General features: G+C 39.6%; 1 long non-coding RNA gene across 1 annotated transcript; it reads left to right on the forward strand.

The window, feature by feature from the left end:
- The first annotated feature begins 2,164 nt into the window (after positions 1 to 2,164).
- Positions 2,165 to 43,520, forward strand: LOC114024355. Its single transcript, XR_003566896.1, has 4 exons — positions 2,165 to 2,507; positions 8,559 to 8,603; positions 10,725 to 10,786; positions 43,438 to 43,520. It is a non-coding gene; the product is annotated as an uncharacterized LOC114024355 (long non-coding RNA).
- The last annotated feature ends 28,569 nt before the right edge of the window (positions 43,521 to 72,089 follow it).

Below are 72,089 nucleotides of genomic sequence, written 5' to 3' on the forward strand. Positions count from 1 at the left end.
TGAGCAGAGGTGTCAAACATACTTTGCATGATGCAACACTCAGTCAGAGTTTAACCTGAACCAGATTAAAATGTAACTGGGAAATATTTAACAAAATAAATTAAAACCCAACAGGACGTAGATAGTGTTTGTATGTGGTTTTCCAAGTCAATATGAGGGAACCCTACATACAGTTTAGTGGCCCCTGTTTCTAATTGAGTTGGACACCCCTGCCTTAGAGAAGGTGCAGGGGAGTGGGGAGTGCAGGGAATTGTAAGGCATTCCAGACTTGGTGAAAACAAACGCAGGAAGGTGAGGAAGGCCCACGGGGCTGGTAAATCATTCACATTGGCTAGAGAACAGCACACATGGAACAGAGCTGGTTGAGATAAGGCTGGAAGGTGAAGATGCTGCCAGGTTGTGGGGAGAGGGGGAATGGTTTAAATGTCAGGTTAAGGATTTTGTACTTTATTTGAGAGGCAATGGGGAGCTATGGAAGAGTTCTGAGCAGGAGAGGCACTATATGATGCAGTGAAAGAAACCCTGTATTTGGAATCACACAAAACCTGGGTCCAAATATGTCTCTGACACTTATTACCTGTGTGACCTCGGGCAAGTCAATGTCTCTGGGCCTCAGTTTCCTTATCTGTAAAATGAGGTGGCTAGACTCGTTAAATAACCTTTAAGGTCCCTTTCAGTTCTAGGTCCATGGTTCTAAAAGAACGACACAAACAGATCTGGACATAAGGAAAATAAGTCAATTAATCACGGCACGTTGGGAAAAGTACTGACTTTGGAGACAGAGGAGCTAACTTCCAGCTCTACCTCTGAAATTTACTACTGATGTGACCTTGAGCAAGTCACAGTCTCCCAGGGCCCCAGTTTCCTCCTGTGTAAAACAGGGAGTTGTAATAAATGACCTCTGAGGTCCTTGATCCTATGAATCAATCAACAAGCATTTATTTAGTGCCTATTATGTGCTGGACACTGGGGACATACATTCGAAGAATGAAACAATTTCTCCCCTCAGGGAGCTTCCATTCTAGCATGTCAGACAACCGTATGAGAGATACATTTAGGGAAGGAAAGACTTGAGATGGGGGAGACCAGATGAGAAGTTGTGAAAGCTCTGGAGTAACAGCTAGTGTTTGAGAATACAGCTGGTCACCTTCAGCTCAATGAGGGGCATGAATGAATGAATGAATAGCATTTATTAAGAGTTTATTATGTGCAAAGCACAAAAGAAAAAACAAGATAACCCCTGCTCTCAAGGAGTTCACCTGTATAGGAGATTTCATAAATCCATAAGTACCCAAGCAAAGTAGATGGGATTACCTCTTCAGTGTTGTTTCCACTGATAAAATCAATGTCTGCTTCTGATTTTGAGCCACTTGACAGAGCTAAGGACTTTGGAGTCAAGAACTTTCTTTTCTGGGTCTTTGGTACCTGTGGCTACTAAGATGCAGGGGCTTCGACACCTGCAGAAGGAGACTCAGGGTTGAGTGTCCCAGGAGTCTTTTCCTGGGATGACGGCTGCTGGGGCTGGGTTGGTGGCCCGAGGAGCAGGTTCACTGCCATTCCCAGGACTCTTGGCCTCCGGGTCCTGGGCTGGCTTTTATCAGGATCTGTAGGAAGGTCTAGGTTGAGGTAATAGTAGTGGCACAAGCCACCTCTTTTTTCTCCCTGCCTCGGCTAGGCTGGCCTGCCTAGGGCATGCTTGGTACTGTATTCACCGTAAAGCATCATTGCTTTGAGTCTCTGAGTGAAGTAAATTATCATGGGCACCTAGCCACCTCCCCCATTGGTCTCTGCCGCTTGTCTTGTCTTGAATCCCCCTCCCTTGTGAATCCCTGGCTGCTTTCCTGATTAGCCCCTGGATTGGTTACCTTTCAGCATTTGGACTTTCTGGCCTTGGATTTTGTTATTTGCCATTTGGCTCTGCCCGATTCCTGGCTCCCTCTGGCTTTGAAATGGCCTGGGGTTGGTTGGGCTTTATTGCCAAGGCCTTGTTTACTCTCTCAAAGACTGCCCTGCTAATCTCCTGCTAATCCCCAAGCCTGGGGAAGCCAATGGCCTCCCTTTTCAAACTCCTCTGAACCTGCATTGGCCAAGCCAGTTGCTGGAGTGAGGCGACTTGGGCACCTGGCAGTGGGGCTAGAGGCTCTGAATGTCAGTCTCCAGGAGCAATTACACCAAGCCACAGAGAATTGGGAGTCATGGCCTTGCACGATGAGAATGAAGAACATGAGAAACTGTGACGTCAGCTTTCTGATCCACCAGCCGGGCAATAACTGCCACGCTAGTTCAGCAAGTGGCCAGAATTTCTTACACAAAGAAGAGCCTTCAGGAACTATGAGGACTTGGTATTGAAACAAGAGAAACAAGGATCTTTGTGATATCTCAACTCACGGGCCATGAACTTGCTGGGCCTCCCCCGCCTCCTGGAGAATAGCCCCACATTGGACAATGTTGAAGAACACCTCCAAGAGCTCTAGAAGAACCTTGCAGTAGGACCTCAGCATCAAAGGGTATAGATTTTTTAGTCACATTCTTGGCATGATTACAAATGGATTTCTATAATGATCAGATCAATTCATAAATTTTAGAAGATTTAAATGCTCTTTCTATACATCACTGTCTCCTTTTTGCTCGCTCCCATACTCTGCCTTAAAACAAATCATATAATCAAGAAAAACAAATCAATACATTGGTGGTGTGTGAAAATGAATGCACCATTCTGCACTTAGGGGTCACCACATTAATGCATGTTCCCTTCACCATTAGTTCTGAACTTTATTGCACTGATCTGAGTTCTAAGGACTTTCTGTGTTAGTTTTTATTATTGGGCTCATTCTGTACATTGCTCTCCTGGTTCTTCTCCCTTCATTCTGCATCAGTTCACACAGATCTGTCTGGGAGACTCTGGATGAGTCATTTAGTCAAAAATAGCCTACTGCTAGATTTGATACTTTGGGCATATGGGACTCTGATGGAGAACACCAGCTCCTTCAAAACCCTCAGTCAAGATTTACTTTGAAATTATTCTGCCTTCATGGATCAGCTTCTGAAAGGAATGGTGGGTCTCATTCAGAACAAATTTTCCCCGGTAGAGAGATCCATGGGCCTACCAGCACCCATCAGACAATGTTCATACATGGAGCTGTGTGTCTCTTCTCAGGCCCTGGGCTAACAAAGCACCCCTAATACCTTCAAAGTTCATTTGCTAGAATTCAAGTCCGAGCATGAGGGAGCTGATCAAGGATGAGGTAGAGGAACCATCTCGAACCCAGTCCTTGTGATCCAGTAGAAATAGCTAAATTGACTGATGGATCCACAAACACAGGACCAACATTTGGACCAACCCCTAGGAGAAATCTTATCTAACTTACTCATTATTTATTGTATTAATAAGTAACTTGGAGTTTGCTTATCCTATATTGGCACATTGGGAATTAATTCAACTCCCTTTGCTTTCTTATTATAAATCAGCACTTGGCCTATAGTTCTACAGTGGCCTGGCATTCCTGGAGCTGCTACTGGTACAGCCTTGCCTCTCAGGCATTAGAATGGAAAGCTGCATGTCTGCCCAACGAAGCTGACCAGTAAAAGTATAATTGTGTCCTTTTGGTTTGCGTTTATCACTAATGGTTTGCAAATAATCAGCAAACCCTATGTGTTTTACATACATCATCTAATTTGATCCTCATCTGTTAAGTAATCAGTGTACATTGTTATTATCTATGTTTTACAGATAGGGAAATCGAGCTTCAGAAAGGTTAAGTGACTTTCCCAAAGTCATGCAGTTAGAAGGTGGCAGGGTCAGAATTCAGACCAAAGATTTCTGATTCCAAGTCCAGCCTTCCAGGTTATCACAGCCCAGAAAAGCATTGACTTGTTTAGGGACTTTTGTCTCTGAAATTCCTATGGGAGAATAATGTATCTCTGAAGAAGATTATAAATCCTAAGTAATTAGTAAGAGAAACAATTTCATGCAAACTGGATGTAATTATCAGGAGAAATGAATGAAGAATTCAGGGAATGCCAGGTGACTTGTGGGAATCTAGTACGAAGCAAGAGAGGTGATGGAGAGAGGTGTGTGTGTGTGTGTGTGTGTGGAGTAGGCAGGGGCAGAGGAGGTTAGCATAGGCAGACAGCAGGTGCAGCCAGTAGCCCTGAGTGCTAGGGTCTGCCTTCCAAGCTCAGGCTGCCATCACATTTTAGCCAGAAGAACTAGGATTTACACCTTTGGTGTTTGTAAACGAAGTTCTTTAACAATGCATTGGTAGAACTGTGCCTGACTGCCGACTGAGAGAAGAGGAAGAATGCCGGAGCAATCTGGGATCATTGAAAGCATGCACTATTCAGCTCCCCAAATCTAATCCAGTCTGACCTCATCCTCCTGCTTAATTCTGTCATTCAAATATTAGAAGGAAATAATTCAATTAGGTTGCTTTCGTCCAAATGGCAGCAAACGGTTGGGGTTAGGCATGTTGGGCAGTCCTTCCCTTTGTTCCTGTGCATGTTTTTCCCCTGTATTCCCCTGAGGAATCTGGCACAGTGGGCGGTGTGACCGTGTGGTCCAAGGCCTTGGGCATGGAGAACAACTAGGAGATCTGACTGTGATGAATCTGTGTGACAAGATTATTGAAAAGCCAAACCCCTGACAACACTTTCTGAGTCATTCCCTCTCTCTTAGGGCATGTCTGGGTTAGAGGTCAGGAGACCCTGACGTTAATGACATAGGAAACTTAACAGGGCTGGACAAAGTGTGTAAGTGGGGGGAAAGGCGAATGGCCATATTTAAATTCTTACTACACAGGTAGTCCCAGACCTACGCACGACCATTCTTCTTCCACCCTGTCCCCAGCATCCATCATCAGAATCCTAGGACTACACAAGGCCCTTGGAGCTGGTGTGAGTGAGTACATGTGGCTTTTGAAACATCTTGGATTTAGAAAGAGAGAAAAAGAAGATGTCGTGAGAGTCAGCAACAGCTGAAAGGATGAATTGCAAGGAGGGCCAGTCTGCACAAGGAACTGTCCTCTCCTCAAAAATTGCCTCCTTCCCCAATACTGCCTGAAATTTTTAATTTTGACATAGTTCTCAACTCCACCAATTAAAGATTTTCTCAGGTTAAATAGCATTATATCTAATGTCCATATTTAAATGAACATATAGGATCATAGACTCAACAGCTTAGAGCTAGAAGGGCCCTTAGAGACCATAGAATTTAACCCCTTCATTTAACAGATGAGGAAACTGAGGCATGTAGCGGTTAAGTGATTTGCCCAGGGTCAGAGAGCAAGTAAGTATCCATTTCTTACTGACTCTAAATCCAGTCCTCTATACTATACCAGATATATCTGGGAAAGTTAGCTGGATAGAGCAGTGGATAGAGTGCTGGGCCTGGAGTCAGGAAGACCTGAATTCAAATCCTGCCGCAGACACTTACTTTTTGAGTGACCTTGGACAAGTCACTTAACCTCTGCCCCATTTTCCTCCTCTGTATATGGAGATGATAATAGCACCTACCTCCCAAGGGTTTTGTGAGGAACAAATGAGACAATATTTGTAAAGTGTTTGGTACATAATAGGTACTACATAAATGCTATTATTGTTATTATTATTATTGTCATCATTGTCAAGGGATATTTGGATACTTACTTAAATGGATCTACAGTCTCATAGGTATAAATAGTTCCTCTGTTAGTCTAAATTGTAATGCTAACATGCCTTCTCATCCTGTGGAATTTCAGGTCCATCCTAAATCGTCCATGGACTATTGACCCAATGCACTGGAAGCCTTCCTCTGGTTCTTTTAATGCCTTTGGGAAAAGCAATTATTTGACAAACGGCAACTTATGAAACCATAAAGAACACAAAATGCCCCTTATTCCAGCATAGGACCCTTTTTGACTTCTACAGGTCCTTCTGGCAGTGACCAAAAAAGGGGGGCAAGAGGAGAGGTGCAGAGAGTGTTAAACATCACACAGGATGTAGATTGGCTATAAGTATCTATTTAGCTATTGGTATTCTACATTTGGGGGCAGCGAGGTGGCACCATAGTGCATAGAGTGCCAGGCCTGAAGTCAGGAAGACTCATCTTCATGAGTTTAAATCTGACTGTAGACACTTACTAGCTCTGTGACCCTGGGAAGTCACTTAGCCCTGTTCACCTCAGTTCCTCATCTGCAAAATGAGCTGGAGAAGGAAATGGCAAGTCACTCCAGTATCTGTGCCAAGAAAACCCCAAATGGGGACACAAAGAGTCAGACACGACTGAACAACAAAGACATTCTACGTTTGAGCCTCTAATCCAGGGACCATCAAATCAGCATCCAGCTAAAGGAGCAAAGCCATGTCAACATTCTTGTTCTTGATATCAATGACACCAGAAAATAAAAGAAAGTTGTAATTAGGTGGGGGATGATTCATAGGTTCTCCTTGGAGGAGCAAATGCCAAAATTGGAATTGGTACAGTTGGTTTTACCATGGATGCAAAGGTAACAAGAATCATCACTTCATGGGACACTTAGTGTCTTCACATTGCAGTGCTCATGATAGTATTCTTTGTCCATTTGGAAAGAGACCACCATAAAGATATTCCAGCTTTTGTGCCAACCTCTCTCTACTACAGGCATTTGTTAAGTATTTTCTGGGCATGATGCTAAGCTCTGGGGACACAAGGATAAGGAGAAATTCAAAAAAAGAAATTGTTAAGAGCCTCTGAATTCAATCAACATTAATTCAATAATCAGTTACTTCAATGCAAAGGTGCATGGGGCAATGGCTCTTTGCCTCAGTTCTTCATCTGTAAAATGAGCTGGAGAAGGAAATGGCAGACCATTCTAGTATCTTTGCCAAGAAAACCCCAAAAATACTGTCATGGAGAGTCTGACTATACTGAAGTGACTCAGCAACAACAATAATACCAATACCAACAAAATACTGACATGTAAAAACAAAGATTGAAATCTGAACGCCAAATTATAAGGCTTAAAAAATGAGAATGTAGGGTATGCTATTATAATAGATCTGGCCCATTGAAAGACCCAGCAGAGATAACTTTGTTTGATAACCCTGCTCTTATTAATATTAAATGATCTATAAGACAGAGACCTATGTTTATCAAAGGTGCTTGCCACATAATAGAGGGTATCCAATGCAGAGTCCAAAATAGGAAATAGAATTCTCTATTGATGGTGATATCTTCTGGATGTTCTGATTTACAGATGACATTTTACTGACTTCATTAAACCCGAGGAATATTGCAGTCTCTTAAATGAGGTTCATAATCTCTCTCTGTCTCTTTCTCTCTGTCTTCTTCTCTGTCTCTGCCTCTCTCTCTCTCTCTCTCTCTCTCTCTCACACACACACACACACACACACACACACACACACGAACAAAAAAAATAATCAATCAGTCTAACTATCTTCACTGGAAAAACCATGTGAAAGAATAGCTGTTGTCTCTACTGATAGGCAGCTGAGTAGACAGTGTCTAGATCTGATTCATCAGAACAAATATATCAAACAGATAATACATGCAGATGATGAACTATGCTCAGAATTAAATTTCATTTGAGAAACTACATAATGTTTTTCATGATCCCAGGCTTCTTGATAAAACAAAAGGTGATCTTATTTAACATAGATATTCTTCCAGTGATGTTGTATGATTCAAATTATGGAGTACCACAATCTTTAAAGTCTCAAAATAGCAGGTTACTCAAAGGGCAATGGAGAGATATACGGTGGGCATAAATGGGCTACTGCATATTATCCCAATGAATCAATGAATGAATGAAAAAAAAAACACTGTGCCCCAGTCACTGTGCTAAGTGCTTTGGAATACAAGTACAAAAGTGACAATCCTTGACTACAAAAAGCTAATATTCTAAGAAGCAGAAACAAGGCATATTTCACAAGAGAAGAAAAATAAATGATATCACTGTAGATATTTGTGAGCAGAAAAAAAAAGGAATCTGGCCTGTCAAGTAGCAAGAGTGAAGGAGAGCAGATGGCTAACCCATGTGTGCCATTAGTACCCATGTAGAATCAAGAAACCTGAACGAAGTTACACTGAGTGGACCAGCTGGGGGAGATTGACAAGAAGATGTGAGTCAGAATCATCCAGGATGAGAAAATGCAACTGGGTTGTGGTCCAAATTGACATCATAAGTCTATCAAATCACCTTCTGGGTCACCATTCATTGCCTCTCATTCTTGCTACATGAACATACATTTTTTTCAGCCATACATCTTTTTAATGATGTCTTTTATACCACTTTTCACACAGAATAATCATGCCTAATATGCTACAGCTTATGTATGTTTACCATGCATCTTTCCCTTCCCATTTGTGTTACTATAATTTTGATTCTTCTCAGATACGATTCGATGTTTCTCAGTCTAATATCATTACTGGGAGAAAAAAGTCAGCTTTGGCAGCAGAGAGCAGTTTGGGACAATTTAAAATACTGCATAGCTTTCCAAAGGCAATCCATGCTGATATACTCATTTCTGTCAATTACCCATTACTATGAAGTGACTCAATCTGTTTGTATTCTTCCAAACAGCTGACATCAGTGGTATTGAGGACATAGACATATTCATTCAAGGAGGTGAGTAGGGAAGGGAGATTATTGTGGAGCATGGAATACTTTGGGAGCCTAGGTTGGAGAACCCCAGTAAAGAGTCTATACTTACTGTTGTTCTTGTTGTTTGTCCTTCATTCTCGAAGATTGATGACATCAGAAGGGTGATGTCTTGACTTGCAAGTGAATTGGATTTAAGTGAAGGAGGGCTGTGCGAAGTCACCAGCCTCACTCTCTCCTCCAGAGCCATCTGGGTCCAGTGGCAAGATATAGATCAGGATGACTGGAGATGGCCCCTGATGTAGTGGGTGTCCTTGGCCTTTTTAAGCTAAGGTCTTTCCCAGGTCTTAGTCTGTCTGAGGCAACACTCATTCAGTGATTTAAGGCTACGTAAGAATTGAGACAAAAGATTGCCTAGTTTGCCTATTAAAAAAAATAATAAAACTGGGAGGGGAAGACCCTTTGGGTTTCTGGCTAGAACAGAACCTATTGCTATTTACACTCACTCTGAGTCATCAAAACCCAAACAATGAGAGCTTATACTAGCTAAAGCATTAAGGTCCTGGGGACCTGGGGAGAAGGATATTAGGAATTCTGTTAAATTCAATAAGTATTCGCTGAGTAACTGCTAAACGTCAGGTATTGTACAAGGTGCCAGGCATACAGACATAAACAAAGCAGCATTTGTCTTCAAGGAGCTTATATTCTATGCAATGGTTCTCATGTAGTGGTTCCACAGGATTCCTGTTAAAAATTCTTTAATGGGGCCTTAAGCAGTAAATAATTGTAAAGAATATTATGAGTAATATATTAAATTGCCTTAGAGGTTCACAACACTTTTTTTTATCAGAAAGGATTCAATGAACAAAAAATGTTGGGAACCACTGTACTAGGAAGTGAAAGAGGGTTTTTTAAATGGAGGTGGAAGACCAGCAAAGACAAACTTCATGATTTCACCCTTCACAGGGAAGGAGTAGGATGAGGGAGAACCTTTCCATCTTACTCTTATGCCCTCCTGAATTTTATTTAAGCACTTGAGATTTTAGGACTCTTAGGGCTTTAGAGGTCATGTGCTCCAACTCCCTCACTGTATAGATGGAAAATGAGTAAGCATTGGAGGAAATATAGAACAAATTGTTGAAACACAATACAGTAAGCAGAGTGTGGAATTCACTTGAGCTGAAAGGATAGGAAGGCAGCAGCCATGGTTAATAGCCTTGGGGAATGCTCAAGCCTGCCTTTTTGCTGGGGCTACCAACAGTGAGGACATGTAAGCTGAGTTTCTACCGCTAATATTTTGAAACAAGTCCCAAAATGGTGTATTCATGGAATCCTAAGGTCTATGAACTCTCTGAAGTTACTGCTTAAATTCTAATGACTTTTTGTTCAATGAATGTTTTTAGAGGTATCCCTATATAGTGCACAGCGATTCTATGATTTATAAAATGTTTGTTATAAAATGTTTGGGAAAAGAGGACTGGTGATTGGCATATTTAGACACTATTAGATAAAGGTCATCTAGAGACACTAAAGCTATAAATTGTTTGAGCTTAAATGACTAGTGCATTTAAGTCACACCATGTAAAGTAGGTGACCATAAAATTCAGCCATATTAAATAAGGAAAAGAGGGAAAAAAATAAGCTAAATAACAATAACTCCTCTGAAAGATGGAAGAGATCAGACAAATTGTTGAGTCCATGAGATGGCAAGAAATGCCAGAACAAAATAAAAAAATCGTAAGATATATCAAAAACAACTGACCTGGAAAATGTATCAAGGAGACATAACTTGAGAATCATTGGACTTCTTGAATAAAAATAGCTTACATTTATAGAACACTTCAAGACTTGCCCCGCAACAACCCTGTGAGTACAAGTATTATTGTCTCTGTTTTATAGATGAAGAAACTAGTTCTCAGAGAGGTTGCGACTTGCGCATGGACACCCAGCTGTAACTATTAGATTCAAACCCAGGTTTCCTGACTTCCAGTCTAGAGTTCCTTACTCTATATCATTAGAGGTAATTTTTTTCCTAATTAATAAAGAAGCAAAGAGTTGACGTGTGTAAACAATTAACATTGATTAGGTAGGTGAAAAAATACTGTTATGCTAGTTTGTGAATTTTTTCTTCTATTTTTTTCTTTCTAGAATTTGGAAAATTGCATTGGACTGGCTTAATTTCAGCAATATTCAGGATTCCCGTGGCCAAAGTAAGTTAGTTACAATTCTAGTTCTCTTTCAAATATTTACATGCCCTGCATTTCTTGAAATCTCTTCAATGTTGATGGTTGTGGTCATATCCACAGTCAAACAGTTCTAGGACAGAAGCTCTCAGGTGCAGAACCCATTGCTTTAAGGAAAACTTCAGTAGAACCTTTCAGTAATATGTTTTGATATGCTTTTTTAAAATGCTTCTTATTAATGGTACTGTTTTGTTATTGTTTAGTCATTTTTTAGTTGTGTCCAACTCTTTGTGACCCATTTGGGGTTTTCTTGGCAAAGATACTGGAATGGTTTGCCATTTCCTTCTCCAGCTCATTTAACAAATGAGGAAACCAAGGCTAACAGGGTGAAGTGACTTACCCAGGGTCACATAGCTAGTAAGTGTCTAAGATTGAATTTGAACTCAGGAGAAGCAATCTTCCTGACTCCAGGCCTGGCACTCTATCCACTATGCCACCTAACTGCCCAAATGGTATTGTAAAGGGAATAATGAGCCTAGCCATTGCGAATGTATTGTCCTAGACAGCAACGAATACCAGCTTTGCCTCTTTTATCTCTGGTATTTCAATTGTTGGAGGCTTCTCTAGGCTTTGGAGTAATTTGCACGGCCTGACTTTGGTCAGTATGACAAGAGTCCAAAAAGGTGAATGGAAAGAGGTATGGATGTTTTCCTTTTGCTTAAAAAAGACTAAATTGGATGTGCAGACTATATGTGGGGTGGAGAAGAGGAAGGCAGACTGCCTGTATTCTGAGGACAGGAAGAGATAAACAGAATTCAGTTGTTCCATATCAACTTAGAGTAAGGTCTGGGACCTTTAATTGAATACTCTGAAAAAGTCTGCATAGCCACCCAAGGTGACATTTTGTAGGTGGTAAACTGTGGGGCTAACAAGAAAGCGGGCAATCTTTTAACTAGCTCAGAGATACATTGTCCCTGGCTATCTAACAGCGGGAGGTGTTAACACTTTCCTGAGGAAAGTGAAAATGGATGGAATCAATGCAGGCAGCATCTAAGGTAGGACAATAAACAACTATGTCTCCAATGGTGCAAGAAGCAGGACAATGCAGAGTTTCATTCACATGAGCCAGAGATAGAGAAAGTGAGAGCATCATTGCATATATATGGAGGCAGTGCCAGAAGAGTGTCAAGGAAGCTTCCGGACCAAGCAAAGAGCTCCTGATTCAAATTCAGAACTTGGGAAGACGGGTGTGAACTAATACAGGCAGAGATGAGGAACAATAAGGCAGAGAGTCAGATGTGGAGGAACAAATATGAACCATGCTCTATGATGGTATTGTGAGTCATGCGGATCATGTAGGCCCAGGGACTGGAGTTGTCTCTTTATAGACCTTGGGGTGACCTCAATCTCAAGGATGCATTGTAAGTCTAGAAAAATGGTATGGTTCTGGGGAAGATGGGGTTCACCATTAGGGTGGATTTCCTGATTCTCTCATTTCTTTCCCTTAGTAGAACTTCAATCCCAGAGGAATATCACATATTTGTAGGGGAGATGGAACCAACCAGAAAGGAATATGTATATATTTTTACTATCTATGGGACTGAGTACAAGTTACTTCTCTGTTTTGTTTTTTGTTGTTGTTGTTGTTGTTGTGTAAGATATACTTGTATTTCATGCTTTAGTTACTTACAAGGGAACCGAGAACCCAAAGATAAGAACTGAAAACAACTCGGTTTCAGATGTTCCTAGGGTTATATTGAATTGGGGTATGAGCCAAAGAGATACACTTATTGAGAAGCCCCTAAGATATGAACTTGACTGTATATGATTCTAGAATTACTTTGAGTCACATGTAGCAATATAAAAAAATATGGAAAAATTTTTTCAGATCCTTTACATTTTCATTATAATTCATTATATAGGAAAAAGAGCCCTGGTTTTAGACTCCAAATAACTGTGCTCAAATCCCAATTGTAATATGTATTAGCTGCATAACCATAAGCCTCTCTATGAGTCTCAATTTCTTCATCTATACAAGGAGAATAATAATATTTACATTACTCCCCTCAGAAGTCATAAGAGAAAATCTTGGCAAAAACTTAAAGTGCTAGAGATGCAAAGAATAAAAATAAAAGAAAGAAAAGATCATCCATAAAATATTTTAAAATACACAGAAAAAATGAAAAGATATTCAGGAGGGGACACACTTATATAGGGCAATTTTGTTATTACCTTGATAAATTTAATAATGCACTGTTTTTTTAACCAAGTGGACTATATGTAGCAACAACAACAAATCATCTGCTCATTGGCCATTTCATTAAATGGCTCAGAATAATAAACAAATAAGTATACCTTCTATGGAATGAATAAAGAATATTATGCACACATATACAGATTGCCAGGCAGCACAACAGATAGAGCACTAGGCTTGGGATCAAGAAGACTCATCTTCCTGAGTCCAAATGTGGCCTCAGTCACTTACTAGCTGTCTGACCCTGGGCAAGTCACTTAACCCTGTTTATCTCAGTCTCCTCACGTGTCAAATGAGCTGGAAAAGGAAATGGCAAACCACTCCAGTATCTCTGCCAAGAAAACCCCAAATAGGGCCACAAAGAGTCAGACATGACTGAAACAACACAACAACAATACATCTTCCCACTCTCACAACTACCACATTAGTTCAGGCCCGTATCTCCTCTTTCTTAGATTATTGTAACTTCTTCTTAATTGGTCTCTCTGCCTCAAGTCTTTTCACACTCTACTTCATCCTCCGCACTGCTGCCAAAGCAGGTTTCCTTACAGGTAGATAGGACCATGTTGCTCCCTTACTCAAACAACTCTAGTGTCTCCCTATTGCCCATAGGGAAATAAGTAAACTTCTGTGTTTAGCTTTTAAAAGTCCTTCACATGGAAAATGCTATCCACATCCAAAGAAAGAACTATGGAATTTGAATGTAGATCGAAGCATACTATTTGCTATTTTTTTTTTCTCTTCTGTTGAGTTTTGTTTTCTTTTTCTGGTGGTTCCTCCTATTGGTCCTAATTCTTCCTTACAACATGACTAATGTGAAAATATGTTTAATAGGATTGTAAATGTATAGCCTATATCAGATTGTGCGCCATCTTGGGGAGGGTGGTGGGGAGGAAGGGGGAGAAAAATTTTGAATTCAAAAGCATATGGAAGTGACTGTTGATAAATCAAAATAAATTAATTAAAAAAGTCCTTCACAACCTAGCCCTGACCAATCTTTCTAGCTTCATTGTACATTTATTAGTCTCACTCCTGCTCTCTCTGATCCAGCCAAACTGGCCTTCTCTTTTTTCCTTACCAGGGATATTCCATTTCTTATTTTCTGGGCCTTTGCAAGGGTTGGCTATCCTCCATGTCTGGAAAGCACTTTCTCCATACTACTTCTCATAAAGTCCTTCCTTTCCTTCAAGATACACCATTTTCTTCAAGAAGCCAAGAACTTTTTTGGATTCCTCTCAACTCCCTCCCAAACTACCTTGTACTTAACTTCTTCATACATATTTTTATAAATTTTCTATTATATTATATACAACATGGGCAGCCAGGTGGCACAGTGAATAGAGTGCTGGGCTTAGAGTCAGGAAAATGAGTCTTCCTGAGTTCAAATCCAACACTTACTAGTTATGTGACCCTGGGCATGTCACTTCACCTTGTTTGCCCCAATTTCCTTATCTGTAAAATGAGCTGGAGAAGGAAATGGCAAACCATTCCAGTATCTTTGCCAAGAAACCTCAAATGGGGTCATGAATTTGTTTAGACATGACTGAAAAAAAACAAAATAGTATATTATATACAACCTATAATATATAAATATATTCCTATATTTAAGAAATATTTACATATTTCCTATTCTATGTTATAATATAGAATATAATATTTCCCAATATGACATATAATATGTATGAATCAGTTAAATACAACAGTCATTTGGAAGGGAGTTGGGAGGATCAGGAATATATATATATATATAATATGCATATTATATTTTGGCTAGATATAGTTTATATATACTTGTTTCCCCTTTAGAAGGTAAACTCCTCATGAATAAGGATTGTTTTATTCTTTGCACTTGTATCCCTTGAACCTTAGCAAAGTGCCTGGCTCCTAGTAGGTGCTTAATAAATGCTTGTTGACTGACTGATGCTGTTATGATAAAGAAAATACACATTGATTTAAAAGCTTTACTGAATTTATATTAGCCATTTGTCATCTACTTTCATATTTTCTCCATCAATGAACAGTAATAATAGCATGATTCTTATTGTGCAGGGGTCTGGGATTTTTGGGGATATTAAAAAGGGGTCCTCATATTCCAAAGAGTAGGGAATTATTGATCTAGAATATCAACTTTTCTTCCTACTTTCTCTTTGCCTTACTTGTTCATTCTTTTGTGCATTTCCTTATCTGAATTGACCCTCTGGCGTGAGATCTTAACACCCTTAGTCATACTCTGGCAGGGTTCACAGAATGTACAAGCCGCTACTAATTTGAGTGGTGAGATTTTTGTGGGGTGGAGGGTAGTGGATGGGTGGAGAGAGAGTCTTCATATTAGGTTACAGCCTTCATTTCACCTTGGTGGTAAAGGTGACCAGCTCATTCACCATTAGTTCCCAGACTTTCTTAGGTTAACTAGAATATTTGGGAGGCTATGTTTGACTTACGGCTTCTACTTTAATTTCTAAGACAAGACATATTAGCAGCCAGAGACAACCTGCCTTTGAAGTAGACTGCTAGTACATGTCTGTGGGTATTTTACCTGGAAGGGCAGAAGTAGCTCTCCACCCCCACCCCCATTCAGTTCCTGGAATTTCCATGTAGTTCTCAGACTGCAGTATCTACTTCTGCAATTTTGTAGGAAACCTTCTTGAAATCATGGAGGGTCATTCCTAAAAGAAGGAAAGAAGGGTTTTCAGAGGTAATAATAATCATTGGTAGCATTTTTATAGTGCTTTAAGGTTTGCAAAGTGACTTTATACACTATCTCATTTCATCCTCTTAATCATTCCCATTTTACAAATGAGGAAACTGAGGTTGTAGATGGTATACACCCATGAGCAGACCACCTCCACAAGGCTTACAGGACAAACTCCTATGATTTCAGGACACTAAGCAGTTATCACAGTTGACAGGAGTACAGCTACTATACTCAACCTCAGTAAAGCCTCAGTTTACTCAACTGTAAAATGCAGGTGTTGAACTAGATGGCTTCTGAGTACCCTTCCAGCTCTACAGCTATGATCGTAGTCCCTTTCAAACATAATAATAACAACAAGAATAATCAAACAGCAGCTCAAAAAGAAGCATCCAATGGACAAATCATGCCCATTTGTTTATGGAAATGGAAGAGTTTATGAAAATGATTCAGGATCAGATCACTGCCACCAGAAATTACAGAAAGACTGTCCTTAATGAGCCCAGAGGTCTATCAGTGCAGACTATGCAACAAAATGGCAGAAATGAGATCTCTTGGCAAGTTGTAAAAAATAGTGTAGTATTTCCTAGAAACCTACGAAGATGACTGGAATTAAATAACAGAAGCTCACCCCCTTACAGATGAACAGACAACAAATATCCGTTCCACCAATATGAGCCCCAAGCTATCCTTCAGAATTCAACAAATAAAATATATTACATTAAAAGCATCATTATATATTATATATGTGAATGCCCCTTGATCCATAAAATTTAAGAACCCCATTTTTAACAGCTTTTGCCATACTGAATACTCATCGTCTCCAAGGATTAGAGAAGGAAAAGATTTCAAAATATAGAGACCTGCATTCTTCTTATTAATTGTTAACCAATCAGAGTTGATTGTTGACTGTTGGGAATATCCACCCTTCCAAGGGCATATAGGCCTCTAATGATTCATCTTTGGTTCACAAGAGGTGGCCAAATAACCATTCTTTTATTTATTATTTGCTAGCCATAATTAATAAAATGATAAATTATCCAGAAAAAATACAGAGTTCTAGCAGAGGAAGTCAAAATCCTTTGGGAACCTCATAAGGTATGTGTCACGCCCATCATCCTATGTTCTATTCGAGTTGTCCTGGAGATGTCTACATCCCAATGTTCTTATTAAATTACAAAAAGCAATCATTTTATTGATTTGTGCAAGAGTCTAAAGAACATTAAATAGAAAAGAATAATAGGATAATGTCTTGTTTCAGGACCATTTAGAACCCCATAAAAATATAAGCAAATGATATAAAATAAGTAATAATAATGGTAATAATGCCAAGTACTCATAATCCCCAAGGCACTTGGAATAAAAAGCTTTCAAAATATAGAAACCCAGTGGAAGAAATCCAAACCAGAACAGAATGAGGCACATGTTATCTTCATCAAACTTGTTATCTTGTCTACTACTGGATATATTTTTAAAATGACTTTCAGTAAACCTGGAGAACATATGTTTATACCTTAGCATTTTTATTCCATTAAAAAGCCAGTTGCTTTATCCACCCATGCAATAGTTCACAGAATATTAAATATAATAATAGAAAGAATAGAGAGGCAGTCATGGCTTAGTGGATGGAGTAGACCTCACCGAGGAAGACCTGGGTACAAATCTCACCTGTCAACTTGTCTCAGGACCATTTCTATCTGAACTCCATGGAGAAATATGAGAATGAAATTAATAATAATCACTGTAACTCACATTTCCACAGTGCTTCATAATTTACAAAGTCTTTTCCTTATAGTAGCCCAATGAAATGGGTAAGATAGGTATTATTAACCCCATTTTTCATTCAAGAAAGTTGATATTTAGATAATAGTCTTTTGATTATTGAGTGGCAAAGATGGCACTGGAGCCCATGGGTTTGTATGACATATTTGCTGCTCTTTGCATTATTCTGTGCTCTGAAAGGATCTCATTGGCTCATATATTTTAGAGGGGAAAGGATCACAGAGGTCATCTAGCCCAACTCTCTTATTCTATAGAAGAGGAAATGAAGTCCAGGGAAAGTGTAAGTTATTCCTAGGCTACACAGGTGCCCAGTAGTTCTCTGTGTTAAGCTAGCCTGGTACCACCCACCCACCCAATTTCAGAGTTCCTTTTGTACAATACAAATACACATAGCACATGTGTTGTGTTTTTACATTTCAGACACACAGGTTTGACAATAAGTAGATTTTTGTGGTTAGATTTATGAAAATATTTTGGGTAACATCAAGGACTCCTAAAAAGTTGTATTGATGTCTTTTGTTTTTCGTTTTCTGCTCTCGCCACTCCAAACTGAACCCTTCTTGCTAAAAGGAAAAACAATTAAGCAAAATCATCCAGTACAGAAAACTTATCTGCCAATATACAAATATTCTGACCTAGTAGTCATCTGTCTCTCTAGGAGAGTGGAGAGATGCTTCATTATTTCTTCTTCAGGACCTTCATTGATTTTGCCATTAGTCAAAGATCCATTTAGTGATTCTTTCCTGTTTCCATTGCTGTCGTCATCTATATTGTTCTCATGGTTCTATTTATTTCACTTCAAATCAGTTCAGATAATTGTCCTCAAGTTTCTCTGAATCCCTCATATTGTTCCTTTCTTCAATATTCTTCCTTTCTGTAATATTCTATTCTTATAATATTCTATGTAATGTTCTATAATATTCTATTCTTGTAATATTCTATGTAATGTTCTATAATATTCTATTCTTCCTTTCTGTAATATTCCATTATGTTCACACATTATTGATTTTCTCCCAATCATTATCCAATCTATAGGCAAAGGACACTATATTGTGACATATATGTCAGGGGGTGATTCAGTGATATATATGACATACTCTCTTGTCTCTCACTTCACTGCCTTCAACTTGTTTGCTAAAAACAAAACAAAAATCTCACTCCATTTGCTGACAGAACAGAGTCTACTTTGAAAGTAGCCAAATAAGAGATGAACTGTACTATAATTAAGCATTATTTAGTAACTGGAGACCAAGAGTAGCTTATAGATGTGCTTAGAATAAAATATTTGATAGAATTGAATGGATTTGGGAATAGTCTGATGTCCTCTAATGGTTGACTGTAGGTCAGTCCATTGAGGAAGCAGACAAGGAAAAGAGAAGATTACAGGATAGGTCCAAAGAAGGGTGAGCTGAAATAGTATTGTGGGTTGTTGATCTAATGCTGACCCCTTGAGGACAAGCTGTAACATACCAGATTCTCACCTACGTTGGCCAGGCCCTTTGCTGGATTTTTTTGTGCGACATGTGATTGGTTCATGGTGCCCTTGAGAAAGTCTTCGAGTCCAGGACATCATAGTTTCAGCTAAACTGTACCCATCAGTAACCATGTGGGACATATAATATCTCCATATTCCCTCCCCCTGTCCCCAGCTTCTGTTTGTAGCTGGGCACAGCCTGTCCCTGTTTATGTGTCAACACGGCCCCTCTGGACAACTGTGTCCCCACCCAACTACTCCAGACAGTACACGACTTGGAACGGATCCGACAACTACCCAGTGGCTCACACATTCCAGTCTCTATGAGGCAAATGGCCAGTGCCAGCATTAGGCAAAATGTCCAAGAAGACCAAGTTTGTATTTCTGATCTTCTTATGCTTCCTGACATCCCCCTCTTTAGACTCTCAAAGAGCTGGCTGCCCCAAACACTACCCTGCTGTATTCCACCCAAGCCAGCTTATTCTACCTCTCTGCTCTAAAATAATAATTTTAATTAACTGATTAATTAAATTAAATTTAATTTGAATTAATTTAAAACCCCTCAATTTAAAAAATTTTAACAAAATCTCCCATCCCTTTAGGAAATTAAGCAGGCTTTTCACTAAACTACATTATTATATTGTAATGAAAATAGTTGCTTTTATACTCTTTTGTTGTTGTTGTCCAGTAGTTTCAGTCATGTCTGACTCTTCATGATCCCATTGGGGGTTTTCTTGGCACAGATGCTGGAGTGGTTTGTCATTTCCTTCTCCATCTCATTTTACAGATAAGGAATTGAGGTAAACAGGGTTAAGCTACTTGCCCAGGGTCGCATAGCTAGTAAGCATCTGAGGCCAGATTTGAACTCAGGAAGAGGAGTCTTCCTGACTCCAAGTCTAGTACTCTATCCACTGTACCACCTAGGTGCATTTTATACTCTACTTTTTAGATTTGCTGTATACCCTCCCAACTACCCTCCTCAGCTGCCTGGTAATTAAAAATTTCCTGGGTTGCCAGGCTTTTTTTCTGCTTATCAGAGACATCACCTGTCACCTGAGCCTTCCACTGAGTCCTAGTATCAGCATCCTTGGGGCAATGAGAAATTTCCTGTTCTTACCAGAGGACAGATGGCTGGGTTCTACCTTAAGATCTTGGAGACCTAAGTATCAGGTGCTAGAATAATGGGGGGCACTGAATTCCTGAGGCCAGATTCACTTACAGAGGTATCTACACTCTTCCCTAAAGCCATACTTAGTTGGGGAAGGGAGGAAAGAAGATGACTTTTCCTTCTGGTAAAAGCCATAAACTCCCTCATTTTCTCCCAGCTGATTCCCCAAATACTGAGTTTGGCCATGTACAAAAATGGATTATTTTCATTTGTCCATCATAGAATAACAAATTTGGAGCTTGAAGGAACCTTAAAGAACACCTTGTCCAATCCTCTCCCTTTTTCTTCTCTTTTCTCTTCTTCCTCCTCCTCCTCTTCCTTTTTCTTCACAGATGAAGAAACTGAAGCAAGTTGAATGGCTTGCCCAAGGTCACACAGGTAGTAGGCATCAGGAGTGGGATTTGAACTCCTGTTCTCCAAAAAGGACCTGTGAGACTGTGATTTGCTGGGTACAATCTTTAAGGCAGATTATTGCCAGAGTTAAATGATGCCAGCTTCACCCAACCATTCTTGGCATGTGCGTCTATGAGAAGAGTGTCTCTTAGAATTCTAAAAAGTAGTGATATCTAATACAGATAGAACTGGATCCCTGTATATTGACTTAGAAAACCACAAATTAACATTATCTATGTTGTATTTTATTTTTATTTATGTTGTTAAACATTTCCTAATTACATTTTAATCTAGTTTGGGCCCACTCTGGAGTCTCGTAGCCTCAATGGTCTAGCCAAGGGCTATGGTGTTTGGTATCTCTGTAGCAGAGAAGGCTAGCATAGAATTAACAAAAAGAAAAGTCTCAGGGTAGCTAGGTGGCACAGTGGATAGAACATCAACCCTCAAGTCAGGAGGACCTGAGTTCAAATTCGGCCTCAGACACTTGACGCTGGCTGTGTGACCATAGACAAGTCACTTAACCCCAATTGCCTCACAAAAAAAAAGAAAGAAAAATAAAAAAGAAAGAAAAGAAAAGAAAAGTCTTGCTGAAACCTCAGTGGGCCATAGTAGATGCCATCATGCTGGGAATGCTTTGGCTATGAAAGTAGCAATGGTTTCTATCTGTCATCCAGGAGCCAGCCTGGGTAAGTTCAGAGTAGGCAAAATTTCCCAAGTATTCCAAGTAGACCAACACAATGTATTGAAATGTTTTATTGGTAGCTACTCACAATTAGCTGTGTGACCCTGAACAAGTTACTCTTTCAGCATCAATTTCCTCATCTGTAAAATGGGGATAATAGCACCTGCTTTACAGAGCTGTTGTAAATGAGAAAACTTGTATAAAGTGCTTTTGGAACCTAAAAGTGCTATATATAAACTAGCTATCATCATCATCACCGTTATTATTATTATTATTATTATGATTATTTCCCATCCTACTCAGCTGACCTTTCCTAGGGAATTTTAGGTCATGAGATTTCTCCTTGTCCTTTTCCTCCAAATTCCATTCTGCCAGAATCTCTGTGTGTGTGTATGTGTGTGTGTGTGTGTGTGTATGTGTGAATGTGCATGTGTGCTCAAGGATACCTGAGAGGAGGAGAGAGAGGTGTCAGAGGCGGCCCCTCATTATTTAACGTGAATGTATTTCCCTATAAGATTCCCATCATTTCTATTTCAGTAACAAGTTCATTCTTATCTGTCAGAATTAGGTCCAAAATAGCAGTTTCTGCACACCACTCCCTCCATTTTTTGAAGGATGAAAGGATCATTAAGGCATATCAAGAATTAATCAGTCATTCTGCTTTTTCCTTGCAATGAGCTGCCAGTGTTGCTGTTTTTTTTGGGGGGCGGGGGTTGACATGGACTGTTATCTAGATACATACACCACTCACTTCCTGTACTTATAAAGTTGAACTTAGTTCAAAGACAAGAGTGAAATGAAAACTTTCCTACAAAGGGAAAAAGTAAATATTTATAGAGGGACTTGGAAAGGATGCTAGAATCGGTTCATGGCAAAACATCTTCTTTTCATTTACAGTCAGTTATTGCCTGAAATTTACTCATGGGCTTGCCTTCCCCACTCTAACTGTCCATAGACTAGCTGACCTCATTTAACTCAACAAGCCTTCTTAAAAGCTGTCATAATTCTGGTTCAAGGAGGATCCCCTTCAAATGAGAAACTATTTGTAAAGTGCTTAGAACAATGCCCGGCCCATTGGAGGTGCTTAATAAATTCTTGTTTCCAAAAACATTCTTAGCATTCTCCTCCCCCACCCCATCCACAAACTTCCTGTTTTCTCTGTCTCAAATACAGATTGATTGTGATTGACCCAGATATGTACCGTAACATCAGAGAACTGCTTTTTTCTCATCATCCAAGAATCTCATAACGTTGGACTTAGGACGAATATGTCTGCCGCAACAACTAAGTTTAATTTTGTTTCTCCATTCACTTCTTTCTCAAGAAAGCTCAAAGATTTCCTCTTCACCCAATCCTCTGCTCTTATTGGTGGGGTCTTCAGTATTTATTTCAATGTTCCTTTGAACACTCTGGCCCTCAGTCCACCACCTTAAGCAGCTCTCACTTTACCTGAACAGAGGTGGTCACACTCTCCCCCCAACATCACTACATAGTATGCCACATCTGTGAACTTCAACTCTGAATTTTCCCTGTGATCATATTCTGTCCTTTCATATTTCCCACTATATCATTTCTAAAACTTTTCTTCACCTCCACATCACCTGCAGTCTCTCCATTTCTTCCTTTCCTTCCACTCTAACACTCTTGTTCTCACTTCACTTTTGTTCCTCTACCATCTTGATCTTCTAGTTAACCAGTTTGACGTCTTCCAGTGTCTTCCACTCTTAAATCCTTTGCTCCCTTAGTCTTCAGTCCTTCATACCCTTTCAGTCAAGGGTGTGCTAATAAGTGTTTAACAACTAGCTCTCTAAAAAAAATGTAATTGGGACGCACTTTTAAGTTTAATCTGCATTGTTAAATCTTCCTTAAGGCTAGACAATCAACAAAACAATAAACCAAGTTCTGCTTTGTAGTGTTTGCTGATTTCTGAGGTATAAATGTTCACTCTGAAAATTTAACCACCGGCTCAGCCCCTGCTTCAAGCTAGATCCAGCACACCCTGCTTCTAGTCTTTAACCTTGGGTTCCCTAAACCGGGGGTGGGGAACTTGTGGCCTCAAGGCCACACGTGTCCTTCTAGGTCCTTGGGTACGGCCTTTTGACTGAGTCCAGGTTTTACGGAACAAATCCTTTAATTAAGAGGATTTGTTCTGTTAAGTTTGGATTCAGTCAAAGGGCTTCATTTGAGGACCTTGAGGGCCACATGTGGCCTTGAGGCCGCAGGTTCTCCACCCCTGCCCTAAACCATCTGCCTTTTCAGTTCACACCTGAAATGCTGAACATTCCGCTTAAGTACCATGTCCTACAGGAAGCCCTTCCTGATTCTCTGGATTATTTTTGTTCTCTTCTCAAATGATCATGTATATACTTATCTATTCTTCTTAGGAAGTCACAAACGGTGCAGAAGGGTTCCACTAAAAATTCACGTCCTATCACCTCAATTGTTTACTGCACAGATCATGGTAATCCTTTGATCTGTCTCTTACTGACTATAACACCCTCCCCACAGTAGTTGTTCTAAACCTCAAGCTCCCATGCCACTCCCAAATCCCCCTCTCTCAGGAGATGATCTTGCTTCTTATTTTACCAAGAAAACTGAGTCCAGCACTTCTCAGTTCCTTTATCTCCTATCTTCCACCCCTCAAAACCTCCGTAGTCTTTACCCATCCTCTCTTCCTTAACCCTTATCTCAGAGGATAACACGGCCCTTCCCCACATCAAAGCTAACTCCTCCACTTATTTTTTTTTTACTTTTTAAATTTTATTTTAATTAACCAGCATTTGTTTTCTCTCTTTCCTGCCCAACCACTTTCCAACTGAAAAAAAGAAATGCTTGTAAAGAATATGCATCATCAATCAAAACACATTTCTGCATTGGCCTTGTCCAAAGATGCATGCCCCATTTTGCATCTTAAATCCCTCTTCTCTCTGTCAGGAGGTGAGTAGCGTGCTTCATCATCAGTGCTCTGGAATCACACGGTTGGTAATTATGTTGATCAGAGTTTATGTCTTTCAAAATTTGAAAAATAGTTTATTCTCGCATTTTAACCCAATCTGTTCATAGACACATTATTTATTAACTGTGCAATCATCTGCTTGGAGAGAGGTTCTGCCTAGCCAAGTTCTTTCTGCTAAACCAAAAGGACCCAATCCCAATCGCCTCAAACAGTTCCCGACTCATACTTTACAGTACTTTTGACCCAATAGATGAAATTCCACAGCCATGTTAAAACAAAAGTATATAGTTTAGTTGGGGGTTTTTAGGATTTTTAGGATTTCTAAACAAAATTTTTTAGGCTTCCTAAACAAAAGATCTGTGTTAATTTGGGCACACGTTCTTGGAAAAGATGATCTCTCCACTTCCTTGGCTGAGTCCTGGAAGTGAGAGATCTGATGTCTGACCTCTCGTCCTGGACAAAGTCAGGGAGGTAAAAGACCTAGTATCTGAAGCTCTGCATCTGTTTGGGGTCCAGTCCAGCAATAGCAGCCTTCCCTAAGTCCTAGCTCATTGGTAATAATGAGCTGAACTGTTTTGCAGTAGGTTATAGTACAGTAGGTTGGATAGACAGCAGAAGGAGGCTTCTCAACCCAATCTTCGAGCAGGGCTGGAGTAAATGTATTCACTAACACTGATCAAGGGAGACAGAAAACACCCTCACTCCTGCAATGGAAACTCTTATGAGCCTTATTCACTTCCTGCACCTCGGAGTCATTCTCCGGACTTGATTCTTTGCTGCTTCTTATGAACACGCTCACATCTCTCTACTCTTAAAAAACCCTGACTTGACCTTCCAGCCCCTTAAGCTATTAGGACATCAGGAGGCATTCTACCCAATGCCTGATCTTATTGATCAATTAGAAAGAAGCTGCTGTTGCTTGAGCAAGCACTCCTTCCCATTTCTTATATGGACCACCCAACATGAGTAGGTGATTTAGGACATCATCCCAGCTCCATTCACCTCTCTCGGACTCCTCGAGAGCTAGCTGCCTCTCATCTCATGGCTCTACCCCTTTGTGAGAGTTCTCACTTTTATCTGGTTACGTGTTGGTGTGAATTATCCCATCAGATCATGGCATGGCCTCTCTCTTTAGGATTCATTCTTTACTCCATTGTATTTTCTGTAAAAGTCTTACAATGGCAGCTCTTTAATCAGATTATTAAAAATTAACAAAAGCAAGTAGAAGCAGTGTGATACTATAAATAGAAAGCTGACCTCAGAGTCAGGAAGTCCTGGGTTCAGGTTCTACCTCTGACAAATTCTGGTGATCCTGGGCAAGTCACTTAAACTCTCAGTACCCTCAGGCCACTCTATAAGGCCATAAATTGCAGAGAAGGTGCTGGCCTATATTCCTAGAGGGAATTAGATATATCAATGAAATCACAGGTGCATTTCCTAACCCAAAAAGCAAATAATATCAAGGCACACAGGATGGCATCCTCCAATCCACAATCCCATTCAATCAGCAGCCTCTCTAAGCCCCAGCAGCAGACAGGCAAAAAGTTGTTCACAGTTGGGTTCATAGTATTTCCCAGGAATGAGATAGCCAAACATTAATGCAAGTCTTTTCACTCACTGAACCTATGGATCAGCTTCTTACTGATGGAACATAGGAACTCATAACCACCCACTGATTTCTCCAAAGGGTGATGTCTGTGCACTGAATCACATTGCCTCTCAATGAATCTTGGTGTGCAAAACTCTGACAAAACTTTGATAGACTGGCAGGGGTCAAAGTGCCTGCTTATTATACAGATATCCCATGTCTTTCTTCCCTTTCAGTGCTAAGCTCCTAGAGAGAACCATCTACATTCAGTTTATACTTCCTCACCACCTACACCCTCTACAAGTAATTCTCTGCCTTCCTGTCTGTCTTCCTATCCCACTACTCTACTGAAGTCTCTCTCTCAAAGGTCACAGATGATGTCATAGAATCACAGAATCTCTGAGTTGGAGGGGACATCACAGATCAACTAACTCAACCTCTGTTTGAAAAAGAATTTCCCATGACAAGATTCCCAAAGTGGTCATTCACTTAAGGACGTTAGTGAGAGAGTCAATCCATTTCACTTTTTTGGGATAACTTTAATTGTTAGGAAGTTTTTCCTGACATCAAGCCAAAATCTGCCTGTCTGCAACTTCCACACATGGCTTCTTGTTCTGTTTTCACAGATCGCAAAACAAGTCTAATCTGTATGACCCTCCCATCTTCCCTTAGAGTATGATAAAAATGATTTCAGTAGAAATTTTAGAATACCAATATGTCCTGGTGAAATAAAAACCCCAGAGCTCATATTCTAGAGTCTTACCTCTTTTCTGTATTACAGGAAGTCATAAATTAGCCGTAGCCAAATTCATCATTATCAACAAATATTGGTCGAGAGAAGACAAATACTCAGAACAAACGGCTTTGATATTAAGAGTCTCACACTCTACTAAATGATCGAGCCAGACATCCAAAGTCCTTCTTGAATGATGTAAAAGTGCTTAAGGTGCTTAAAAATTATATTTGCCTCTTTTTCTAAATCTCGGAAGTCCTTGCTCTTCTCCTGATGCTGAATTTCACCATCTAAAGCTAACTATGGGGCAGCTAGGTGGAGCAGTGGATAGAGCACCAGCCCTGGAGTCAGGAGGACTGCAGTTCAAATCTGAACTCAGATACTTGACACTTACTAGCTGTGTGACCCTAGGCAAGTCACTTAACCCCAATTGCCTCACACACACACACACACACACACACACACAAAAGTTAACTATTTAAATTTATATAAATAAAAAGATGTTATGACATTTCTCATTGCACCTGTGGACAAGTCTCATAATCTCACAGTGCTCTAGACAGCTCTCTAAGACTATACATTACATTGATGGGGGAGTTTCCTCCCTCATGCTAAAGGAGAAAGGGATCCCCCAACTGTGAACAATGGGTCCCAGGAGAACGGGTTGAGAGGCAAAACCTGGCATTCTGACTTCCTTGGCCAGCAAGGAGACTTAGACTGAAGAAAGCCCTGGACAGCTCTGCATCCAAAGCTAAGCTTCAGTAGATGATAACTTTGAAACCTGCAAATCATGACTCCTCTAGTTTGTAGGTCCTCATGGTTTGTTGTCCCACCCTGATACAGGGAGAAGGAAAAGTGAGAAGATACAACTTGCTGACCCCACACAGCTTCTTTCTTGTTTCCTCCCCTATTATCTAACCTTTATCATTTGTCACTGCTGGTTATAGGGTCGATCATGAGCATTAGCCAGTGTCCAAGTATGGACTCAGAATTCAAGAACTACGACGGACCTCAGAAGCTATAGTCCAATCTGTATCCCAGAGGAATCTCCACTCTAACATATCTACTAAGGGGTCATCCAGCCCTGCTTGAAGACCTCCAAGGGGGTGGGAAATCTGCCACTTCAAAGCAACCCATTATGCTTTTGGACAGCTCTGTCTGATTGTTAGGAAGATTTTTTCCTGGCAACCAGCTAAGGTCAATACAGCATGTTTCATTAGGGTTTTGGGAAACAATCCTGAGCCATATGGAGCCACTGCTAGAAAGTAAGGTGGGTGATCAAGCTGGGCAGTGCTCCTTCTGGTAAAAAAAAATAAAAAAATAAAAACAGTCATGAGCCATGACTGTGAAGTCAGTAATACCACTGGTTTTCTCAGGTGCCTAAGTTACAAATAGGTTCTGAAAGTTCCCCTTATCTGGCACAAGGCAGTATCGTTAAGTATGGAGCCTTGTCTTTATGAATGGGCCAGGATTCATCCAGACAGTCTAATAGCCGACATCAGCCCCAGGATCAGCCCCAGTCCTTTCCAGTGTCAGGTGTCTTGTCAGAGGAACAAAATAGCAACCAAAGACCCAGCTCAGTATCTTCCAGCAGTACTTGGAATTCCTCTTCGTTAACTGAGGCATAAAAAATTGTGAGGCAATGAACCAATATATTAACTTGGAGGTTTATTCTTATTTATAAACAAATTTTTACACCTATTCTTAGTAGGCAATTTAAAATGTTACTATATCCCTAACCCTAAACAGTAACCCTCTCTAATTAACAAAATTTATGAATCAACATGCATCAGTAAACATGCTTTTTGGACACTTAAAAAAAATGTGGGCAGCTAGGTGGTACAGTGGATAGAGCACTGGCGCTGGAATCAGGAGGACCTGAATTCAAATTCAGCCTCAGACACTTACTAGCTGTGTGACCCTGGGCAAGTCACTTAACCCCAATTGCCTCAAAACAAACAAACAAAAAACAAAAAAACTCACTTCTGGTCATCTCCCCACAATGCTTTCTCTTCTGGGACCACCATCTCTAACTTGTCCCACCCCTCAATCCTAACTCTGCCCCTGAGTTTCCTCCCCTCTCCATCCCCATCCTCCATAGGTGAACTTTTGCCTTATCTTACTGGAGGTTCACGCCTCTATACCACTTCCTGACTAGCTCTTCACCAGGCTTTCTTAATTCAGACTACCTTCCCCCCAGCCTAGTATCCCTTTATATTTTCTTTTACCCTATTATAAGCTCCTTGAGGGCAGAAATGGTCTTGCTTGCTCGTGTGTGTTGTGTGTGTGTGTGTGTGTGTGTGTGTGTGTGTGTGTGTGTATCTCCAGCACTTAGCACAGTGCTTGGTAGATGGTAAACCCGTAATAATTTATTTATCTATTTAGAAATTTTTAAGGTAAATATTTATAGAATACTCAGTCATAGTTAATTATTTTTATTCATCAAGCCAAATAAATTAAAACTTAATTTTTAAAATTAAATAAATACTTTAAAAGTATTTAAAATAATACTTTAAATTACCTTTAAATTTAAATCAAATACTTTAAAATACCTTTAAATTACCCATTGTTCACAGTTGGGGGATCCTTTTCTCCTTTAGCATGAGAGAGGAAACTTCATCTATCAATGTAATGTATAGTCTTAGAGAGCTGTCTAGAGCACTGTGAGATTATGAGACTTGTCCACAGGTGCAATGAGAAATGTCATAACATCTTTTTATTTATATAAATTTAAATAGTTAACTTTTGTGTGTGTGTGTGTGTGTGTGTGTGAGGCAATTGGGTTAAGTGACTTGCCTGGGGTCACACAGCTAGTGTCAAGTATCTGAGGTCAGATTTAAATTAAATTTAAATTTAAATACTTTAAATACTTTAAAAGTATTTAAAAATAAAAAAGTATTTTAAAAAAGTATTTAAAATTAAATAAATACTTTAAAAGTATAAACCTTAAAAATCATATTAAAAAAATTTTTTTTAGATATTAGGTTGTGCCTAGTCATACCTTTTATATATGCCTATGATATCAAACCTAAATATTCTTCTTTTTGTAACTTCCACCCAAAGCTCCTCGTACTGTCCTCAGGGGCCAAACAAAAACAAATCTAATCCCCTTCCAAATATATCCAGAACATAATATTTTAATTCCATTCAATTCAACAAGTATGCCCTGCCCCCCAAATCCCAGTAGCACACTCCTTATTTCTCAGTTGTTCCCATACTAACATGTAGGTGGGAGTGATAGATATCTTTCCATCATCTCATCATGTTATGAGCATTAACCAAAAACACTCAGCCCTATAGAGCAATTGCCCAATAAATCTTGGATGAACAAAACAGCAACAGAACAGAGACACATTTTGAATTACTTCTGAAATAGAAATGCTTTCTGGCTTCAGACCTATTTGACATTTGTAGCAAAGATAACTTCATAGGTTAGAAATTGATACCTTGCAATGACTTTGGCCAGATTGAAAGGAAATCTGGTCATTCAATTAGATTCCAACAGGTTCAAAGAAAGGGATAGTATTCTATAAAAAGTACTCAAGCTGGGAGAAGAGCATGGAAAAGTGATGGGGTGGGTGGAGCGTAAGGGAAAAAGGGGGAATTACACAAATAGTGAAACATTGTGAAAAGCAAGCAAATCTGGTTCCCAGGAGAACTGAACTTGCCTGGCAAGGGTTTACCCAACAGCAAACATGCCCAGCCCAGCCCAGGCAAGGAAATGAGGCCAGGGAAGCTGTGCAGGTAAGGTGAGGTAGTGTAAACCAATCCCCTCTTGATTCTCAAAGGAATGAACGGCAGTGCTTTCTGCAGAAGGCAAGCCCAGCGCCAACCTTATCTCTGACATGGAAAGAAAGCCTGACCACAGGCCTGGCGCTTCTAAAGCGAATCTGTGACACAAGGCCTCACCCTAGCCTAGTGACTACAAGGGGGAAGAGCATGGGGTGGCTCAGAACACCGTGAGTTAATTGGTTCTAACCCAGTCACACCACCTCGGGCCCCCCCCACTCCCAGCACCAGCTGCTGTGAGATCATGTCTCCAGGTTTAGACAGACTTCTCAAGGAGAAAAGGGAAGGTCTTCTTATGGTATTTGTTATTACTGCTGATAAAAATGAAACACTCCCTTTCAGATCAAAGCCCAGCTCAAGTGTCAACTTCTATTCAGGACCTTGCTGGGTACCCCCACCTACTAATGCCCCCCCCCAAATTATCTTATGTCTATCTTGTTCAAAACTGGCCTCACACACTTACTAGCTGTGTGATCCTGGGCAAGTCACTTTACCCTGTTTGCCTCAGTTCCTCATCTGTCAAATGAGCTGGAGAAGGAAACGGCAAACCATCGTAATATCTTTGCCGGGACAATGCTAAATGGAGTCACGAAGAGTCAGACTTGACTGAAACAACTGAACAACAACAACAGAATCTTGTACATACTCATATATGTGCCCGTTGTCTCTCCCCCACCTTGATTGTAAACTCCTTGAGGGCAAGAACTCTTTCACCTTTGTTTTTGTATACTCAATGTCTAACATAATATCTAGTATACAGTAAGCACTGGATACATGCTTATTGATTGAATGATAAAAATATCTTCTTTAGGTTATGTTTAAAGGAATGATGTCAGGCTGAAGGGAACTTTCTACTTTTCTCTTGCTGCCTTAGAAACGGTCAGTTTCCCACTGGTTATATTAAAGAGCAGACTGCTTCTGCAGGTAGGCTGGTCTAGCCCCATGGTGCTAGAAGATCACTAACTGAAAGTCAAGGGACCTGGTTTCTGGTTCCATAGCCTGACACCAACGACCACTTCTGCCCTCGGACTGCACTTCTTCCAGAAAATGCGGGTCCCTCGCAGCTCTAAAGGCCATTATTGTTTTCTGTTGCTGTCTTTCTCTCTAGGCCTTTCTGTAACTCAGGCCTAAGCAGGTTAGAAAATATCCCCTAAAGAAACTTTGGCAAAACCCTGTGGGAAATCTGGAGCCCACAGGCCAGAGGCAGTACGGGTCAGTGGAAAGAACGCTGGACTTGGGGTCAAGTCTTGGCTGTTCTGTTTACTACCCTTTGTGACCTTGGGCAGATTACTTGACATCTGGTTCCTTCCAAAGAAAATGAGGTAGTTGGACTAGTGGAGGTCTATGGTCCCTTTCAGCTCTAAATATTCCATGAGTCTAATTAGAGAAAGGTTCATGGGGGAGGTCAGAAAGTCAGCTAGTCCTGAAAGATAGAAAGAATTTGGAGATGCAGACAGGAAGGAGGAGGGCATTCTGAGCTAGGAATGTAGGGTAAGGAAAGGCCTGTGCTAAATTAGGGAAAGGAGCAAAAAGCAGCCAAAATATTGAAGGCGGTTGATTGTCTTTCACCTTGCAAGTGTGGGTCCCAAGGGCCCCACAGAGACAGAGAGAACAATGACTGATCACACGCCAACAGCCTGGGTCTTCTCATCTGCCTTCTCCCACTGATCTCGGCAACTCGGCTCTTCTGTCCTACTCTTTACTCTCTCACTTTCTCTTCAGGTTCCTCTTCTAAATCTTGGCTTCCTTTGAAATTCTCTTATCACTTCTTATTTCAAAAGCACTAAAGGCAGGATGAGAGGGAAGAAGTAAAACTCTTGAAAATAACTCAGCAGATGAAAGCCTTTTCACAAAACACAAGATAAATGATCAGGGGTGTGTTTTCCTTTAAGCCTTCCTCTCCACACTCACATTGCTACCATCTTAGTGACTGGCCCTCAATCCCCTTTCTCACCTGGACAATTGCAATAGCCATTTGGTGTATGGACTGCTTCAATTCTCTCCCCACTCCAATCCACCCTCCACTCAGCTGCCATAGTGATTCCTCTAAAGTACAGGTCTGACCAGGTCATCTTCCCTCCTCAATAAACTCCAAAGGTTCCCTATTACCTCTAGGATCAAAGACAGAATCTTTTGTCTGGCGTTTAAAGCTCTTCACAACTCGGCCCCTTTTAAGCTTGTCAGTCTTTTTACCCGTCACTCCACTACTCAGTTGTGCTGGACTACTGGGTGTTCGTCACATAGGACACATCACGTCCAGCATTTGTGTCTTTGCCTTGGCTGCCCTCCAGGCCTGGAATGCACTTCCTCCTCACCTTCACCTCCTGGCAATCCCTGCTCCCTTCTCTCTCTCTTACTGCTTGGTGTTTTCCATTTACATTATATTTTTCTTGTATGTACATAGCTGTTTGCATGTTATCTCCACCACTAAAATGTAAGCTCCTTGAGGGCAGGGGCAGCGTTTTTGCCTTTCTTTGTATCCACAGTGTCTGGCACATAGTAATCAATTAATAAATTTTTATTGATTGACTGGCTGACTATTCCAAATGCTATGGGGATGTTTCCTGAGTGAATCTGTTTGTTCTATGATCTCTGAGGGCAGAGACCCTTTCTGAACAGCTTTTCTATCCAGAGCAAGTGCCCTAAAGAGTAACTTCTTCTCCAAAGCCCATTGCCAGGGTATCCTGAATCCATGGCCTCATTGCTCTCATCTCAAGTTTATTTGTTCAAATACTATGTAGTCCCAGAATGTTAGAATTGGAGGAACGTTCTAAATCATCCCTCTAACAAATATCTAACCTTGCTGTGGTAAAGTGATTGATTATTCACACCCTTTGATGAAAACTTTCACAGCGTGTGGATCTTTAACTTTCTTATATACTGTTTTATAGCCACTTTGCACATAGTAGGTACTTAATAAATGTTTATTGAATTGACCTGAGATTAAAACACCTTCTCTTTCTCATATACAGTTTTATAGCCATTTTGCACATAGTACAAATGTTTATTGAATTAACCTGAGATTAAAACTCCTTCTCCTTCTCTGGTGGAAAGTTGTTTCTTTTCATCTTTCTCTGTTACATTAATTCCATGCGTTGCCTTTCCTGCCTATGCCCTATATTCCACAACATCTAGCTATCTGGGACCTATTTATAGTTTTCTATGAGACTCTGGGCAAGTAATTTTGCCTATCTGGGCCTCAGTTTGCTCATCTGTAAAGGGAGAGAATTAGATTAAATATCCCTACATGTCCCTTCCAGTTCTGAAATTCTATGATTCATCCTCAGCCATCAACAACTCTGGCAGGTCAAAGGGGCAATTATCTAGGATTATTGCTGGAGCATAATTCAGAGATAGGTTTGCAAAGCAGAGGAGGTTACTTCCCCTTGACCATTTCACCTTTGTCCCACTTTAGTCCCTGTTCTAGCAGGGTTACTGAGGGCAAATTCCAGTCTCCTTCTATTTTTAGATTCTCTTCATTCCTCCAAGCTACTGGAATAGTATAGTCCCAAACATAGTCAGTCCCATTTCAGACCTGGAGGAGACCTCAGAGGTCGTGTTGTCCAACCTTCTTATTATATACGCTGCCTGTATAATGGGAGATTTATAGGATTTTAGAGTTGGAAGGGACCTTCGGATGATCAGCGGGTCCAAAGGTTTTTAATTTTTTGTGTGTCATGGAATCCTTTGGTAGTCTGTTTTGGACCCCTTCTCAGAATAATATTCTGTTTTGTTTTTAATCCAAAATTGAAGGAAATGCTAAATTTCATTTGCAAGTTAGTGAAAATAAAGAGGTAATATTTTCCCCATCCAAGTTTACAGGCCTCTCAAAATCTATCCACATAAAGGTGCCTGTAGACCCCAGGCTAAGAACTGCTGATCTAGTCCAACCATTTTACAAACTGGGAAATGGGAGCATTTTTGTTATCCAGCTCTCCATGACCCCCTTTGGTGTTTTCTTGGCAAAGATACTGGAGTGGTTTGCCATTTCCTTCTCTTTTTTTTTTTTGGCTAGGTAATGGGGTTAAGTGACTTGCCCAGGGTCACCCAGCTGGTAAGTGTTATATGTCTGAGGCCAGATTTGAACTCAGGTCCTCCTGAATCCAGGGCTGGTGCTCTATCCACTGCGCCACCTAGCTGCCCCCCATTTCCTTCTCCAGAAACTGAGGCAAACAGAGCTAAGTGACTTGCCCAGGCTCACACAGCTAGTATCTGAGGCTGGATTTGAACTCAAGTCTTCCTGATTCCAGGTCCTGCGCTCTACCCACTATGCCACCTAGCTGCCCATAGAGGGCACAGAACAGATGAAATAACTTCCCCAAGATCACGGCTCATGACTCAGGGGCAAAGCCAGGACTCAGGTCACGGTCTTCATCTGGAAGACACCATCTGATCCAATCATTTCGCAGATGTAGAAATTGAGAGACTATAAAGAGATGTACCCAAGTTCACAAGCCGTCAGGGGTAAAGTCAGGATTAGGATCACAGATTTAGAATTGGAACAGACCTTAGTTTTTCACCTCATTTTACAGATGAAGATGCTGCACAAGGTGACACGTGGAATAGTGACAGGACTTGAGTCCACGTTCTTTGACTCAAAATGATGAGGAGGAGGAGGAGGATAACCTCAATTATGTAATTATATATTATTGTTGTAATACAAACAATCGTAATAAATGGTATTTGTATAACACCTTAAGATTTGTAAAGCGCTTTACATACATTAATTTGATTCTCACAACAACTCTGTGAGAGTAGGTGCTATTATTATCCCCATTTCACAGAAGGGGAAACAAACCCACAGCGGGTAAATGGTTTGACCATGGTCATTCATGGCCATTAAGTGTTCTTGCAATAGCCCACTATTTCCCAGGTCTGTAGACTCCAATACTCTTTACTACCTCGTCTTTGAGCTCTTGCAGCACTTAACCTCATATAGAGTTATGCCCCTAGTAACTTCAGGTTTGGGCAGCTAGGTGGTGTAGTGGATAGAGCACTCAGCTTGGAATGAGGACTCAGCTTCCTGAGTTCAAATCTGGCCTCAAATACTTACTAGCTGGGTGACCCTGGGCAAGTCATTGTACCTGTTTGCCTCAGTTTCCCCATCTGTAAAATGATCTGGAGAAGGAAATGGCAACCCACTTCAGTATCTTTGCCAAGAAAACCACAAATGAGGTCGTGAAGAGTCAGGTACAACTGAACAACAAAACTTCAAGTTTTCATAAGGTTGGCTAAGTACATAGGACTTTTAAAAAATAAACTCACAGTCCCAGCATACTACAAAGGGAATCTAATGCTGAATTCTCTAGGGGAGCCCTTTTAAAATGCAACGTAATAAGGGAATCATCTGTGTGACTGTTAAGATTTGTAAAAGTCTTCTATTTCAGTGTGTCATCTTAGAAAGTCTTAGAACGGGAAAGAAAAGCAGGGGCTCTTGGTCATTGTTGCAGTTCATGTGGCTAGCCACTAGGTGTCAACAGCTAGCCTTCACAATGCTCTAAGCCTGAATGCAGTAAATTATAAAAATTCATTCATTTTATCTGAACAAATGGAATACTAAATTCATTTCATTTTGAATTTGATCCATTCCAGGCTGGACAGATGGCTTTCTGACTTTTGGAAGGGCAGAAAGAGGCTGTTTTTAAGCAGTAGTATATCACCGATGGTTGTCATTTGAGCCAAGGGGGAGAATATGTCAAGGTGCTCTGGCAAACTGTAATTAGAATTAGTGGCATAGAAGTAAAATGAACTGCCAGCACCCAGTTTTCATATTTGAAAAAAGGGGCAGTGAGTCAATAGAAAGGAGCACAGAACCTCAGAGTTCTGTGCACCCAGATCCTGATTAATCCATACCTGAAATGAATTCTCCCATGAAGACTCCTAATCATCCGTCACGTAGGCTTTGGGGATGATCTGCAATTAGGGGAAACTTGCTACCTCCCAAAGCTACCCCTTCCACTTTGGGAAAGTTCTAATTGTTAGGAATTTTTTTCTTCCTGACCACAAACCTAAATTTGCCCCTATGAAACTTCAATAGCTTTTCTGGAACCAAATAGAAACATCTAATCCCTTTTCCATAGGCTTTCCCTCCAGGTTAAACATCCCAGGTTCCTTCACTTAATTTGTATGGCATGTCCTGGAGGCCCTTTACTAACCACCCTGGTTGCCCTTCTCTGGATACTCTCCAGTGTGGCGGCCAGATGTCTTTCCTGATATACATAACACAATATTTCAATTGTGGTCTGCCCTGAGCAGAGTTCACCTTTTCCTTTCTGGATCCTAATCTCTGATAAATGCACATAAAGATCACATTAGCTTTTTTTAATCTTCTTTGTCACATTAGTAGACTCACATGGATGAACTTCTATTAAAAGAACAATAATAGAACTGTGTACTTTATTATGTTTGCCAAACAATCCTCCCTCTAAGCCAATGGATTTCTGGAAGATGGAGGAAGTCCCAGAGATTATCTATAATTTATGGGAGTGAAAAGGGAGTTTATTTGTTTTTGTGGCGCTCATGGACGAACTCATGATATTCTATCACGATCAGAGAAGCTCATGATATTCTATTTGTCCCTATTCTGGAACCAGAATAAAAAATCATTCAAAGAGCCGTTTATTTAGAGTAGAGGTAATGATCTGCAATTGATCTGCAATAATGATCTGGCTGGAGGACAGGTCTAGAGGATAGGAAGACCCTGGTTAAGTCCCACCTTTGACAAGATTAAGTGACTTCCAGTGCCTGCAGGCAATGCTCTTAGAACTGGGGCTTCTCGGTGGGAGCTTCTCCTCAGTGATCACAGGTCCTGTTAAAAAATCTTCAACCTTGGAGACAGCAGCCACCCTAGCCCACGGTCCTAGGCCATACCCCAGGCCTTCAGTTGTTGATACTCAACAAAGCACATGCTGAAGAGCTTAGGACACAAAATCTCCTTTATTACACCATGAACAATTTTAATGCTATTTTGTTGTTGTTGTTGGTCAGTTGTTCAGTCGTGTCTAACTCTTTGTGATCCTGTTTGAGGTTTTCTTCGCAAAGATACTGGAGTGATTTGCCATTTCCTTCTCCAGCTCATTATACAGATGAGGAAACTGAGGCAAATATAGAGTTAAATGACTTGCCCAGGATCACACAGCTAGTAAATGTCTGAAGCCAGATTTGAACACAGGTCTTTCTGATTCTAGGTCTGGTGTTCTATACACTGTACCACCTAGATAGCAATGCTATACTGCAAACAGGCCCAAATTATCAATGAGTTATGTCCTGGAAGTTCATGTGTTAAGTTAGTTGTTTGGAACTTGGGAGGTGTTTTTCTATAGAACCTTCCAGAGAAGGTTCCTAACTTAGGTCTATGATACTCCAATGCAATAATATGTCAAAATTTTAGTTTTACTCACACATGAAGTTCCTTTCTCTTCCACAGGAGACTTAGCCTCTGACTTTGCCTACGGCTGAGGTTTCTTTTGCAGGGGCAAATATACCTCTCGGTTTCTTTGTGGCAAGTCCCATTTGCTTATTATCAAGGCTTCTATTTTCCTATGTAACTACTTCTCTTTGATAGGGAACTGTGTGTGGGAGTGGGAAGGCTGTCAGTATATCAGGAATTTTTTTTTTTGAGGTAATCAGGATGAAGTGACTTGCCCAGGGTCACACAGCTAGTAAATGTCTGAGGTCACATTTGAATTCAGGTCCCCCTGACTCCAGGGTCAGTGCTCTATCCACTGTGCCACTTAGTTGCCCCTGCTGGGAATTTTCAAAAGCTCAAATGGGTTTGGTAATTCACATAACATTTTCTGGCTCGTTCTTGCTGTGAATTACATTGCAGTCCTCTAACTGTACATTTCTTTTCATTTCTTTTATAATGTCCTTAGTTTTACCCTCTAAGTCTAAGTTAGGCAATAGCGCCCAAGAAATCAAAATCATTTGCCCACGTACATTATCTCATCAACATATATTTAATATAATATTTAGCAGTCATTTTGTATCTATAGTTTTAGGCATGCTCCAGATTGATCCTGAAAGAGGGCACTACCCAAAAGAGACTAAAACAAGATATAAAAACATTTTTTAAATTAAAAAAAATTATTTTTTTTAATAAACAGGACTTAAAATATAAAAACTGGATTAAAACTAGATTAAAATATAAAACTGGATAAAAACTCCAGATTGTTCCTGAAAGAGGGCACTACCCAAACAAGATATAAAAACATTTTTTAAATTTAAAAAAATTATTTTTTTAATAAACAGGACTTAAAATATAAAAACTGGAAAAAAATTCAGTAAGAAGGCACAAATTTTTTAAAAAACATCTGAAAAATAAAAGGCCAAAGAGAATATTTCTTCTTCAAACATATAAAGAACTGATGAACTAAAATTATATTCAAATCAGAAAAAAGGGGGGAAATTATAGAGTGGAAGCCCCAGATGTACCATTATTGATACCACACAATGTATTTAAAGAAAAAAATTTAGCCATCTTGGGGTGGGGGGAGGGGAGAGATGGGGAGAAAATTTGAAACTCAAAATCTTGTGGAAGTGAATGCTGAAAACTAAAAATAGATAAATAAATTTTTAGAAGGTTTAAAAAAATGAAGAAAAAAATATTTAAAAATCCCTTTGGTAGAGGGAATTTTCTCACCTGGAAGTTCCCTATACCAAACGAATTCATAGGTCTAGCTGCCATCCTTACACCTACTTTTAAAAACATGCATTTTTGTTGTAACTATTATCATTTCCATAATGGTCCATGTCATATTAGGCCTTAAGTCTACATCATATGAGGATCAGTTGAAGAAACTAGGAGATGGCCAACCTGGAGAAGACAAGACTTGGGGGGACATTAAGTATTTGCAGGGCTGTCTATATAGAAGAGGGATTATGCTTCCAGCTAGGTGGCTCACTGGATAGGGTGCTAGGCCTGGAGTTAAGAAGTCTCATCTTCCTGTTCAAATCTGGCCTCAGACACTTACTAGCTGTGTGGCTTTGGACAAGTCACTTAACCCTGCTTGCCTCAGTTTCCTCATCTGTAAAATGAGCTAGAGAAGGAAATGGCAAATGACTCCAGTATCTCTGCCAAGAAAACCCCCAATAGGGGTCATGAATAGTTAAACACAACTGAAAACAACTGAACAACAACAACAACTTGATTGAGAGGGTAGATTTAGAGGTTGAGGTTGAGGTTGAGAGGGTAGGAACAGTGGATATAAGCTGCAGAACCAAATTTAGACTTGTCAGGAAAGCTATCTTACAAAATTGAGAGCACAAGTAAACATCTACACAAGTAGGGAGTAAAACATGATGGGGCATGGATTACACTTGAACCTCTCTTTCATTTGAACTGGTCAAAAGAAGGAAGAATACATATACAACCACACCAATTTGTGTACAGAAATACACTTCACTCAACAGGGAAATAGGATAGAAAGTGGAGAAGGGGGGAGAAGGAATTAAAGAGAGGACAGATAGGCTTGTGTGTGGAAGGGTTAGTTCTAAACTCAAAAAACTCTAAGGATGTACAAAAGTATTTATACTTTTTTTTTTTTTGAGGTGGCAAAGAATGGGAATTTGAGTGGGGTGGGGTATAAATTTGAAAATGGATGATTAAGTTATGGTATATAAAATATGATGGAATACTACCGTGTTCTCTGATCTCTTAGCATAATGACCAATCCCAATTCCAGAGGACTAATGGAGAAACATGGTAGCCACCTCATCATAGAAAGGTGAAGAACTCAAAATGCAGTTTGAAATAAAGATATTTTTAGACATGACCAATATAGAAATTTGTTTTGATTGATTATTATTTGTTGTTAATGATTGATTTTTTTGTGTTCTCAATTGCTGCGGGAGTGAGAAGGCAAATTTTGGTTGATTAAAACAAATAAAATGTGTTTTAAAAAAATAAAATATCTATAGAATATATAAAATACTTGTGAGTGTACCTAGTAAGATACACAAAAAAACCTCTATGAATATAACTGTAAAACACTCATTACAGAAATAAAGACACACCTAGATAAATGGTGGAATATCATGTAGGCTAGGAAAATACAAGAAAAATAACAATACTACTGAAATTAATTTACTTATTTAGTACTATACCAAGCAAACTGCCAAAAGTTTATTTAGAGAGGCTGAAAAAATAATAGCAGAATTCAATTCAACAAAAATTGCTGAGAAAACTGGACAGGTTTGGCAGACATTAGGTTTAGAGCAATACCTCACACCATATACCAAGATAAGCTCCAAATAGATACATGACTTAGATATAAAAGGTTATTTCATAAACAAATTAACCTTTTTGGTGTCATAGACCCTTTGGCAATCTGATGGAGCCTATGGACTCCTCAGAATAGTAGGTTTTTTAACTGCATAAAATAAAATACACAGAATTACAAAGGAAACCAATCATATAATGATCAAAATTTTAAAAAAAAATACAAATTCACAGATCTCCAGGTTTAAAGTCTCTGCCAGCTCCTGCCTCTGACATTTACTAGCTGTATGTGATTCTGGCCAAATTACTTTACCTCTCTAATACTCACTTATAATAAATCTAATAATCACTACCCTATGGAAGTGTTGTGAGGAAAACACTCTGTAAACTTTAAAGCATTGTATTGAATTGTTATTATTTCCCCTTTTTACTTTTGTCTGAGTCTGAAGAAGGAAGGTGAGCGTGTAGCTCTGAGCTGTGCTTTTTAAATAACCAATACTCTCCTAATGAATGATGCTCCAACTTAATCTAGGGACAGTTAAAACTGCACCCAGCTTTCTCACCGAAGTCAGGAAAGAAAAAAAAATGTTTTTCCAGATAATTCCATATACATATATATACATATGTGTGTGTGTGTGTGTGTGTGTGTATGTGTGTGTGTGTGTATAAATATATATATACATCCTGAATATAAAATAGAACTCCAAAGCTGAGGGCATCAGACCAGCAAAGGAATTTAATACTAATGGGTATGCAACCTGCTATGTGGACTAAAGGTTAAAATCACGTCATCTACCCATGTTTTTCTATAAGAATGTCAATAATTAGCTGAGTTAGAGTTAACCATTCACATAAGACTGGAAGGCCAAGGTGGGAAGGGGTGATGTAATCCTTGTTCCAATTGTTTATAGTACATAGCAGAGATTAGGTCTGTTGGAGTCAAATACAATCATTCTAATTCCTAAAGTATTGACTGAAACCTACCACTATGTTCATAGCACTGCGTTCAAGGTAACCAGTTGTGGTTTAAGAACTAGCCAGTGAAAATGGCCAGAGTCAGGGGACAGAGTGTCTTAAGAGAGGAACAGCAAGGAGGCTAGTGTCGCTGGTAAGTGAGGGTCATGAAGGTATAAGAAGACTGGAAAAGCACGTGAAGACCAAGTTTTCAAGGACTTTGAATGTCAAAGGGAGCACTTCTTATTTTATATTCTAAAATATAATATGTGTGTGTTGGGGAGGGAGAAAGACAAAGACAGAGACAGACAAGACAGAGACAGAAAGACAGAGACAGAGAGAGACACACAGACAGAGAGACAGAGAGAGAGAGAGAGAGAGACAGAGACAGAGACAGAGACAGAGACAGAGACAGAGAGAGCGCATCATCTAAGGTGCATCGATGCTGACTCTGCCTTTCTGGATCCAGAGTATGGAACAACAGGCACTAACCACAGGCACTTTTGTCTGGTTAACTTCTATCAGGAGGGTTTAAAAATCTCTCTAGGCTGCCTCTTCTGGAGTTACAGGGTATTATGGCCCCGGGGAATTAACTTAATTTAACTAATGAAGTTAAGTAAGGGACCTCAGCTAGTCCAGTCATTTTTGGAAGCAGGACTCTCAACAACAGCTTTGGCGAGGGGCCATCCGGCTTCCACTTGAAGATCTCCCTTAAGAGAAAATTCACTACCCTCACCCCTTACCCTTACCCCAAAGGTAGTACATTTTATATTATGTCTACGTTGTTTTCATTTCTAAGTGGCACAGTGCATAGAGCACTGTATCTAGAGTTGGGAAGAGATGAGTTCAAATCCAGCTTCAGACACTTAGTAGTGTGACCCTGGGCAAGTCACTTAGCCTCTGTTTGCCTCAATTTCCTCAACTGCAAAATTGGGATAATAACAGCACCTAGCTTACAGTGTGGTTATGAGGATCAAATGAGATAATATTTGAAAAATGCTTAGCATAGTGTCTGGTACATAGTAGGCACTATATAAATACTTATTCCTTTCCCCTTCCCCTGTGGCCACACAGCTATTAAACAGTGATGGAGGTGTCCAAATCCAGTGCTCTATCCACTAAGCCATACTGCCTCTGTATAGGATTTAACATGTATCCCCCTTAAAAATCATCTCATTAGATTTGGCCAACTAACATATAACTTGTCATCTGAGTTCAAATCTAGCCTCAGACACTTGACACTTACTGGCTGCGTGACCTTGGGCAAGTCACTTAACCCTGATTGCCTCACCAAAAAAAAAAATTCATATAACTTGTCAACTATAACATACACATCCCAAGACCCAAGATCCAATCTGTTTATAGTAGATAGCAGAGATTAGGTCCATCAATTTGATAAGCTCCAATATTTTCCAGGAACCAGGTCATCAGGATTGTGAGAAGATTGTTAAATTTTTCAGTTTGAATATGAACGTTTACACCTTGGAATTTGGCAAACACTGCAAATGAGGATTTGATTTGTTGTTCTGTTAACTGTCTAGACTTAAGAAAGTGATGGAGAAAGTTAATTATTAATTAATTAATAATGCAGGTTAAACTTAAAAGTATATCCTTCCTACATTTTCCCCCACAGAGAGCTGGCTGTTAAATATATGCCAACATACCCATATTCCAAAGCCACTCTTAAAGAGAGGAAGAAGATATTGGAGAGGGATGGCAGGGAAAACACTGGTTGGATATTTGGCCAGTTAAGCCCAGGTCATACCTGGAATAGGAAATGCTTTCATGGAGCATCCTAGAAATGCTGTTCCTTTAGTGTGGAAGAAGAAATAGAAGAAAAAAAATGTTGTCTCCCTACCTCTACTCTTTCTATAATTTCATGGAGGGTGTTTTTGGTCAGTTCAGGTTTAAAGATGCTTTGGCTAATAAAAATCTACCTTTATAATGGTTATATATCTATGCCCTTTGGCTTTGTTATTTCTCATTTAACACAGGTCTTCAAGCACAGGACAGAACGAAGAACACTGGCTCTGAAGTAGAAGACCTGAGTTCAAATCCTACTTCTGACACTACCTGTGTAACCTTAAGCAAGTCACTTAATTTCCCTCTGCCTCAGTTTTCTTATCTGTAAAATGAGGGGAATTAAAGGAGATGGCCTCAGAGGTCTCTTTCACCTTGAGACTTCTGATCCTGTGGTCTCCTGTCAGAGAGTAAACTCGTCTCACTGCAGAGGAAAGCTCTCTTTAATCTTACTGTAGATGTAGATTCATGTAGATGCCAAACTGGACCGCACCTCAATAGTATCTTTGCTCCTGTTTCACAGGGAGGTCCACAAAGGGCTAAACTGTGATAGGCCAGAGATTCTCCCTGATTTAAGATTTGTCCTTTGTAAAGTGAGGGGTGTGGATCTGGTGATCTCAAAGGTCCTTCCAACTCTAACATTCTATGAATCCATGGAATTCTCAGAAAGTGGCGATTTGCAGAAAAGCTTGTCCTTAGGAGTAAATGATGCTGTGGCTTTGGCCTGAGTTCACAAGCATTTGAAGAAATTTTGCTTGCTTCAGAGAACCCAGCAAGCTATCACATGTGGTATTTCAACAGCACCTAGTATCACACCCAAGCACACTCAATAAAAGTTACTAGTTTGCTAACATTAGATTAACTCCTAAATGCAGTTAAGATTTGATCTCACACTTTGGAAATACTGGAAATCTAGACTTCACAGCATGCCTTTTTCTCACTGAGAAACTTCCATTTTCTGCTTAGAGACAAAACATATATTTTATGGACTGTATTATTACAGGTGGAGAGCTAGCTGGCACAGTAGATAGAATGCCAGGCCTGGAGTCAGGAATACCTCAGTTCAAATCTGACCTCAGACATTTACTAGCTGTGTGACTCTGGGCAACTCACTTAACCCTGTTTGTCTCAATTTCCTCATCTGAAAAGTGAGCTGGAGAAGAAAATGGTAAACCTTTCCAGTATCTTTGCCAAGAAAACCCCAAATGGGGTCACAAAGAGTGGGTCATGACTGAAAAATTACTATAAAGGTGCTCAAGAGACCTCCTACCCTACACTTGGGGAAAGAGATACACGGATATTTTCAAGCTACTAGGATTCTGTCCAACAGAACAGAAGAGGAAGGATTTAAAAAAAAAAAGTATTTCCATCACCACTAGACATAGTAGGTTTGGGAGGAAGGGGAATACACACCCCAAATCTATAGCTTTAAGATTCATCTGAATCAAGTTACATGAATAGGTTTCTAATCATAAGCCTGGAAACTATAAAGATTCATGTCAGCAATTCACCCACCATTTATGATGATCAAGCCTATTATGTAGAAGGCCCAGCGCCAGGGCTGAAAAATAAAAAAAATAAAATATCCCTGCCCTCAAGGAATTTACATTCTACTGGGTAGGTGGTAGAGGAATCTAATGCAAAGTATATATAAATATATATATGTGTGTGTGTATGTATATGTATATATGTGTGTGTGTGTGTGTATATATATATATATATATACACACATATAATGTACTGTAAATGTAAATTTGTGGGAGTAGCACTAACAGGTGGGGGGGGGAGCAGTGTTCAGGGACCCTGAGCTGAGCCTTGAAGCAAGCAAGGGACTGAAAGAGGAGGAAGTGAGGAAGGAGACTAATAGAGGCATAGGCGATAGTCTGTGCAAAAGCACATAGAGGCAGAAGGTGGGATCACCAGATTACCAAGTAAGCCAGTATGGCTACAACCCAGGGCTTTAAATCAGTGTAGTAATGTGATCCTAGCTGTGTGACCCTAGGCAAGTTACTTAACCTGTGTTTCACTGTTGTCATTTGTAAAATGGAGATAATGACACATACCTTGCAGGGCTGTTGTGAGGATAAAATTAAATAATATTTGTGTAGCACTTTGCAAACTTTAACATTCTGTAAAATGCCAGCTATTAGGGGCAGCTAGGTGGCTCTATCCACTGATAGAGCACTGGCCCTGGATTCAGAAGGACCTGAGTTCAAATCCGGCCCACAGACACATAACACTTACTAGCTGTGTGACCTTGGGCAAGTCACTTAACCCCATTGCTTAGCCAAAAAAAAAAAAAAAAGCCAGCTATTTTATGATGATAAATGATGTAAATTTTGGGAAAATCAGCAACTTCTAGATTATTAAGTCTGTCAACTAATGCCTACTAAGTGTTGGGCACTGCATTAAGTGCAGGCCAAACAAAGAAAGGCAAAAGACAATCCCTGCCCTCAAGGAACTCACAGCCTAAGAGGAGATTTAAAATGCCAAAGGGTGGAGTTTGTATTTTATCCTACAATTCATAGAAAGCTTCTTGAGCTAGAGAGTGACAGGGCCAGACCTGTATTTTAGGAATAACAATTTGATAGCTGTGTGGAGGATGGATTGGAAAGAGAAGGCAGAGCCTTTAGGGAACTATTGCAATAGTCCAGGCTGGAGCTGGTGAGAACCTGTGCTGAGGTGGTGTGCGGAGAGGAGTCACATGCCCCTTAGCCTTGGTGACGTATTGGAGAGAAATGATGAGATAAGGGAGCTTTGGATGACTCTAAGGTTGGAAGAAAACTAAGGAAGGAAATAAGCATTTCTGGAGCACCATTTTGTTCCAGGCACTATGCTAGGTGCTTTGCAATTATCTGCAATCATTTGATCCTCACCACAATTCTGGGAGATGGATGCCATTTTTAGGGCCATCTGTATGCATAAGGAAATTAGGAAGAAAGGAAAGTTTGGTAAGAAAATAATGATTAAGAGGTCAAAAGCAGAACTGAATACAGTTGAACCAAGGTGCTAAGCACGGGACAGGAGGAGCTTCCTGGAATCCCCTTCCTGTGGGGTGGGACTTCCTGGAGTCCTTTACCCTATTGGAGGAGCTTCCTAGAATTTTCTTCCTGTGGGAGGAGCTTCTTGGAGGGAGGAGCTTCCTGGAGTTCTTACTCTGTGGGAGGAGCTACCTGGAATCTCCTGTGGAAGGAGCTTCATGGCGAGAAGCTTGTAAGAGAACCTTCTTAGGGGAGGAGCTTCCTGCAACCCTTATCCCAAGTGAAAAGCTTCCTGGAGCCCATTTCTTGTGGGAAAAGCTTCTTAAGGGAGCAGTTTCCTTGGGGGAGGAGCTTCTTGGGGGAGGAGCTTCCTGAAACTATATTCTGTAGGGGACTTTCTTGGAAGTCTTTTTTTGTGTGGGAGGAGCTTCCTGGGGGGTGGAACTTCCCTTCCTGGAGCCCTTATCCTGTGGGAGGGGGAGCTTCGTAGAGGAGGGGCTTCCTGGGAGAGGGGCTTCCCAGAGGCCCCGCTCCCGGGCACTTCTGGTTGGACGTTCCCTTTCCTCTGCCTTTCCCCGGGGCTCTTCTTGCCCCTTGCCTCCGCTTGGGCTCCCCATCCCTCCCTTCCCTCACACCCCGCCCCCCACTCCGAGAGACCTGAGGCCTGTCCCTGGTGATTAGAATGGAAGACCAGATGGCGGCCTTGGTGGATTTCCAGACCTCGGTGGACCAGGCCTGCCGCGCTCCTGGGGCCCTGAGCGTGTTCTTGGAGGCGCTGCTGTCCAGCTAGCCCCAGATCCACGTGCTGGACTGCCGATCGGACACAAGCAAATGTCTCCTAGCCAGGCCACGGTGCTCGTGGTCATCTTCAGCTCGGTCAAGTTCGAGGGCAGCAGGCCGAGCTGTTTCCACCAGAAGTTCCTGCTGAGGCCTAGGCCATGCTGACCGACGTGGTGTGGGAGATCGCCAGCCACTGCTTCCGTTTCCAAGGGGTCGTCTAGGCCCGCCCTTGGCCCAAACGTCCAGCCTACCTCTTGAAGAGGTGTGACCGCCTTCATTTCTTCCAAAAGTTGCGTTCATTCAAGAAGACCTGCGAACCCCAGGAGGAGCTCAGGCCGATTTGTATGCAGGGAATGTTAGGTCTGCAGCAGCCGCTTACTTTGGGGTTTCCTTAGGAACAGAAGAATCTCAGCTGAGTGTCTGCAACTCAGGTTTGGAGCTCTCAGACCTTGAAGCCATTGCAAGAATGGCATCCTTTGTCTGCCCTTGTCGTGGGCTGACTCAGCGCCATCATTCCCTGGGAGAAGTTCTCTTTAGCACATCGTTAATAATAGAAAAACATTTAAATGAACATCGAGTGCAGTATCAGCATGTGGGCTGTGGATTTCAGTATAACAAAAATGCAGTTTAGTTTAACTTGGATTTGCTTGTGTGTGAAGATTTGCCCCCAATTGAAAAAGTCAAGGTTAAACACAAGTTCAAAGAATTACGTTTGCTTTGCAACTATAAACATTTAAATAGATTAATTCAAATGCAAAAAAAAAAAACCAAAACACTTCTATTTTGGACCTGTTGAGTTGGAGATAGCTAAGGGACATTCTGAGGTGATATCCAGCAGGCAGTTGACTGTAGGACTCAGGATTAGGAGAGCAATGTAGGGTATGCAGGTTTGAGAGTTACCTGACTACAGATGCTAATGGAATTTACTGTAGCTGGTGAGATTACCATTGGGGAAGAGGCAAAGAAGACTCTGACAAGACATTGTAGTACACCCCTTCACAGAGAGAAGACAGGATGATGAGATGATACCGGAGACTGGAGTCCTCAGAAAGGTAGGAGGGGAGTCAGGAGAGAACAGTGTCACTGAAACCCAGGGAGGAGATATATTCTGGGAGGAGGGGGCTTTCAGTAGTGTTAGAAGTTGCATCGAGATGAAAAAGGATGAATCCTAAAAATTTAATTATAATTTTTAAAAAAAATGTCTTAATATCTCCACATATTTTATCTCAATTTTCCTCATAACATTCTTCTAGAGTAAGGTTGGCAAGTATTATACCTCTTTTATGTGCTGAGAAATTGAAACATTAGTGAGGTTAAGTAATTTGTTCAAAGGTATGCATTAGTTATTAGCAAAGATAAGACTAGAACAGGGGCCATCTCCCAGCACAGGGTTTTTTTTTTTTTGGTTTTTTTAAACAACCAGTTATATTGCCTTATATGTTTGACAGCCCATTTCTTTAGGTTTGGTCATCAGCATTATCTTAACATCATAAAAATAGAATCTCACAGTTGGGACACTCCAGAAGTCATCCAATCTAACCATCTCATCATAATCCCCCATGTACTTTTTACTTTCCAGACAAACCAGTCTATCCCTGACTCACAAATAAGGCCTGTGGCCTCCTATCTCCATGCCTTTGTTCACACTGTTGTCCATCCCTAGGTTGTCATCCTTTGCTCTTTTAACCTGTTTGATTTTTCGCTTATCTTTATTTGTTTATTTATTTTTTGGCTAGGCAATGGGGTTAAGTGACTTGCCCAGGGTCACACAGCTAGTAAGTGTTATGTGTCTGAGGCTGGATTTGAACTCAGGTCCTCCAGAATCCAGGGCCAGTGCTATCTCCACTGCGCCGCTTAGCTGCCCTGATTTTTCACCCATCTTAAAAGCCCAACTAAAATACCATCTTGTCCATGAAGACTTCCCTGATCTTATCCCTTCCCCATTCTTAATGTCCTTATTCTTTAGAACTCACACAACACTTTGTTTTGCAATGTTCTAATGCATTTATCATATGTTATAGCTATGTGTATGCCTTATCCCTCAACTAGACTATAAGCTACAAAAGGTTAAGGATGATATAGCTGAACTTTGACAGCTACCGAAGGCTCTGTATATAGTAGGTATTTAATAAATGTGTCTTGAATAAATAAACCTATGTCTGAGCAGGAATCTATTCTTTAGCATGAATTAATGAATAAACCATCTATTAAGTCCTTATGAACACATAGGGGAAGCTAAACACTAAAGATGCAAATAGAAAAGTGAGACAGTCTGTGCCCTCGTGGAGCTCCCATTATACTAGGGGAAGACTACATATATAGATTTCAGCTGCAAGTCAGGTAGAAAAGTCTCATGGTCCATAGGGTGCAGCAGCAAAGCAGATGGTCATGCTTCTTCATTAATTCTGTTTCCACTGATAAAAACATAATGGTTTCTGATGCTGAATCATTTAACATTGCCAAGGACTCTGGTGATGAGAACTAGTATTCCCACTGTCATCCAGCCTCTACCCACCCTGTAGTGATGGGACTGGAATTACCTTTTGAGACAGCATATTTCACTTTGGGGCAGTTTTTCTGGAAGGTTTTTTTTTTTTTTTCTAAGACAGTGTGGTGCAGGGGAAAGCTCCAGATTGGGATTCATTAACTAGCTCTGTGACTTTGGGCAAGTCTCCTAGCCTCTCTAGGCCTCAGGTTCTTCATCTGTAAAATGAACTGGCCCAGATGATCTCTAAGATTCCCCTGGGCTCCAGAATTTCATGAATCTCTGAATCTGTGCTAAGAACAGAGCTGTGGGCAATGAATGGACATTATTGGTTATGTACTTTTTAGGAAGTTTTTCCTTAAATGAAGTTGAAATCGACCTTCCTTTCTTCTACCAGTTGCTCCTAGTTCATTCCCTCTGGGGTGAAGCAGAATGAGTCTAAGCCTTCTTATGGGTCTACCCTTGAGGTACCTGTTTTATCAGCAATGACAACAATAATAAAAGCTTTCTGTTGAGTCTGAACATTTGCAGTTAGGTCTAAACCATGCCCCTCCTTTAAGGCAGCTAGATGGCATATGGGATAGAGCACTGGAGTTGGAGTCAGGAAGACCGGAGTTCAGAATCTTCCTAGGAAACTTATTCTCTGTGTGAGCTGGGGCAAGTCACTTAACCTTGCAGCCTCAGTTTCCTTATCTGTGTAACAGGGATAATAATAATAGTACCTACCTCATGGCATTGTTTTGAGGATCCATTGAAGCACTTTGCAAATCTTAAAGTGCTGTATAAATGTTAACTGCTATTACTAAAGCCTAGCTTATGTTCCACCTGACTCTGCGATGGCTCTTCTAATTACTCCTTTTCTTGTTGAGCTGTCTATTCTCTGAACTACTGCACTGAGAGTCTATACCATGCAACTTAGCACTTGTCATATACCATCTTATATTGTTTGCTAGTTGTTACTATGCCTTTCTGCATTGTAAGTTCATTGAGAGGCAAGGTCTGTGTCTTATGCTGCACTACATCTCTCAGTGGTACATAACCAATAAACGCTTGTCCATCCATTGCACACAGCTCTGTTCTAAGCACAGATTCAGAGATTCATGATATTTTGGAGCCCAGGGAAATCTTAGAGATCATCTGGGCCAGTTCATTTTACAGATGAGGAATCTGAGGCCTGGAGAAGCTAGGAGATTTGCCCAAAGTCACAGAGCTAGTTAATGAATCCCAATCTGGAGCCTTCCCTAGTTCCGCACCATCTGATTTATCATTTGTGACAATCAACATTTACATAACTTCACATTAATAATGATTAATAATGTTTAAAACAGTTGAAAAAGTACTAAGTTAAACAGCTAAATCTAGTTCAGGATTCACATTTTGGCAAAGTAAATGGCTAAGTTCATTTAGTGGAATAAATAGTCTGAATGGTATATAGTGAAAGCTAACGAAATAAGACAATCTGTTGGGAAAGCAGAAAAAAATTCTAGTTAGCGTTTACTAATTAGAATTCAAGTATGACCCAGGCTGGAAAATTATAATCTAAAATCCTCTTCAGCAGTTGTTAGAAGGAGCTCTTTCCATTTGGTCCAGGGGAGTCATGCCTACCTGTAAGATGCAGCAACAATAATTGAAAACAAGTAACAAAAATCTTGGGTGGCCCTTTTGTCACAGGGAATGAATGTCCTCCATGTAGAGAAGGGAGGACCTTCTGAATGGCGTCTTTAAGGTGTGGTGACAGGAAAGTTTGGTTAGCTGTCCTTGGAGCTGTTTCTGGCCATGTTGGGGTAGCCAATGTAAGGCCAGTGTATTATTGCACACACATTTTTTATCATACCATACCTTGGTATGATTATTGGTGACTTTTTACATTAGCACAGGAAACCAAAGAGAATGTTCTCTTTACTACATGGAATCAGACTCACAGTTGAGACTTCAGAATTCTTCTCGTCTCTCTAACGTTTACTTCAGGAGCAGTTTTCTCAACAAAATTCCTAAAAGTCGTCACCTGTTCATTGTGAAGACCTCTAGTAATGGGAAGTCTTCCACTTCCTGAGGTAGTTGATTCCATTTTTAAAACTTGCAAAATTTGTTGTTATTGAAATTGTTCAATTTAACCACATGTCTTGGCATTTGAAATGGAGGGTTTTATTCTGGAGGTGAAATGTGGATTCTTAAAATTGGTGGTTTTTTCCTCTGTATCTAGAGGTTCTGGGCAGTTTTCTTGTATTATTTCCTGCATTATGTTGTTCAAGTTTTTGATTTGTCATATTCTTCTAGGAGCTCTTTAAATACTGTCTTTGAGGTCAGTCACTTTGGCTTGTGTAGCAGCAGTCGTGTTTTCTTTTTATAGTGTTGCTTTTTGTTTTTCTTCTATTGGATTTTTATTGATTTCAGATTTTTGTATTCCAAATCTATTAGTCTATCTTTAAAGAAATTATCCATTCTGGATTTTTTTTTTTCAAATCTGCTAATTGACTTTAAATTTTTTTTCATTGATACTTCCAAATTCTGACATTCATTCCCAGTTTATTATGAATTTCATTTTGTTTTTGAATCATTGTGGAATTTCTTGTTATTCCATGCTCTTTGGGGAAATCCACAGGATTCTCCATTTCCTCATTTTGCTTTATATTACAATATTTGTTAAAAGAGCTTTGTGATCTCTTAGAAGGTTAGGAAAAAGGATGCTTCCTTCTGATTGTAGGATCCTGATTGATGATTTATCTGCTCATGTTCTGATTTTTTTTATTGAATTATTTGTCTTCTTGCACTTTTTGGTGTTTTAGCCTTTTCCCCTAATGTTAATTTGTTACTCACTTTCTGACTTCTCCCTCTTTTCTGGTGGTTATAACACCAAAGTTGGATTGCAAAACTGTCCATTTTCTCCCGTGTTAGGGAAATTCTGCCTACACTTAATTGGTCTCCAGATGGACCGGAGTAGCTCCAGCTGAGTTTCAGTTTTCTTTCTTTGCAGGCCCAGTGTAACCACAGTGCTGGCCCCTTACCACATTTTCTGTCTGGCACTTCTTTTATTTCTTAGACCGGGCTCAGTCAGTGTCAACTACTTTTTGTGGAGAGTGGGGAGAGGAAGGTGTTCTGAACTTTATAGTCTGGGTGTCCGTAATCTATACCTCAGATAGAAGGCAGCACACTTTTTGCCCCACTTTCCTTCTCATGTGGTGAGGCACAGTTTGTCTTGGGGGAGGGAGAGGCCAGATGGAGTGTACTGGCATTCTCTGCCACAGGAAGGGATAGGAGCCCCAGGCACAATCCTGTTAATCATTTTGTACATACCAGCTAGGAGTGTGAAGGCTGATAGAGGAGGTATACTGAGTGAACTTTTGAAGGATTAGCATTCTTCAAGTCACCAAGCATTGATTAAGAGCCTACTATGTTTCAGACAGTGTGCTATCTAAATATAAATGTAAATATAGGCTCTGCATTCAAGAAACTCAGTCTAATGGGAGAGACAACATGCAAATAACTGTACAAATAAGCTATATAGAGGATAAATTGAAGATAACAGAGGGAAGACACTAGCATTAAGGGGGGTTAGGAAAGGCTTCCTGAAGAGGTGGGATTTTAGCTGGTACTTGAAGGAAGCTCCTTGTTTCAACAAGGATGAGGAGATGAGGAAGGACAGCATTGGAGATGGAGTATCTTGTGTGAGGACAACCAGGAGGCCAGTGTCACTTGACTGCATAGTACATGAAGGGGAATAAAGTGTAAGAAGACTGGAAAGGTGGGAGGGGGCCATGTTACACAAGGCTTTGAAGACTAGAGTATTTTATATTTGATCCTGTAGGTGACAGGGAGCCACTGAACTTTATAGAATGGGGAGGGAGGATGACATGGGGAGACCTGCTCTTTAGGAAGATCAGTTTGACAGCTGAGTGAAGGGGAGAGACTTAAGGCGGGGAAACCAAATAGAAGGCTGTTGCAGTTGTGCAGGTATGATGCACTGCAGCACAGTGTTGGCAGTGCCAGAGGAGAGAAAGGGGACGCGTTAAAAGAGATGTTACAAAAGCAGAGATGACAGGCCTTGACAACTAGTTGGAGAAGGGGAAGGGGGGAGAGACAGTGAGAAACTGAGGTTAACTCCTAGGTTGTGAGCCTGGGGGCACTGAGAAAATGGAGGTGTCTTCAACACTAATAGGATAGTTAAGAATTCCTGAGAAGAGGACTTGGGGAAAAGAGAATGGTGGCATAGTGGATAGAGTGCCAGGCTTATTGACTAATAGAAATATAATGGGGACAAAGGGTATGTGCATTTTAGAAACTTTTAGGGCAAGTTCCAGGCAACTTTCCAGAATGGTTATACCAATTCGTTTGTCTACCAGAAGTGTGCTTAATTTGCCTGTTTTCCCATAGCCCTTCATTTCATGTCATTCAAATGACATTTGTCATTTTCCTTTTTTGTCATCTTTGCCAATCTGATGGATGTAAGATGGAACCTTTGAGTTCCTTTAATTTATAGTTCTCTAATTAATGGTTTAGAGAATTTGTTTCTTATGACTAAGTATCCTTTGACAATTTATCAATTGGGAAATGGCTCTTATTCTCATAAATTACACTAAGTTATATAACTTAGAAATGAAAATCTTTCAGAGAAACTGCTAGAATAATTTTTTCCTAGGTATCTCCATTAGTTTTGTCTGTGCGATAACTTTTAAATTCTTTGTAACCAAAATTGTCTACTTTATCCTTCTCTGATCTTCTTTGTTCCTTGTTTGGTCATGAATGGATCTCCAGTCTATAGATTTGAAAGGCAATTTCTTCCTTGTACTTTTAATTTATGTTTAAACTGTTTTTTTGTTGTGTTTAAACTTTTTTTATGTCTAAATCACAAACCCATTTGGAGTTTATCTTAGTATTAAGCAGAGGTTTCAAAAAGAGCCATTGGGCAACAGCTGCAGCACTCCTGCATCAGATTAAAATGTAATTGGGAAATATTTAACAAAATAAATAAAAATATGGTAGAACATAAATAATGTTAATAAGTGGTTTTCTAAGTCATTATGCAACCTGCCGGGATCCCTATTTTATTTAAGTCCCCATTTTTATTTGAGTTTGACACCATTAGTATGGAGTATGAAATGCTATTCTATACCTATTTTCTGTCAGACTTCTTTGCAGTGTTCCTAATGGTTTTTGTCAGATAGTGGGTTCTTACCCCAGTAACCTAGGTCTTTACATTTATCAAACACTAAGCTACTATGCTGATTTGCTTCTGTATGTTGTATATTTAATCTGTTCCTTTGTATTTTTTACCCAGGACCAAATTGTTTTGATGATTATAGCTTTGTAGTGTGGTTTGAAATCTGGTACTGCTAGGTCTCTTCTTTCTCATTTTTCCCCCCATTATTTTCCTTGAGATTATTGACCTATTTCTACAGGTGAATTTTATTTCTTTTAATTCTCTAAAGTAATCCTTTGGTAGTAGATTGGCATCTCACTGTATAAGTAAATTTAGGTAGTGATGACATATTTATTACATTGGCTCAATCTAACCACAAGCAAATAATATTTCTCCAATTATTTAGGTACATCTTGATTCCCATAAAATGTTTTACATGTGTATTCATAGCTTTCTTCTGTGTCCCATTTAATTCAGCCCTAAGTGGGAGGAGGGAGGAGAAAAATCTTCTTCCACCCTGACATTCAAGGCAAGTCCATCAGCATTAATTAAATACCAGGCACTCTGTTAAGCACTGAGGATGCAGAGAAAGGCATGAAACAAAAGCAGTTCCTACTTTCAAGGAGCTCAAATTCAGCTAGCCACTGTCCGTTTTTCTTTCATAAGTAATGAAGCACATAATCCACAACAGGTAGCGTTGATCCCTTATCCATCCAGCATCTGTTTTTATTAAAACAGTGTGTAAACATAACTTTAAAGAACCATAAAATTTTGGAACAGAAATTCACTCTCCCTTAGAAGGGATAAGAGAAAGAAGACGAGAATGAGGAGGGAGGAAATCATCATTTGTCTCAGCAGAATCAAACAATGACCTTGTCTCTTATAGATATGGCGTAGTATTGCATCCTTATAGCCTGGCACTTGATCCGAGAGAGTGAGCACAGGAACAAGCAGTGCTTCTTTCACATGAGGGAAAAAAAAAAAGAAAGACCAAAAATGAAACCACTCATATGGCTGCAGGGCAGCTGCTCAGTTAAAAAAACTCCTGGTTGTTGGGACTTTGTCCAAGCACCTGTGCTCCATGTACCTCCTCTCTTCTCACAAGTGCCTGGCAAGCCACAGCGTTCAGTTCCTGCCCACAGAAAGAAATTTCTAATTGTGCAATTTCCTTGTTAGAGAAATACCTGAGGTTACCTAAGGAATAGCTGGCAAATCAATTTGATGAGAATAGGGAGTGGGTGCTGGGGAGTAATAATATGGAAAAAGATGGGAAAGGTGTGTGCCCTCTCCATTTTGTGGAGGGCCTGACCATAAGTACCAGGCAAAAAGTTTTGTATTTAAAAGCACATTACTGGCTTGCTTCTTGTTTTTTAATTATTTTGTTTCTGCATTGTTAAAGGCTAGGGGTTTGGGTAGTGTTTTGCTGCTAATTTTCTGCTTAATTGGTTTAGTTGTTGGTTATTGTTCGTCATAAGTTTAAAAAAAAAGTATGTGTCTTCTGCATTTGGGGTAGCTAAGTCCCCTGGAAAGCACTATGGCAGGATGTGGGCATAATGGACATGTACTGTCTGTCACACTGTATTGGGATGGTTAGATGTGGAAGTGGCTTCTTGTTTGTTAGAGGATGGATACACAGAAAGGAAGCAAAAGTCACACAAAGTGCTCTTGACTCAGAAATACCACTGAATTATCATCGAAAAGACCCTTCTGGCTGCTCTGAGGTGTCAGGGCAGTTGATAAGTGGTGGATAAGATGTTCAGGATGAAGGATAATGCAAATACCACTGTGCCTGAGTTTTCTGAAGCAGCAGAGCCTTCCAATATTCTGAAAAGATGCCTGGGATGTATTAAAATACCCAGATGCCCCACGGTGTCCTCACTTAGGTGAACTCTTCTCCAGCCTGACGTATCCACTAAAAAACTAATAGCCTTTTTACCACTGGCCTCACGGTGTCCTCCTATGCGGCAATGTACTGTTGTCTTTTCTCCCATAGGCTTTGTATCCCAGAATCTCTCTCCTACCTATCCCTCTGAAAATACGTACTCCATGAAATCATTTTGTCCTAAAAAGTTGATTTGAGGTACATTTTGTGTTATTTGCCATTGGCATGTTTTGTGAACCTTGTCATGGGTGCCAATATTGCTAGTTATGGCTCTACCATTGCCTATGTGAGAAAAAAGAAAACTCTTATATTATAGAGTACATTATATACATATGTATATAATATATAATTACATATATGTACTTTAATTTTTATGTTGTACTTTTCTCACAATATTGAGATATTTTAAAGTATTATTATTCCCATTTCACAGATGAGGAAAGAGAAGCTTGGAGAGGTTAAATGTCATACAGTTATTAGGTTTCAGAGTTGAGTTTCAAAACCAGGTTTCTGTTAGCTTTAAGCCTAGGGATTTTTGTACTATACCACAGTAATATAGCCCCCTACTAATGACTTTGGGGTCATGAAAAGTGCTGCCAATCTTCATATCAAATCCCTAATCACAAACCAAGAGGAGAATGTAAAAGCTTCCAACTATATATAAAAAGTTACTGTATGAACAGTGATTAAAGGAACAATGATTAGAATTACAGAGTTAGTGAATTTCAGAGTTGGAGGGAACTGCAGGGATCATCTTTCTAAACAATATCTAAAAAACTCCCGTCTGCAGTGTACCCAACAAACGGTTGCCCAGCGTCTGTTAAACACCTTCAGGCTTTCCATTCTACTTTGGGGTAGCTCTTATCATTAGAAAGTTTTTCCCTATGTCATGCCTAAATTGGCCTTCTTTTTTCCTTCCAAATTCTGCCCATTGCTCTAGTTTTCCCACGAGGGCCGAACAGAAAATCAAATCTTTCTTTGACATGACAGCTTTTTAAATACTCAAAGACAGCCATCATGGCCCCACTAAGTCTTTTCTTTTTCAAGCTGTATATATAATCAACCAATCCTCATATGACCTGAAATCAAGGCCTTTCACCAGACCATATGCCCTTCTCTGGAAGCTCTCCAGATTACCAGTGATTCTAGTGTGTGAACCATGGCAGACTTGCTCAATTGCAACTGAACTCTTATTATAACCGCAGCTGTCTGGAAACCAGAACCAGAGTCATAGTTACTCCTAAGGATTAAAACTGATCAAAGAAAAAGGACACAGTGCTAGAGTTTTGAGAAGAGATTAGATTCATGAGCCCACATGCTGCAAGGCTAAGGGTTGGTGACCAGTGGGAGGGAAGATCTGATGAAACAAACCAGGCCTGTTAGACTGCAGACCAAAGTGTTCAGTTCCCCTCTTCTGCTAAAACTGGGGAAGCTCAGTGGTCAATGAACTCAGCCACTAAAGTTATACCAAGGGAGGCCAACATGAAGGTTTTCTAGTTTTCTCTAAACACTGTGGTCAGAATGGACATTTGAATGTGGAGTACATGCAAGAAAAGAACCAACTCTTTTATGTCAAAAACTACAGCCTAAAGGGTAGGTATTTGGAGTTGGTCAAGAGTGAAGCAGCTGGGGTAGAATGCTACCTTAACCCATTATTCCTTGAGGGAGAGAACCATGGGCTAAAGTGAGTGAAAAGACTGAGTAGAGTCCACAGCTGACAGCTTGTTTCAAGTGACTGTTATACTTGAGTCATTCTATAAACATATTTACTATGAGTGTGACCTTGGGCAAGTAATTTAACTTCTCTGGGGCTATTTCCTTATCTGTAAAAGGATGATATTAAACTAGATAGTCTCTGGGTTTTCTTTCAACTTGCTATCTGTGAACCTATTAAAAATTTAATTTATGAACTTTTACAGTCATTTAAAGAAGTGGACATTTGTGACTTGGTAAAAACAGCTATTCATAACGGGTTAAATTATAAGTTGACAAGGAAGTCTTTTAGTATTTATCTCAGTGTGCCCAGCCCAGTGGTATTCCTAGAATCTGTTTTAGTTGGAACAAACTCAGGATTATCAGAGAGGTCTCTGGGCACTGTGAGGGTAGCAAACAGAAGCACAGTACCTGGAAACTCAGGTAGTCCAATTTTTCTGTTCCAGCACTTAGGTGAGGACAGAAGGGAGGGCTGACAGGACACACAGAAATTCCCTGCAGCCTAGAATTAGAAGGTTGTTTCCTAAGCCATATGCTTACTTAGTGGATGCTGATGGCTTTCATTTTGGAGACTTCCTGCTGCTTGAGGAATAAAAATAATTTTTTAATAGTATTCTATTTTTTCCCCAATTACATGTCAAGAAAATTTTTAGCATTCATTTGAGTTCCAGATTTTTCTCCTTTTCTCTCTCTCCTCCCCTCTTCCAAAAATGGTAGGCAATTTGATATAGGTTATACATGTGCTATTATATAAAACATAATTTGCATATTAGTCACAGTTGTGAAAGAAGAAGCCTATCAAAAGGAAAAAAAAGACACAAAAAAGAATAAAGTAAGTGGAACAAAATATGCTTTGATCTGCATTCAGAGTCCATCAGTTCTTTATCTGGATGTGGGTAGCATTTTCCTTCATGAGTCCTTTGTACTTGTCTTAGATCTTTTGTGTTGCTGAGAACTGAGTCATTCATAATTGATCATCGTACAATGTTGCCAGTACTCTGTACAATGTTTTCTTGGTTCTGCTCATTTCACTTTGCATCAGTTCATACAGGTCTCTCCAGGTTTTTTTGAAATCTACCTGTTCATCATTTCTTATTGCGCAGTAATATTCTGTTACATTCATATACCATAATATAGTTTGAGATCTGGCATTGCTAGGCCACCTTCCTTTGAATTTTTTTTTTCACTAATTCCCTTGATATTCTTGAACTTTTGTTCTTCTAGATGAATTTTGTTGTTTTTTTTCTAGCTCTATCCAATAATTTTTTGGTAATTTGGTATGGCACTGAATAAGTAAATTAGTTTAGGCAGAATTGCCATTTTTATTATATTGGCTTGGCCTACCCATGAGCAATTGATATTTTTCCAGTTGTTTAGAACTGACTTTATATGTGTGAAAAATACTTTGTAAATGTGTACATATAGTTCCTGGTTTGTCTTGGCAGGTAGACTTCCAAGTATTTTATATTGTTTACAGTTATTTTAAGTGGAATTTCTCTTTCTGTCTCTTGCTGCTGGGCTTTGTTGCTCATATAAAGAAATGCTGATGATTTATGTGAGTTTATATTATATACTGCAACTTTGCTAAAGCTGTTAATTATTTCAAGGAGTTTTTTAGTTAATTTTCTAGAGTTCTCTAAGTATAGCGTCATGTCATCTACCAAAAATGATAGCTTTGTTTCCTCATTGCCTATTCTAATTCCTTTGATTTCTTTTTCTTCTCTTATTGCTGTAGCTAAAGTTTCTAGTTCCTTGCTTTGTCACTGATATTTTTGGGAAGGCTTCTAGCTTGTTTCCAATACAGATAATGCTTGCTGATGGTTTTAGATAGATACTGCATATCATTTTAAGGAATGCTCCCTTTATTCCTGTGCTCTGTAGTGTTTTCAATAAGAATGCATGGTGTATTTTGTCAAAAGCTTTTTCTGCATCTATTGAGATACTTATGTTTTCTGTTGGTTTTGTTATTAATATGGTTGATTATGTTGATAGTTTTCCTAATATTAAACCAACCCTGCATTCTTGTATAAATCCCACCTGGTCATAGTGTATAATCCTTGTGATATATTGCTGTAATCACCTTGCTGGTATTTTGTTCAAAGTTTTTGCATCAGTATTCAGTAGGGAAATTGGAATGTAATTTCTTTCTCTGTTTTAGCTCTTCCTGGTTTAGATATCAATACCGTATTTGTGTCATAAAAGGAATTTGGTAGGACTCCACTTATTTTTACAAATAGTTTATATAGTATTGGAATTAAGTGTTCTTTAAATGTTTGGTAGAACTCACTTGTGAACCCATTTGGCCCTGAGGATTTTTTTCTTAGGGAGTTCATTGATGGCTTGTTTAATTTCTTTTTCTAAAATTGGGTTATTTAGGCATTCTATTTTCTGATCCATTAATCTGGGTAATTTATATTTTTGTAAATATTCATCTATTTCACTCAGATTGTCAAATTTTTTTTTTTGGGCGAGGCAATTGAGGTTATGTGACTTGCCCAGGGTCACACAGCTAGTAAATGTCAAGTGTCTGGTCTGAGACTGGATTTGACCTTAGGTCTTTCTGACTCCAGGGTAGGTGTTATATTCACTGTGCCACCTCGATGCCCCTAGATTGTCAGATTTGTTGGCATATAATAAGGTAAAATATTTTGTAATGATTGCTTTAATTTCTTCTTCATTGGTGGTGATTTCACACTTTCCATTTTTGATACTGGGTATTTGGTTTTCTTCTTTCTTTTTTTTTTTAAATCAAATTAACCAATGGCTTATCTGTCTTGTTGTTTTTTTCATAAAACTAGCTCATAGGTTTATTTATTAGCTCTATAGTTTCATTTTTTTTAAAATTTTCAATCTTATTAATCTCACCTTTGATTTTTAGGATTTCCAATTTGGGGCTCAATCGGGGATTTAAAATTTTTTTTTTTAGTTTCTTTAGTTGCACACCCAATTAATTGATCTGTTCTTTTTCTATTTTGTTAATGTAAGAATTTAGATAAATAAAATTTCCCTTAAGTACTGCTTTGGCTGCATCCCATAAAGTTTTGTATGTTGTTTCATTGTTGTCATTCTCTTTAATGAAACTATTGATTGCTTCTATGATTTGTTTTTTGGCCCACTTTTTCTTTAGGATTATATTATTTAGTTTCAAAGTAATTTTTAATCTATCCTTCCATTGCCCTTTGTTGAGTGTAATATTTATTGCATTATGATCCAAAAAGAATACATTTAATATTTCTGCCTTTCTACATTTGATTCTGAGGTTTATATATTGTAATACATGATGAGTTTTTGTATAGGTGTCACGTGCTTCTGAGAAAAAGGTATTTTCCTTTCTGTTCCCTATTCAGTTTTCTCCAAAGGTCTGCCATATCTAACTTTTCTAATATTCTGTTTACCTCCTTAGTTTCTTTCTTGTTTATTTTTTGGTTGTATTTATCAAGTTCTGAGAGGGGACAATTGAGGTCCCCCACTAGTATAGTTTTGCTATCTATTTCTTACTGTAACTCGCTTCTTTAAGAATTTGGATACTATACCACTGGGTGCATATATGTTTAATGTTGTTATTACTTCATTGTCTATGGTACCTTTTAGTATGATGTAGTTTTCTTCCTTTTCTCTTTTAATTAGGTCTATTTTTGCTTGAGATCAGAATTGCTAATCCTGCTTTTTCTTTCTTTTTTTTTTTAACCTCAGCTGAAGCATAATAGATTCTGCTCCAGCCCTTTACTTTTACTCTCTGTGTGTCTCTCTGCTTCAAGTTTGTTACTTGTAAACAACATATTGTAGGATTCTGGTTTTTGATCCACTCTGCTATCTGCTTCCATCTTATGGGAGAGTTCATCCCATTCACTTTTTCAGTTATGATTATTGTATATTTTTCCTCCTTTTTGTCCTCTCTCTCCTTTCACACCTTCCTTCTTCACCACTGTTTTGCTTCTGTCTACCACCTCCCCCAATCTGCCCTCCCTTCTGTCAGTCCTTCTCCTCCCCCCCTTTTTTTTACTTAATCTCCTCCCCTCATACTTTCCTGTTGGGTAAGATAGATTTCTATATTCAACTGATTGTATATATTATTCCCTCTTTGAGCCAACATGGATGAGAGTAAGGTTCAGAAGATGCCTGTTGCTCACCCTTCCATCTTCACTTCACTGTAATAGGTTTTCTGTGCCTCTTTATGTAAAATAATTTACTCCATTCTACCTCTCCCTTCCTTCTGTACTCTGTATTCCTCTTTCTCATCCCGTAATTATTTATGTCATTCCCTCAAATTTACCTTATACCCATACCCTCTTTCTCTGTATATTCCTTTTAGCTGTACTATTAGTGGTATGATTTTTAAAAAATACAAGTATCATTTTCCCATGTAGGGATGTAAACTGTTGAATCACTGATGTTTTTTTTCCCCCTTTTTAGGCTTCTCTTGGGTTTTGATATTGGAAATCAAATTTTTTGCTCAGTTCTGGTCTTCTTCTTGTGAAAGCTTGAAATCCTTCTATTTCATTGAATGATCATTTTTCTACTTAAAGTATTATGCTTAATTTCACTGAGTTGGTAATTCTTGGTTGTAGTCCTAGCTTCTTTGCCTTCCTGAATATGATGTTCCATGACCTCTGATCCTTTAATGTTGTAGCTGCCAAGTCCTGTGTAATCCTGATTGTGGTTCCCTGATATTTGAATAATTTCTTTCTGGCCACTTGCAGTATTTTTTGCTTTACCTGATAGTTCTAAAATCTGGCTTTAATGTTCCTTGGAGTATTAATGTTTGCATCTCTTTCCTGAAGTTATCAGTGGATTCTTTCAATTCCTGTTTTTTCCTGTGGTTCTTGGATATCAGGGCAGTTTTCCTTGATAATTTCTTGAAAGATACTGTCCAGGTTCTTGTTTTGATTATGGCTTTCAGGTAGTCCAGTGATTCTGACATTGTCTCTCCTGGATCTGTTTTTCAGATAAGTTGTTTTTCCTATGAGGTATTTTACATTTTCTTCTATTTTTTGATTCTTTTGAATTTGTTTGATTGATTCTTAATGTCCAGTAGAGTCATTAACTTCCACTTGCCCAATTCTAAGTTTTAGGACAAACTTTTATAACTGCTTTCCTCAATTAGCTTCTGTATTTTCTTTTCTGTTTGCCCAATTGTACTTTTTAAGGAGCTATTTTCTTCAGTGGATTTTTGTGTCTCCTTTTCTGTTTGGCCAATTCTACTTTTTAATCAATTGTTTTCGTTTTCCAAGCTGTTGACTCTTTTTTCATAATTCTCTTGCAACACTCTCATTTCTTTTTTTTTTTAAATCACTCTCATTTCTTTTCCCAATTTTTCTTCTACCTTTCATATCATTTTAAAGCTCCTTCATGAGTTCTTTCTGGGCTTGAGACCACTTCCCATTTTTCTTTGGGGTTTTACCCATCGGAGTTTTGACATTGTTGTCCTCTTTTGAGTTTGTGTCTTGATCTTCACTATCACTATAATAACTTTCTATGGTCAGATTTTTTGTTATTGTTGTTGTTTTGCTCATCTCTTTTGGCCCTTTTCCTTTCTTTTAAATTTGATCTTTGCTTCTGGGGTGGAAGGGGCACTGTCTCAGGCTTCTTGTGCCAGGGGCTACAGGCCTTGGCTGTTTACCTGGTACTGCATTGGTATTACCCTGAGGCCATGGGGGACTTTTGTGTGTGGTGCTGGCTGAGGGGATAGGGTGGGGTGGTGGCTGGTGCTGCTGGAGGCCATAAGGGGTCTGTCAGCTTACCTGGTGCTGAGCTGGGGTCCTAGTGCTGGTGTCTGGCATGTGCTGAGGCTGGTGGGGTGTTTCTACATTTCGCTGGTCATACACTGAAGCAGGTTGTTGGGGAGGGGTGGTTCTGGCAGCTGCCTGTTTGCTTAGGCACCTGTAGGGTTGGCGTCTACCTGTTTGCCCCAGGAAGCAAGAGGAAGTTTGGCTTCTGGAAGTTGTCTCTCTGCCTGGGTCTATGCTGAAGAACACAGTGGTTCTCAGAGATAGAGTCTGCCCATTCCCCTGGCTATACTGAGGCATGTGGACCATCTTGGTGTTAGTGTTTGTCTGCTCCACTGCACTGGGGCTCAGGATGTCCCACTGGTTTGCTGAGGTGGGATTTCCTGCTGACTTGCTGGGACTCTTCCTATGCCAAACTGCGCTCCCCCTTTACCAGAATGAGACAGACCTTTCCCGCTGATATTCTTGGACTCAAAGATTGTTTCACCTCATCTTTTTGTTGGTTCTGCTGTTCCAGAATTTGTTTTGTGCTGCTATTTTATGATTGTTTTGAGGTAAATACAGGAGAGTTATGGCAATTTATTGCTTACTCTGCAATCTTGGCTCCCAGAAGTAATAAAAATAATTTTTGAGAAAAAAATTCAGGGTTAGGTCTAGCGTGTTGTCACAAAATCAGTGAGATATAGAGTTTGTGCAGGGAACAGCATAATCTATTTAACTGGCTAACTCTATCATTCTTTTAAAAAAAATATTTTATTTCCCCCCCAATCACATGTAAAAACAACTTTTAACATACATTTTTTAAAAAGTTTTGAGTTCCAAATTCTACTCCTCCATCCATTCATTCCTCTTCCCCCCTTTCATGGTAAGCAATCTAATATAGATTATACATGTGCAGTAATGTAAAACATTTCCATATTAGTCATTTTGTGCAAGAAAATTCACACACATATATATATATAAAAAGTGGCAAATAGTATGCTTTGGTCCATATTCAAACTCTGGAAGTGGATGGCATTTTTTATCATGAGTCCTTTGGGGTTGTCTTAGATCATTGTATTATTATGGATAGCTGAGTTATTTAGAGTTGTTCATCGTACAGTATTACTGTTGTGCTGTACACTATTCTCCTGATTCTGCTCACTTCACTTTGCATCATTTAGTGTAAGGCTTTCCAGATTTTTCTGAGAGCATCCTGCTGGTCATTTCTCATAGCACAATAATATTCCATCACAATCATGTACCACAGCTTGTTCAAGAATTTCTAATTCTTTGCCACCACAAAAAGAGCTGCTATAAATATGTTTGTTCAAATAGATTCTTTTCCTTTCTTCTCCTTCTCCTCCTCCTCCTCCTCCTCCTTCTCCTTCTCCTTCTTCTCCTCCTCCTTCTTCTCCTCCTTTTAAAAATCTCTTTGGGGTACAGACTTAGTAGTGGTATCGCTTGATCAAAGGGTTTGCACAATTTGGTAGCCCTTTGGCATAGTTCTAAATTGCTCTACATAACGGTTGAATCAGTTCACAACTTTACCAACAATAACTCTACTATTTTAAGAACAGTGTGGAAGAAACTGTTTGAGATAAGGACTGATCCGAAGGGACCACCTCAGTGAGCCTTTAGTTCACAACCAATGGCATTATTCTGAGACAGATGACATGGTGGGTAAAGAGCTAAGTTAGGAAGACCTGAGTTCAAATCCAGCCTGAGGCACTTACTAGCTGTGAGACCCTGGACAAGTCGCTTAACCTCTGCTAACCTCAGTTTCTTCATCTGTAAAATAAGGATAATAGTAGCTCCAGGGTTGTTGTGAAAATAAAAATGAGATATTTGCAAAGTGCTCTATAAACCTTGAAGCATTCCATAAATACTACTAGCTATTTTTACATATTATCAAGAACCCTGGGAGAATTAGAATATTTGTGGTCTACTGAACCCTGAATAAATGAATAAACTAAGAAGGGCTCAGTATACCAGGCCTCAAATTCAAAATGCCCTGGATTGCCAACTGGGCAATCAGTGATTTTCAATGTTATATCTTAGCAGAACCTTATAGCAGTGACATCTAAGGAGAAAATTGTGGTCATTTGCCCAGTGAGGTTTGAGAACAACAATCACCATTTACTAAGCACTCACCAATTACAAGACTCTGTACTAAGTGCCAGAAACACAGACAAGAATGAAATGCTTCCTCTCCTTAGGGAGCTTGTATTCCATATAGGGACATAATACATGCACGTAAATATTTATGCGTCATGTAGGAGGTGCTACCTGAATTATGCTTTGAAGGAAGCTAGGGATTCCGTCTAGTAGAAATGGAGAATCAGAGCATTCTAGACCAGGGCTTCTTAAACTTTTTCCACTCATGATCCTTTTTTGTCTGAGAAATTTTTACATGACCCTGGGCATATAGGTATATAAAATAGATATACAAATCAAATATTTACTGATAATAAATCATAAGGAAATTTATTTTAAAGCAATTCTTTGATATACATATAATTTTACCATTTATTAGAAATGAAAGCATATTTGCATACTAATGAGATGAATGTGCTTGTTTATTTTTACATAAAGAATTCAATCTTGGAATATTTGATACTTTAGGAGGTACAGCATCTTCAACATTTTTCAAAGTTGTTCAATATTTTGATTTTATAGTTGTCAATGCTGAGTATGCTGTTTTGCATAAATATATAGTACAAAGTGGCAGAGGTATATTAGGGTCATTTCAGAAATTGTTGGAAATTCTGCCCTAATCCCAAGCCAAAATTCATTTAATGATTTTGTAAGTACAGTAAAAACACTGCAATTTATAACATGTAATAGGCTCGAATCTGAGCCAAGGTGTTTTTGGCAGCATTCACTGATGTTGCATGGCGTGACGGCATGCACAGTACAAAGTGTGCATGTTATGTGTTCAGAACTAAGGCTGCAAGGAAGTTGCACAATGCAACATAGGCAAGCACTGCCAGACACACCTCAGATTCATTACACGTTTGATTTTGAATTAATTTCTGGTTGTGCACTCAGAAACCTTTTACTGTTGCCATATTTTTCTCAACCGTCACATTCAGTTATGCAGCCCCATATGGGGTCGCAACTCAGTTTAAGAAGCACTGTTCTAGACAGGAAAGACCACCTGCATGCATTGGAAATAATGTTGAGATCTGAAAGATAGGTGGGAGCCATATGGTGGAGAACTATTAAGAACTGAGCATTTCGTATTTTTCCCCAGAGGCAAGAGAGAGTCACTAAAGATTTTTGAGTAGAAGTAGGGTGCAGATTTGTATTTTAGGAACATCAATTTGACAGTTATAGGGAGGATGATTTGGAAAGGGAAGAGACTAGAAACAAGGAGAACTGGAGGCTTGTTAAAATTAATTTTTATTGATATTTTTTATTTCTTGCGTCACCATAGTTATCCCAAGTATCCTCCTCCTTCCATCTCCCAGAGAGACAATCCCATATGACAAATAGTGGGGGGTTTTTTTTTGAGAGAAAAAAATCACAACTGATTAATACATTGAAAAAGTCTGAAAATGTGCAATGTGTGACGCCTGAGGACCTCTTACCTCCATGAAAGGGTTGGTTCAGGATGTCTTCTCATGTCTCTTCATTCGAGTCCTGCTTGATTTTTATAATTTTGTTACATATGCTTTTGATTTTTGTTGTGTAGTTCTCTCTGTTTACATTGTTGTAGTTACTCTGTATATTGTTTTCTTGGCTCTGTTTACTTCATTCTGCATCAGTTCATATTGATCTTTTCATGCTTTTCTGTATTCGTCATACATCATTTCTTATAGCACAGTAATATTTCATTACATTCATTTATCATAATTTGTTTAGCCATTTGCCCAGTTGAAGGGCATAGACTTTGTTTCCACTTCTTCCTGTCACAAAAAAGTTAGGTGGTTTTTCACATAGTCGAGGTAAGAGGTAGTAATGAGTGTTTGAACTAGGCTAGAGGCTGTCTGATTGCAGAGAAGAGGATGGATGTGAGAGATGTTGTGGAAGTTCAAGTATCAGAATTTGGCAACTGATTAGAAATGGGGAGTGAGGAAGATGGAGGAGTCGGGATCACTCTGAAGTTGTAAACATGGTGGACTAGAAGTCTTACATTATGCTCAAGAAAAATAGGGAAGTCTGGAGGAGCAATGAAAAATATGGAACACTTCCCAAGTTTTGTGTTATAGAAAGAGTGACCTAAGCCGCTTAAAGTCACTGTTCCATTTATGTATTGTAGTAGGTTGAAGAGGAGGCTTACACCAACGAGGTTTTGAGACTGTGTGCATAGTCTCTTATTCCTGGTATGAACAGACAAGAGCTTATTAACCTATAGTAGTAATGAGTGTCATGTTGAAAGCTATCAGACAGAAATGGATACTGTGCTGCCAGTTATGGGTTTAGTGAGTACTGCAGGTCAGGAAGAAACGATATGAGTATGGAAGCCAAATTCAATGGGCCTCATGCATGCAAGCCTGGGAAATCCAATTGAGGAGGTGAAGGCAATTTTGTAATTCAAACAAAGTGGGGCCTCTGACATAGGAATTGTGGCAGAGTCTGAAACTTTCCTCATAAAGTATATCTAACATATGTGTAAATAAACTACGTAACTGTTAAGCCAATCCTCCATACATAGGTTGAACAGAGATGTCTGGCAGTAGCATCATACACAATATGAGTTGTATTTCTGGTCACAAGGATAGGTGTGATCACAAAAGAATCAGGTCTGGCTCACCTGAAGTCAAAGAACTGTCATGAGAGGGGCAGAAAATGGAACTTATTAGTGTTGAAGAGTAAGAGATCCCATGCAAAGAGGTAACTAGAACTCTTAGGCTATCTACTCATCAGTTGCTAGGCCAGGAAGATCAGAAATATACCTAGGGAACCCTTTCTTAGAATTCCTGCCTTGGGGCCCATCTGTCCTAATTGGTGGTTGTCTCCATTGCCCACTACCTCAAGACCTGGCTGCAGTCACACTTTATTCCCTGGCCAGCTCTTGACTAACTGCCATGCCACTTATTTCCATATCTTCTGCTCAGTCTTTCCTCAGATGTGATATTTCTAGTAGGTATTTATAATTGCACCAAGCACAATGCAACAGAATTTATGTCGGGGCAGGTAGGTGGCGCAGTGGATAAAGCTCCGTCCTTGGAGTCAGGAGGACTTGAGTTCAAATCCGACCTCAGACACTTCACACTTACTAGCTGTGTGACCTTGGGCAAGTCACTTAACCCCAACTGCCTCATCAAAAAGCAAAAAAAAAAAAGAATTTATGTCATATGTGTTAGTGCTTGAACAAGACCTTCAGCTACTCATTGACTTGAGTTTTGGAGCATAAAAGGATAGATGACATAGGAAGTCTCTTGAGCAGTATGTCATAAGACTATGGTTAAAAAAAAATAAGATTTGCAAGTTTTGTCTGGCTACAGCATGGATGAACCCTGACAGGAACAAAGAACATTATGGTGCCCAGGACCACTCATGAACTCCAGCTGAGAGTTTAAGCCCTGCTATGCAAGCTTCATGTCATTGATGGAAATAAAGTAGCTGATACATTAAAACCTGTACCATGTCAACTGATGCAGACAAGAAGGTCCACCAGTTTATACAATGGTATTGGAAAGAATCAAGAACCATATTGAGACAGTACATTGCAATCACTTGCTTCTTTCAGGGAAATTAGTGGGGCCACTAGGTGAAGAAGAACAAAAGAGCCAAGAAATCAGATGTATAAAAAGTAATATCTGAAGACTGCAGCCACATAACTGTCCTGAAGGAGAACCTGGTCTGGATCTGGCTTCTGAAGGACAAGACTGAATAATGACTATGGGCAAGTCACATTTCCTAAAGGGGGATCAAAATCATCAAGTAAGGTGTAAATCCTGTACGGTCAAAATTACCTTTAAAAATCTCTTAAATTGGTCCTAATTCTTACTTACAACATCACTAATGTGAAAATATGTTTAATAGGAATGTATATGTATAGCCTATATCAGATTGCATGCTGTCTTGGGGAGGGAGGTGGGAGGGAGGGGAGAAAAATTTAAAACTCAAAAGCTTATGGAAGTGATGGTTGATAATTCAAAATAAATTAATTAATTAAAAAAAAGAAAAAAAAACTCTTAAATTGCCCTCAAACTTAAAAACTATATCCTTAATGAGTAAGGGACCAGGGTCTCTTTAAAAGAAGGTAGTCTGTATTAGACAGCAGATGGATCTGCAGTGAACCAATTAAATATAATTCTCCTCCTCTCCCTCCCCCCACCCCGAGTTGTTGATTAGGAGAAGGACAGGACTTCTACTCAAATAGAAACCAAAAAAAAAAAAAAAAAAGACAGCCAGATGAAGACTTAGCTGATAGGAAAACTGATGATTAGGGGCAAAGTACTCTTAAAAGGGCTTCACACATAAATGCAATTTTATTGGAAGGTATCATTAACACCACTGCGTTACTTTCTTGTTCTTGCTTTACCTTGAGGCAAGAGAAGACATGAGGAATTCCAGTGGAACACAGCAGGGACTTTCTAGCTGAGCAGGAATGCTAGGAAATCCATGTAAAACTGCCTCTCTTCTTAGTTATACCAGCTTCAGCAGAATGAATAGACTGCTTTATGAGTATGATGAAGAAATTCTAGAATCACGTTCTGTGGCAAAATGCTCGCTTGTGAGGGACACTGGGAACTAAGACTGAGGAATAACAGATTAATAAGCACTATAACAATACTGCTTCCCCTGATGGTAGAAACACTTGTCAACAATTTTTCCATAGATAGTAGAGACACAAAAGTGTCAAGAGTGACAGCAAACTATGATAGAAGTGTCCCAGTTATTTGGCCTTGACTAATTCTAGGAAGTCCTACTATATTGCTTCTTTGTGGCATGAATTTGAACCTGAATGACTTTTCCCTGACTCTACTCCCTTTACTCCCCTCCTCCCTTCTGCCCCATGGCAAGGGCCTCTGCAACTGATGTCTAATATAACCTCCATCTGTTTCCTATATAACTCTTACTTTCTACCTCCTGTCCCAGTTCTGCTGGAGCTGCCTGGACCCCTGCTCCGCTGTACCCAATCGTGTGTGTTTCTCCCTCCCTTCTCTATGGCAAAATGCAAGCTAGGTTCTACTGTGCTGGAAAGGCTTTTGTTATGGTCCTCAAAACAGTGTCGATTTTCTGTGGACCAGGGTAGTTTATAAGTACAGAGATTCAACACTAATAGACTGGCTACTTGGTGATAAATCTTCTGGCCATGGCAACCTTGGAAACAGAAAAATGCAAAGTGACCATCACTAATGTCTTCTTGCCCTGCCAGCCCCACCACCACCCCCATGTATGCACATGCACTGCACATTTGCACAAGCACACACACACACACACACACACACTTCTACTTCTGCAGTGACTGTGGAGGAATGGTGGGAAGAGGGCTAAAAAAGATTAATAATCACATGATTTTAGATCAACTCTAACTTAGTTGTTGGTACTCCAAATGTGAAATTTTTGTACATTGCCCTGTGGGTGAGACATCCTGCTAGAGGAGCTAAATTCTTTTAATACTGGGCATTCTTGATACACAAGAAAACCAGAAGGAAAAAGGAAATTGCAGCTCAGTGGAAGGATAGATCACAGGTTCTCCTTGGAGAATTGAATGAAGCAGTTAGTTATATATGTTATTTTTATATATATCCAGAGCCAATAAGAAACAACATTTCGTAGGACATTTGAACCTCTTATATTGCAGTGCTTCAGTGTATGGTCCAATATATGGATGTTACAAGAGATGTTTGGGGAGATAAAGAAATTCAAGGAAGAACTCCAAAAGGCCATCCAAATGACAACCACCATATGCTTTGATACTTAGTTACTTTGGTTCAAAGGTGGAAATAAGTTAGTATGGTGAAAAATATGTTGTAAAGTGTGGTTCAGAAATTAAGAATGAGAGAGACCAAAATTTATAGGCTACCCCAAAAAAGCCTTTTGTCCATAGTATCATGAACACTTTCTTTGGGAATAGAATTGGAAGGTATTGGACATGGTAAAAACTGAATGACAGCACAAAAAAATGAAACTGATTATTTGTTTATTTTAATGAAATAAAAAATAAAAATTTTATTTTCCCCCAATTATATGTAAAGACAATTT

Source organism: Vombatus ursinus, unplaced genomic scaffold, assembly GCF_900497805.2.
Source record: "Vombatus ursinus unplaced genomic scaffold, bare-nosed wombat genome assembly UNPS02014821.1, whole genome shotgun sequence".
Classification (NCBI taxonomy): Eukaryota; Metazoa; Chordata; class Mammalia; order Diprotodontia; family Vombatidae; genus Vombatus; species Vombatus ursinus.